Below are 72,089 nucleotides of genomic sequence, written 5' to 3'. Positions count from 1 at the left end.
TTCTGTAATAATAATCGTAAATATGATTATGTGCCAATTACTAAATTAGAGTGAATTATCTCCGTAGAGAAGTAACCAGAAGAAGGGTTAGGGTCAGGGTTAGCCAATGTTTCCATTGTAATATATCCCTGTATTTATTTGTTATAGAGAAAAACTAAGTACGATGAGTATATTTAAATATATATAAGAAACCTGTAAATAGTAGGGAAGGGTATTATGTATTTTCCCAATAATATCATAAATATAAGGGAAAAATGTATTTTGTGTAAATACACACACATGTATATGTATTAGACAGGTAACAATACAGTTCCATCACCACAGGACAGAGTTGCTCTTTCTCTGCACTGAATTGTGGCAATTGCACTGTATTTGGTTTCTCTGAGACTCTTCCATGATTTCTGAGGCATCCTTTTGTTGTGCTGGAAGTATTTACTAGGTTGTGCTCAATTCTTTCAGATGTCCTACCAAGTGTGGTGCAATGGCCATTCTTCTATGTTGGTCTTAATCCTGGGGCTGCATTTTCAACAGTCACAACTTTGGTTTGGTAAAAAATGATTTCCTATTTCAACCTTGGAAGTCAAGGAATAAATGGGTTCTCTGCTGCCTTCTGAATTTGCCTGCAAGATGACTTGCTTTTTCAGAGTTCTGTTTATTCTTGCAGTAACTGATGGATGACATAGCCAACAGTCCCTGGCTCTCCCATGGAACAGACTTCCTTGAAACTTACCAATGCAACATACTCGTTATGTATACTTTTCATCTTCCAATGACCAAAATTCAGTTTTCCCAATTTTTTTTCACAATGTGACAATAGTTATGATTTTTCCAGTGTCTTAGGACAGTCCCTCAGCTCACTTAGTCCTGGAGCCAGTGCCACATATTTCACATTCTGGTTACAGAAACACTCCCCTTCTGGTACAAGTTCTGTGTCAGTCACGTGGGTGTATAACAAACACAGTGTCTCAGTGGCACAAAACAGTAACAGGTCAGTTCTGCCGGCGCAGCTCCACTTCCCGGGTGGTTCTGGGCGGGGGGCTGCTGACCGGCCGTGATTCCAGCACCAGGTCTGACTTGAGCTCCTGAGTCTGATTCAACAGCTCAGGCTGAAAGGGACGGTGGTCCCTTGGGTGACATTCTTCTGAGGATGGTGGTAGGGGTGCAAGAGGGCCAGCCAACCTCACCCACTGCTGAAACATCTATTCATATCCAGTCAGCACATGACCAACCCCAAGGCAGAGGCGGGGAGTAGATCCCTCTTGCCACGAGGCCAAGTTGTGAATGCAGAATTGGTTCAGAGGAGGAGTGAAAAAATAGAACCAGTAATTCGATCTAACAATTCTTTTTTTTTCAGAACTTATGGCTTTCTTCTAATAGTGCTTGTCACTGTCAGTCACTTCTGTCTCTGTCATTAAGTGCTGAGCCACTAAACGCTTAAAGAAACTGACGTTTCCTCTGCATTGTGCGTGCCTACTATGGGTGATGGCACGTCATTGGCGTCCACAGAGATGCTACTGTGTGATCATTGCTAACAGAAAGGTGGAGACAGAAATGTTTTCTGTGATGCATTTTCATCTACTTGAATTGCTGATAGAAATAAAGGGGAAGGGTTATTTGGGTCCTCGCGCTGTCATCAGTGCCTGCCCTCGCTTTTCTGTGTGGTGCTTCAATGAGATCTCAGACCCACAGTGGATGATGCCTCCCTCTGCAGAAAGTGTGGCCACTCTGTTCTTCTACATGTTTCTCCCACTTAAATCTCCTTTGTCAAAACCCTCAGCCCACTTAGAGGCATTCTACTATATTCTATTTCTTTTCATGTGCAGATATAGAACTACTGAATCTCTATCTCTTGTTCTACTCACATCATGACCTGCAACCTTCTGGACATTGAGATGTCACTTTAGGAATGCAGTGGGGCGTTTAAATGATTAGACGTTTATTGATCTCAAATACATGGTGAGAGACTTAGTAGATTTTTAAAGTCAGCATATCATTCTTTTGTGTCTATTAATCTTTTTTTCTTGGTTACTTGTGCTCATAGAAAGATGATTATTTCATTTGTGTAATGTTCAGCCTTACTAGAAATGAAAAAGACCCAGAATTCAGAAACTCAAGAAAATTTAGTAGGAATTGTAACTTATTAAGAAAGGGAAATCCACTAAGTATAATGGAGTTTTGCACTCATAATTTGTACTTAAATTTTGCATTTGGAGTCTCAGATTAATGAGTTTACAGAAGATCTAAGTGTAGGTTTATTGCATTAAAAGCCAAATAAAATCAACCTAGAAACGCTAATACCTACATGCCAGGAATATTCCCTCAAAGCTAAGGTAGCTAGAGGGTATATCATGCTCGGGGATTCCAGTGGGCAGATAACTTGATTATTCAGTTTCAGAAGCTTAAATTCACTAGTTCCGCCAGGAGAGTACCATGGAAAGGTTTCAGAAGGTTCTTATTTTCCTTCTTGGTCAGCTCAGAGCATCTTTATTCCCTCACGATCTCTTTTTAATCTTCAATTCTTTTTTATCTTGCGTCTTGTTTTAGCTTCACAAGGCTGAATCCCACTCTATATTTATTTACAAAGAACCATGCATCTGAACAATGATCTCAAGCCCTCCTCGTGTGAGCCACTCTATGGCTGCATCATGACAGCAAACAGGAAAATCATTGTTCAAAGCTCTTTGGGAAGACACGGCTCTCTCGGCTGCCTCCTGCGCTGGCGTGGGGCTGTGGCTGGGGGTGTCACCCAGCAGCGTCATTCTGAGCCCACAGTCTGTGTCTTTGATCACTTGCTGGGAGTCTTGGAGTATCACTGAAGATTGCTGGGAGGTATTCTCTTTGGATTCTAGCACCAGCATGAAAACAACTTTTGGTCTGCATGCTGCTTGGTGGGGCTTCCCCGCACACCATAATCAGCGGGGACTATGACAGATTCTCACCGTGGGTCGGCATGAAGATGTTTGCATTCTTCATAGTGAAACTCAGAAAGGCTGTGTGGTTAAATCTGGAACTACAAGCCGTGCCTGCCCTGAGGCCATCGGCAGAGGAAGCCAGGCAGCAGTTCACCCTTGAGGAGGAGACTGGCCCAGGGCAGAAGGGAACCTCTTGCGGAGTGGCTTCTGGCTCTTGAAGGTGGGGACGTTGTCCGTGGGGTCAGAGAGGAGAGTTGACGTATCAGAGAGCCAGGGAGGCACCTGCTGCTACTCTCTGGGCTCCCAAGTGCCCGTGCCCTGGAACACAGGAAATCCCGTACAGCGAGAGGTGCCCGTGGTAAGACATGTAGGGGGCTCTGTAGATGTCCCGGCTCCAGCGTTGGGGCCTTTACCTACTACACTGAACTCTTACTGCATCCCCTTTACAATATTTTATTTTATTCATTCACATACCTAATGAGTATTGAGAGTATTGAGTACTTCCTATGTGCCTATGATACATAAACATAAATGATCTCTACTTTCAAAGACCTCATATTCTAGTTTGAATAAAATAACTTGTCATGGAAAATTAATGACTGGACAAGGCAATAGGAACTTAAGTACCTAGTTGTTGTTTTTTTATTGGAGCACTGCTTAACACCCCGTCCCTTGGGTGAGATGGTCAACCTCTCTAAAACCTCATCTGTAAATGGAATTCTTGTGTATTTTGTCATTCAATGAACCAACATAGGTAGAAACACTTTGAGAACGGAGAAGCCAAACACATGCCAGATGGTAGCCAATAATGATACGGCTGTTTATGCCTGGACCTCAAACACATCGCTGCTTTCCTTCTTCAACTGCGGGTGTATTTTTATATCCAAAAAATTTTGTTCCCTAAATAGGTTTCATTCCAAAAATACTTTTGAGCCCCACATATTGCTAATACTTTACACTTCCTATAATTTAATCTTCATGATACTAAGCCTTCTGTTTTGATTCCATTTCTAAGATTTGGATCCTGAGGACCAGAGAGGTTAGTTAATTCATACAAGATTATGCTACTAGTAAATGGAAGAGCCAGACAATGAACCCCGTTGTTTGATCCTGAAGACAGTGCTTTTCCTACTGAATAAGACTTCTCTTGGTTGGATTCTTAGTAAACCTTTTCATTCTTCAGGGATCTTACATTTTCCTAAAAGATCTGGTGATAAGGCTACAATTTAACATACATACTCTGTTAAGGAGAGTGAAAAAGTCGTGCAGACTTCAGAGAAGAAACTATTTTGTTGCAGTTGGATTTTTGGTTCAAGAAAGAGGACCAAGGCTGACATGTCAAAAGAGACCCCACAGAACTCGCTGGCCCTCTTCTGCCACGTGACGACACCGTGAGAAGCTGCTGCTTGTAACCCAGGGAGCTCTCACCAACCCCAGATCTGCCCGTACTGCGATACTGGACCCCCCAGCTTCCAGGACTATGAGAACTTCCCGTTGTTTATAAAGCCACCAGGCTGCAGTGATTCTGTTATAGCAGCCCAGCCATGCTGGGCATATACCCACTTGCAATTGTTTATCTGCCATTGGCTCTTAAACACATGTCTCCCCGGCAGGGTCAGAGAGCCGAGCCGGCTCTACCGCCGCAGCCCCACATGTGTAACATCCGTCTGCAAAGCGTCGTGATCTTTAGTAACGAAGTAACCCTGGCGGCGGAGAAGCCTCGTCACATGCTCCTGGGGAGCTTGAAGCAAGCCCGCCAAACTCAAATAGGCACAAACATTCCTTTACACTTTCTTCTTCATCTTTTCAGGGATTTCTTGTGTCTGGATGTGACCTCTAGAGCTGTGTCATTGCCCATAAATACTGGGGAGAAAGCTCCTACGGGGATAATGATGGAGCCAAACATAGAATCCCAGGACTTGACCCTTCCTGGTGACTTTGAGTCTCTGGATTAACCAGCCTCCAGTCACATGCCATGTAGACCTGCTGCTACGTGAGGTGATGGACTCTTCTTAAGACCCTGAGTTTGGGCTTTCAGGCACTTGCAGGAGAAAGGACACTTGCTCATTTACCCCCAGCCTTTCAGAGAAGTTAACACATGAGGAAGATGCATAATATTAATCTCAGGGATTTCGGTCTGTCTTCTCCTATCACATGTCCTCCATCCCCCGAGATCATGCAAACCACCACTTCCTCATGGACATGGTCATTTGAATTTAATGCTTATACTTACTCATGATAAAGTATGTAAAAGATAAACTTATAAAATGTGCATTCATGGGACAGTCCTAATGAATTATTTTCCCATTCTGTGCCTGTATATGGGGATAATTTGGTGGGAACTGTCTGTCTAGTGACAAGGCTTAATTTTGATGTGGGGAATGATTATGTTCAATTTAACACTGGGGGAAAGTGGGTTTTGTGTGAATAAAAATATGTCTTGTGAAAGCTAGTTATTTCCCCCAAAGTGTAAAAGTATATATATAAAAAAACATTCTTTATGCAATATAAACAAGTTGTTTTATTTGTAACATCTTAAATCCTTGTTTCACTATGCTGTTCAGTTCAGTATCTACACTAATTTTCAAACAAGGGCTTTGATATGTAACATGAGGAAGGGCCCCTGGGGGCTCCTCAGAGGCAGCAGTAAAAGGCAAAGAATATTTTCTTCTTTTTTATTTTCCTCTGCCAGCAGCTGTTAAAATAGGGTGGAAAAAACAGAAATCTTGCAATTTTCTCTCAACTGCTTCTTTAAAAAATAAATGAGATACTGATTTGCTGTACACAATGGAATATTTTTCCTTACATGAATAATGAAATTTAGTGGGATGGAAATTATGGTCACTTTATATACATCAGTGCATATTAATTCTGACATAAGTTTTCGTGGCTTTCTTACCTTTTTATATTTCTTTAGGATTTGGGTTTATATATATAGTGCTGGGATCAGAAGGACGTGATGACATGAATTGAATTCTAAGTTAGTATTTTAAGATCAAACACTAAAAAAATAGATTTTATCTATTCTCTGGAAATTCTGTTAGGGATGGGTTTTTCCTAATATGATTTTTCTTTGAATGGAATGAATTTTTCTTATATTTAGGTTTCAAATCCCATTAGTTTCTAGAGGAAAAAGCACATGGCTCAGTATTAAGTAAGAAATATATTTTTTTCATTGGAATCTTTTTTGGTTACTCTTCTTCACATATTTTAAGTAATATTCTTAAACATGATAGCTGGAACAGAATAAGGAGAGGACAAGTTCTGTGCATGTGGGTGGGTTTCTCTCAGATGTTTCCCATTGTCTGGAGCTCAAGCCCTGCCCTCTGGGCTGTATTCTCCCCCCCACCCACTTCCCTCTCCTCCAGTCTCACCTTCTGAAATACCCCGCTGTTCACGGGGGCTCTGCTTGGGGAAAGAGCACCCATCTTGGAGTCTGAATTTTAGTTCTACTATATCCTAGCTTTAACTCTAAAACTACTCTATTTAAGCTGCTGTTTCTTCCTTTATGGAATCAAGATGCTAGGAACTTCAGAGGGTGTTTGGAGTCTGAAGTTCACATAACTCATGGACTGAACAAAATAGGCCATTTGGTTCAAGGGAGATCCTACACTGAATATTTATTTGCTGGACCTTGTTTCTTAAATGTGCAATCAAAGAATCACCAAACTGTAAGAGCTGAAGAAGTCTGTAATCTGCATCCTGATTTCATACATCAGATGATGTAAACTCTGACAAGGGTATAATATACAAAGGTCACCAATCAGCCTGGTGACAGAACAAGCCTTAGGACATCCATGGGTACATTTTCATTCCACCATCAGTGGACCTACCTACAAAACCAGGCTTCATTCCAGCCCAGACCTGTGTTTGCATTTACCCCAAGGCATCCATCAAAATGCCAATTGCAAACTGACCTTTAAAAGCATTAAGCAACTTAATTATTTTCCAAAATTTAATTTGATGGTCTGATGCCAACTCATTGCTGGATCTAGACATTTTCTGTTTCATGAAGTTTAATTATTTGTGTACTTTGGGTGTGTTGCTGGGGCAGCATTGTTGTTTCTGGGAGTGTAAGGAAGCTTTGGAGAAGCAGGTATACCTAGTACACCCAGAAGTCCTGCCTCCTATTATGATCTTCTTTCAAAGTGTCCCTTGACTTGAAGACCACTGGTTCAACCTGCACAATTGCTTTTTCTTGATTTCAAATTGGTTGAACATTATAAAAAAGAATCTTCAGAAATTTAAAAAGAAATACTCAATGTGGAAGATGTTGGTTTATATTGGAATTATTACTAACCTAGAAGTCTAAGAGCCACTCTTTACTAATGTCATGTTTTGAATAAGCCAGTTAATAGTTCTAAACTGTAGTCTCTTAGTCAGGACAAAGGAATAGGGTATTAATGATGTTGTCAATATTTTGGGTCATCAGTAATCACATAGGCATTTGAGAATAAGATTGGACCTGCATAAATGTACTGTCGCCTTGAAGAAGCAGAATGGCTTTTGCTTCTGCAATTATTATCTAAGACCTGTGCTAGGGCAAACATGTTTAAGGAAACTGTCACTTATCAGGAGGGGACTGGTCTGCCATAGAATCCCAGAAACAAATGGAGTTTCTGATGTCAGCTGGGGGCATCTCTAGGCACTGTGACTTACTATTCCTTGAGATATTCTGGTCTCATCTGGAAGACCATTTCTGGGGTTAGATAGACAATGAGGTGTCTATTTGAGAGTGTGTGGTGAGGGTGCCTAAGAGAAGGATATCTTACTTGGGGGTGTTTATGGCATTTCACAGCTCATAAATCTGTAAGGGACAGAAGTGTTGCTACCTTCCTATCTGCTCATCCTGCTGCAAACTTGAGAAGGGCCCACTCCCTCTGGGGGAACGGAATTGGGTGCATGGTAGCATTTGGCTTTTGATTTGCTGCCAAGCACCTTACAGGACAAACACTTAACTGATGTTAACCAAGCTAGAGCCCACCATTTGCTGGGATTTAGGAATGTGAACCCAGGACGCGTAATTTGATGCGTCTGGGTCTCCACGAGCTTGACTTAAAAGGGGGCAGCACCGGGGGCAGAGGATGTCTAATCGCCTTCCTCCTGTGCTGACGTCGGTGACGCGGTTTAGCTCACATTACTGGCTCCGACCCACATGTTGCGGCTCCTACAGGAGAGAAAGCCAGTGTCAGCCTGTGCCAATGAGAAGCAGCGGCCCTGCAGCCCCCTGGGGACCACGCGCCACACGGGGTCAGCGGCGCTCTGCCTGCCGAGCGGACCCGCCCCAGTATCAAGGCAGATGGTCAGCGGAGGGTGCACGCTATGGACTGAGTATCTGTGTCCCCCAAATGCACACGCGGAAACTAACCCCCACGGTGATGGTGTGCGGAGGGGGGCCTTCGGGGGGGCGGTGAGGTCATAAGGGCGGAGCCTCACGAGTGCATCAGTGCCCCGAAAACAGCCCCCAGCCACCTTGCCCTGTGAGGCGGGGCGAGAAGGTGCAAAGAGCGGGAAGCCCTCGCCAGCCACGGACCCTGCGGGACGTCCCGCGTCCGGTGCGGTGAGAACCAGCCCGCCGTGTGCGGGGCTGTGGCGGGAGCCGAGCTGCGAGCACCGCCGTAGAAATGCAGGTGGAAAACATGCACCGGCGAGCCTTGCTGCCTAGGAGGGAGGCCGTGCCGTGCAGAAGGCGCCGTTTCCCCGGGACTCGGTCTGGAGGCCGCTCGGCGGGCCCACGAGCAAACCTCCCCTCGGCCTGTTCCCACGCGCAGCGAACCATCCCTCTGGGGAGTCGCGCTGCAGGGACAAAGCGACGGGGGTCCGAGCTCGGGCACAGGGAGGGGAGACACGGCCCGTTTCAGAGTCGGCCCGTAAACCGGGTTCCAGGGCTTTGTTCTGAATGCCCCCCTCTGCTGCGGCCCCCCAGCCCCAGGGTCCCTGCAGACCGGCTCGCTCGTGGGGCGTCTGCCCGGGGCAGGGATGAGCGGGTGTGACCTAGGGGGGAGAAGCCCTGTTTGAGGAAATGTGCCATCTTCAGGGAGGCCCCCGCTGGCATTGCCCGTTGCTTCCCAGCCTTCGTGTCACCCCGACGTGTCCCCTGCCTCGCGGCGCACGGCCCCCGAGCGGGACCTGGCGGCTGACACGATCCTTGCTCGGGTGTCAGTCAGACTATTCTCACGGGTCCTCTTTCCTTTTCTCGTCTGGCCCGCCGGGCGGTCTCGTCTTTCCGCAGAGGCTTCCAGAATCACTGTTTATATTTCACAAGGGCCGTAGCTCTCCGTGTGCGCCGTGGTCCCCGCCCGCCGAACCCGCTCATTCTCTGGAAATAGCTGCGCGGCTGGGTTTCTGCGGACAGAATCCGATTTGCTCCTACACCTTCGTGTTTCGCTCAGTGCCCTTTTGGAGTCTGGCAAAATGACTTTTAATGATCTCTGCTGCTTCCGTTAATAAGCAGCTCTGAGCAGTTTCCCAGGGCCTGCTCCCGTCTTCCTGCTGAGGTCGCTGTCGTCTCCCAGAGCGCTGTAAAGGGGGCACCGAGGGCAGCTTGGCGCCGTTAGCTGCCAGCCACGCTGTCAGCGCGGGGGCAGGGCTTGCCAGGTGGAAGGAGGCACCTGCCTGGGACGGGACGTGGCCTGTTTGGAAGCGGAGGCACCGGTGGGGGCAGTCATCACAGTGCCAATCGCCTCTCCCTCCTCACGGTCCCCTGGCCCCCCGGGGCAGAGAGAAATGCCCACCTGTCGGGGACTGGGTGCCCATCTGGGCTACTTCCTCATGTATTTTGGAACCCATGAACATTATTCTGTTGCCCTCATTCTGAGATAGAGAGACGAGAGAGGGATAACTTGGAGCAAATTATGGGGAAAAAACAAGAAGAAAACAGGTGCTTCGTTTGTAGGCCAGAAAAACATATTGGCTACCTCAAACTGGCAACTCGCATGACGCCTCAAAATCCCACCTCCCAAAGGAATACCAGGGCCCTGTTTGTAATTTTACTCCTTATGTCGTTTGCCAGGGTGAGACTTAAGGAAGCAGAGCCACGTTTAATTCTGTGAGCAGCTCCTTGGCACCTGTAGTTGCTGGGGAAAGTTTACTGAGAAATTCCTCTCATTGGATTTGTTCTCCCTCAACTTTCCCCCTCCGTCCGTGAACGTTTCTCTGGGCATCTGACCATATTGTCCTTGTCCTGAGTCAACTTTGCACATTGGCCTCCATCTCCACCTTCTCCTGACGCTCCAGGCTTGGGTCCAGCCACCAGCCTCCCTCCTTTCAATCCTTGCTTCCCTCCAGAATCGCTCGCTTTCTTTCTGTCTCTCCCTCCAAACACTTCTCTCCTTGACCCTAAAAAAAAGCCGAAATAAGCTAGCCTACTAACAAGGTCCAAAAGAGGAAGGCAAATAAATATCTGCAGCCACCCAGTCCAATAATTTCTCTGCATTGTTCTCTTCGGAGGGACACTGCCTGTGTATATTGAGGGTTGGTAGGCAAACCCCAGCTATGCAGCTATGGAAATAGTTGTTTCTTCTTAAGCACGTGGTTGAGAATGTTTATTATTATACACGGTAATTTGGCAAAGAAGGACAGAATTATTATATTTAAATTAAGTTATGCAGATGCTAAGTAATTGATTTATCTTGCTTATGAATGAACTTATGAAAATGGTCCCCTTTTCTTGGGAACAGCCTAAAAGCACAGAACTCAGCAGGCAGGTTACTCTCAGCAAGTGCACCCTGTGCATTGGGTGCATTTTGGGCTTCATTTCATGGTCTTCCCTTTTTTCTGGTTTACCTGTAAGATCAGGGAGAATGTCTGATAAGTACGTAGTTTCTCCTTTCCTTCCCCATGAAGCGGTGGCAATTAGAACTGTGGCCTGGGCACAGCTATCCTGCATCCTTACGTCTGTTTGTCCCCAGGACCCCTGTGTGCTGCCCTCTCTTCTACACTCTGCGTTCCAGGACTTCTCTGGTGTTTTGTCCCCTGAATGATGCCATCTGATTCGTCTTGTCTGGCTCCTGCCTGTACTTTGTTATCCACCTCGTGCCGTCTGATCTGCTACTTTGGTGTGAATGACCTCTCAGCCCACAGCGTCTTTCTGTCGGTCCAGTGCTGCTTGTCTAGCTGTCTCCCGGGTGTCTTCATTTGTGACCCCACTGACCCTCCATTACTGGCAGCAGAACTCGCCAACTCCTCTCCCGAACCCGGGCTTCCTGGTTCCCTTTGTTTCTGTTACTTTGCTGACATCCTCCCAACGGTAAGACCTCAGAGCCAGTGACTTTCCATCAGCTTTCTCCTTGTCTGTGATCCTCTCCCTACACAGCCTTCTATTCTTCATCAAATTAAGACCCTCACCAGCTTATGCTAATGTCTGTAAGTCTCCTTCCTCACTGACACGTTGCTGCCTGCCTAATCATCTTTATTCATGAATGAATGAAAGTAGCATGGCTCACTGAATGAGCCTGGCCACTCAAGTCAGAGAGGCGTGGGTTCAAGTCTTCCCACTGGCTCTTGCTGGGAAAGCTGAGTTACCTGGTCTCATCATGTAGCTTCAAAGTTGGTTTTGCAAGTCACAGTGGCTGGTTGGCTATGCCTATGTGGCTCCGGGCCGAAGGGGCTGTGCTCCAGGGTGAAGGGCTTTCAGCTCCAGGCAAGTTCACTCTGGACTTGCTGAGACTGAATAACAATGGAATGTTGGGGGTAAAAGCACTTACACCAGGCTTCATTCTCACAGAGGCAGGTCAAGCGCTAGACACCTGCGTGAATCTCTGCCTCTGCTCTCCTCTGCCCTTACCATGGGGTGGAGCTCTTTTTATACCAACTTGGCATTAAAGGCTGATCACCAGTGGTGTATACAAGCATGTGTCTGCTCAGGAGGCTGAGCATCATCACACGGACAGAGTGGGTGAGGAAGTTAGGAGCAGGTGAGGTTCCTGGCGGTGGGACTTCCATTTTCCCTACAGCCTAATGACACGTCCCATGCTTGTTACAGCACAATTGTGTTTCTTTTTCATGGGACGTATCCACTGTGCAGTGGTAGGGGACTGTAAGGACAGGGACCATGCACTGCTCTGCAGAAACAAGGAAATAATGTGGCCCAGAGGTGCCACGGGTGGCTGCCATCAGTTTCACTGCCAAAGCAGATCATATGACCGTGGCTCACTTCCAGCAGTCAGAGATGGGTATTGATAACCTGTTACCCAGTCCTGGGCTTGTGCTTGGAAGGTGTGTGTGCCGTGTCTAAGCAGAAATGTTGGGCCCTATACCCTCTTCCGTAGGAGTAGATTATCCAGGTGGGATGCCCCTTCAGCCTAGAACAAACTATGTGGAACAGAATTGCTACTGACCAGGGAGGAAATTGCAACAGAAGTGAGAAATGAACTGTTACTCCAAGCCACAGAGATTTGGGGATAATTTGTTACTGCAACACAACTGAACACAGACAACAGAATAAGTCAGAATTGTACTTTCAGTTGTGACTGCTGCTCTGCAACCACAGTAGAGGCAATAAAATCTGTAAGAACCTATAAACAGTAGTTACCAGGTTAATTATCCTAGTCAGGGTCCTGGTCATGCACTTCCCCTGCTCAAGCCCCATTTTCTTAGAATAGTCTAGTTTTCTTAGTTTGCCAAGGTATTTTTTTTTGTTGTGTTTTGACCTCAACCACTTTAAGAAACTACTAGTTGTTAACCTCCACCATCGGCTGTGTGATCTTCAAAAGCCTAGTTTCCTTCTTTGTAATTTCTAACTTCTGATTTCCTCCTTTGTAATGTTCTTTCAAGATGTTCCCCTGAATATAATTTACAGTCATTATGCTTCAGAGACCACTGTCCACCGATCTTCCCTTCTTGTAAAGTTTCTTGGTCCCTCAGGTAGGTGACAGGTCTCTTCCTCCTGTTTCGATGACATTGTAACTACATCATCAGCTGGCATATCATTTTCTTATTAGGCAACCACTGAATATGCCATCTTTATCTGAGACAGGCTTTATGTGTCACACTCTTGGTACAGCCATGAAGAGTCAAGAAAGCTTCTTAGATACTGAACAGAGGAACAACTCTATGTCTGATTTGTTAGGTTCTATAACAGGCTGAATCAATAAACACTAAAATTTGATATTTTGGTGTGCTCTTTCTAAGAGTATTTTAAACTTGAAAACCTCACCAGAAAAGCTCCCCTACTCATAGGTTGGTGACCATATGGGGTCCCCTCAGCAGCGCCATTCTTGAACAGTGAACTCCCTGCCCCAAAATCATCTTCCTCAAATGTACACCACATTTAAGTACAAACTTTGAACTCTGTGTGTAAATAATGAATGAGTAGAAGTCTTCTGGGGCTTCATCCCAAATTCCTGCAATGAGAGTCCTGTTATTTGGAAATTCTAGGAGCCACAGTGACCTTAGTCTTGGGAAAAATGCCATGAACCGTTCATCTCCAGAGACGGCTCAGTTCTGCCCGCGGTTCTGGCCCCAGGCCTCTTGGACGCGTGGTGTGGACACGTGGTGTGCTTCTTCACAGCTCTGGATTCTCCGAGTATTCTTCCAGGCTATACAGAAATGACAGCTTTTTTTAAAGTGTGAAGTTCAGCAAGAGCCCAGCGTCTTCATCCCGAGACCTTTCAGGGTTCCTGGGACGCGCAGACCCTAAAGAAAGCCACACTAATAACATTCATCTGTTTTTGTAAAAGCTCAGACTTCCCGGCACCATTTCAAAAGCAGGATACGAAAAGTCCCCTAAAATCAAAATTGAACGTTCTCCAAATTGAACTGAATCAACCAATCAACCGATTCTGTTTGTTCCAATCTTGTTAAACTTCACCTCCTTGGAAATGACTAATGGAGCAGAAACCTAAAGTGCATCAGCAACACAGTTTTCTGGACCCTGAACTGGTGGTTTCAAAGTGCAGCTCTCTGGAGTTCTGGGGCTACTGCAGACATCCTGGGGGTTTTCTCTGAAGGAAGCTGAGCAGGCCCAGGGACCCAGAAGGAGGAGGGAAGAAAGCCCTCCCCGGGGGCTCTTAGTAAGTTCTGCTGACTGTACCCACGAGGAAGACTTCAGGCCTGTCATACAGACACAGCTCTAGTGTTAGTATCTCAGAATTAAAGTGATTTATATGGAAAAAAACCATCCCACTGTAAAATGGGTGAATGAATTGAAAACATAAATGCAGAGACCAACATTCTGCATTTGTTCTTTTATCCATGTGGCTGCTTCTACTGTGAAATAATTTCCCATTTCTTTTCAGAACTACAAGGAGTCTCTTTGCGGCCACTCTGCGTCTCTACGTGTGCTCCACGTCCCCGCCTTCTGCCCCTGCAGGCTCCCTGAATCCCTTCCTTCCTTAACCTCGGCCCTCCCTGGAATTAGGCTCCCCAGTGAGCTGACACAGACAGCAGCTGGGTAGCTGGGCCTGGGCTGGGGAGTGTGCTGTGACCCCCACACAGAAGTGAAGGTCGTGGGTTTGGGCAAGGGTGGGGGGCCCACTCGGTGCAGAGGCAGGATCCCTCAGCCCGCCTTTAGGAGGGGCTCAGATGAGCCCCAGAGGTACCCAGCTGATGCTGCCAGCCCCAGGAAGGGTCTGAAAGGGGGCAGGTGGGCCATGACCGTATCCTCAGCAAACACAATTCCCATGAGCTGCAGTAAGAGGAGGCACAGCGGACTTGAGCCAGAACAAGCTAGAACAGGACCATCTTCATGCGTCCCCTTTAATTTCTGCTCAGCGGTGGTGGTTTCTGTGTCACACAGTGCATAGACATTTCTCAATATTGCATCTTTATTGTGAATTGGGACCTTTAAAAGAAAGTATCCTTTTTCTTTACTCAAAGTTTCTCGCCTGAATTTGACCTTGTCTTTCTTTCTGAATGACTGCATTTGCTGGGCAACACCTAGCCCCCTCCCTTTCTTGGTAGTTTCTTCCAGTTCACTCTGTTTTGGGGTGTGTCTCTTCTCTATAGAGCTGGACTGTTCTGTGCAAACTACCCTAAAACATTTTTTAAAATATTTAAGTTATGCCCATTTATAAGTTTTGTATTTTCATGTTACATTTACTGTATATTCTTGTTATATTTACTGTGCTCCTTTCCCTCTGAATTCTTATTTATGTGTACTGCTTATTGTATTTAGGAAGTTAGTGCGTTTGGTTCCCGTGGTTACCACTGCAGTGACACTTCACGTAATGATGTCAGAGCTTTATTCCTCACTCAGACGTGTGCTGTGCACTTTACCACATTCAAAGGATGTCTGATCATTCCTTGTATGGCCGTCAGTGCCAGTGATGCACTTTTTCTTCCCTTTTACCATTTGCCTTATCTTGTTTTGATTTTGTCAGACCACGCCTCCAGTCCTACCCCACCTTTGACTTACTTTTACATCTACATTGAATACGCTCAGGGCTCAGCATGCGTCTTTGGCTGGGGGGGTGGGCGAGTCCCCCAGGTGTGTCCTGATTACATGAAGCTTGTTCTCTGCCGCATCCCCATGAAGGAAGATGAGTGCGTATATCCTGAGTCCTTGAACACTTTTAAACCTTTTCCATGGATTCATACTTGGGTAACTTGACTAAATGTAATAGTTGGCTAATTCTCTTTGATCGAATTTACTTAAAATGTAGCTTTATATGTACCTTCCTTTGCTACTTTCAAGAGCTCTGATGCTAACTTGATTTTATTTCCTTTGTGATGTATTTTGCCTGGAGGTTTAGAAAATGTGTCTTGACTTTAAAGTCAGACATACGTATTTTGGTCATATCTCGGAACTGACCATTCTGTGTTAATTTCCTAGACACCTAGTAGGCCCTGTCAATATGTAAACTTACATATTCTTAAATCTTGGAGAAGTTTCCGTGAATTAGAGATTTAAACAGTCTGCTGCTTGGTTTTTCACTCTTTGAGGACTATAATTATAATTTTGTATCTTCTCTTTAAACATTAACTTCCTCTTCAATCATTATATTTATTTCTTTATGTCATATTTCTTTTGTTATCAGTTTGTGTTCCTTTCTCTTTAGGGGTAGTCTAACTTATTCCTTATTTCATAGATATTTTTTTCCTTTACAGTCCCTGCCTGCATTTAGGTGAGTCTCAATCAGCATATGCTGTGTGTGTCCATTTCTGTTTCAAGGTTTTGAACTTCTGATGGAAAGTGTATTTCATGTATCATATCTACAAATAGTTGGTTAAGGGTACTTAGCTATGGCTGGGGCAATTTGTCAGCGTGTTCCTCTGTCTTCTGTTGAAATTTGGGGATGGTTTTTCATCGGAATCAGTTTCTTTTAGTGCCTTCTTTTAATAGCTTTGTATGGAAGTTGTCTGGTCTTTCTTCCTGTCATTTCAAATATTTTGTGATGGTTCATGTATGCATGACCCAGGTGTGGGTGAAGATTTTGGTTCCTACTTGGTTCAGTTTTGTTCTGTTGTTTCTGAAGGTCCTGACTGGCTGTTGCTTCCTCTTCAAGTGCACCGTGCCTCTGAGGGTCACCTCTCCCTCCTGGTCATTTTCCCTTCTCTTAGAGGTTGGGTCTTTTTCAGTCTGCCCTCTCTTAAGCACTTTTCCAGATTCCTTCTTTTTCAGGGCAGCAAGTTCTCTGCTCTTCCGGGTCTCATGCCTGTCCCCAGGGTTTCGCCTTGCGGAGTGGGACCCTTTTCTAAAAGCGGTTTCATTTATATTCTTCCACCACTAGGCCCCTGGTGTTGACAGTCATTTTTCTGTGGCGAATATATGGATGTCACGAAAAATCTTGTATCTGTTTCCTGGTATACCTCTGCAAAATTCGCTCTGGATTACATGCCAGGGGGATATTGGTTATTGTGTGGTAAACTGTATAACCAAGAAAGAACTCTCACTGGAAAAAGAACAAGGGCAATTATAAATTGTGCCTAAGCATGTCATAAAGGAATTAAAATATTCTAAAAAAATATAATTTCTACATGTGTGAAGTAAGAACACAGTAGGGTTGCAAGATTTCAGGGTAGAGAAGATAAGACATGGGCAGATATAAAGTGTTAGCTGCCAGAGATCAGGGAACCAGTGGAAAGAAAAATATCAGAAATAAAAGCGACACAGGCATTATTGTGAAGATAGGAAAAATGTGTCACTGGATACACATAAAGGAGACTTGCTTATATATCAAATTCTTATTCATATAAGAAATACTGTAGAGAGATCTTCATACATTTCTATAGATAGATATAGACATAGACCCATAAATGTAATTCCCTGAAGAAACAGTCTACATGATTATTTTTTAAATCTATAAAACACAAAGATGAAGATAATTACATAAGAGATGTAATACACACATACAAATAATATGTAATATATATATATCTACAACATATAAATGCAAATGCAGAAAGGTAAAAACCCCTGTATGTCTGTGAAGTCTTAAGAGTCACTCTAAACTTTGTCTCAAAAATAATGGACATAATGAATGGGCAAATGCGTACCAGGAATATACAAATAAGCAGACAGTTAGATATGTCAGATAGATGATTGACAGGTCATAGAAAACAAAGTAACTTAGTAGGTGTCATTATGGTACAATGAAGCAATGTCATATTTAGGCTAAAGACAACCATTTAAAACCAGGAAAGCACCTACAATGTTAAAGAACACATTTCGTCATCCAAATAGTTTTCCAAGGAAAACTATCATAGTATATGTTTTCATCAAGCAAAAACTACAATCTATAAAAGTAGAAATGAAAGCACAATAATTACAATAGACATTTTCTACCTGTCGCTTCATGAGAGATGAAGACGTGGGAGTCCTGAGCGGCACAGATAGATCACGTTGGACTCTGAAGCTAAAAATAGATACACATTGGATTCAGTTGTCCATTACTTATTCACAAAACCTGACTACAAAAAACCTCAGTATTTCTAAGCAGTAGGTGAATTCCCTTACTAAAAGAGAGAAGCAAAAAGTCTTTTAATTCTGTGTAAGTTTGGAGCTGTTTCTTGTGCGTTCTGTTGAAGCTGTCTACAAGGCCATCAGACACTGGGTGGGAAGTTTTATGTAATTACTGATTCAATTGAATCAGTGACTATAGATTTATTCAAATATTCTATTTCTTCTTGAGTCAATATTCCTGTAATTTTAATATTTCTGGTGTCCAATAAGGAGTCACCCTTGTATAATTCAACTGTATAAAAGTTCACAGTGGCATTTTCTTAGCAGAACCAGAAATGCGGCTTCCCTAGAGCAGAAATGACCTCTTGAAATAATTCATCAGTACAAGTATCAGAGGGATCTTACTATGTAAAGATACCACATTATGCTCTCTGGAAAGGAAGGGTTTATAATTTCATAGTGTTTTAGGTTTGCAGCTAAACCTATTGTTAACTTTCCTGTTACAGTCTTCTGAGAAAATCTTCCCTTTTACTTATGTGCAATATTTTCTTTGCTATATTTTAATCAACAAGGTCTATGCATACTTGAAAAATCTGTCTTCTTTAGTATGCAATTCAGTAGAAAGAATAATCAGCTAGCAGATATTTATCAAAAATGTAATATGTAGTTAGATACTGGATGTGGTTCTACCAAAAGCTACCCTGGGAAGTTATTATAGTGAGGAGGTATCCATGGAAAGATAGCTAAACTAAACAGTTTAGCCGGTGATAAGAACTGGCAAGCTGTTCAGGTAACAGATGCTACATTGCGAGAAGGCTGTGTGCCTAAATAATTTCTGGAGTTTTTGGGAAAGGCTTCAAAGTAAAGATGAGATCTAAATAGAATTTGAAGAAATTTTATGATAAATAAAGAAAGCACTCATACATTCTGTTTTAGGTTTCGGAGCCCTATGTGGCTTACAAAGAGGAAGTTAAGAAACTGGTTCGTTTCCTTTCATGAGAAAGGGTTTCCCAGAGGTACCTATCAAAGGTTTTGTTGAAACAAGTCCTAAAAATGTGACTATGTGGAAATCAGAACTATCTGAGTAGTTTCCAAGGAGGGAATTTCTCATTAGCAAGTCTGGCGGCAAGGGGACCACTCAGAAATCTGGGAGGCAGCACCCTCCGGTCAGTGCCAGGGCAATCAAAAAGGGGCGCACGCTCCTCCCTGTCAAGGCTGGGAGGTCCGCCTGCCTCCCTGTTCAGGGCTGTGAAATGCACGGAGAAATCTTCCAGGGGGGGCCTCCCAGAAGCGAGTCTCCAGAGAAGAGGTGCTTGGGTTGTGGAAAGAACGCCGTCAAGGATGTAGCCGAGAAATCTATGTGCGTGAGATGTGTGGGCACTTGAAGGAAGCAAAGATCCCCAACAGGGAAGAAGGGCAGAGGGCGCTACTTAGCAGGAAGGGCGGCTGCTGAGCACGGGTATGAAAGATGGGCCACTGGATTGCATGTATTTAGCTGACATACCCCAAATTGTCTCCTGTCTAGAACTTTAGTAAATTTCTATATCACAGTGTACTTCAAACATTGTATTTTACTCACATGTCTCAATAGTGATAACATAATTAATACCAATACCATTTCTTTCTTTTTAATAGTATTAAACGATGGGCTTTTATTTGACATATTTTATTACAAAATTTTGTTTACTTTCCTTTTGCAGACAGTATCAGAAGAATTTCCTAGTTTAGGAAAATAGCTGAACTCCAATACAGTAAATATATTTCTCTCTTAACCCTATCTTAAAATGCTTCCAGGAGGGTAGAAAACAGGAGAACATTCTCACTGTCCATTACAACTAATACGGAATAAGGAACCAAGATTGAATTTGCTTGATTGCCTAGGAGAGTTTTAGAGGAAGAAAAGTTCTTGAGGCATAAAAATAGGTAAGTAAACGCAGGACTCTAAAATAAAAAAGGTTGATTTTTTTTAAACTTTACGTGACCCAGAAGTCACATGGAGACAATTAAATAATTTCTCTCTATTGATGCCAAAAGTATGGAGAAGTACCGGGACAGGAGAGAAGACACATCTAAGAGGGCTCTAACATTCTGCAGGAGCTAAATAGTGAGTGGTAAGAACTGACCTAACCTGTTACTCTGTGGAAAAAAATCTGGCAGGTGTGCTGCACAGAAGGTTCCACGAAAATCACTCCCAAGCTTAGTTTTGTTAAGGGGAATCTGGAAAGTTGTCTTCATCTTCACAGCAAAATGGAAAGGGGGTGTGTAGAGATTTCCCATATGCCCTCTGCCTCCACACATGCACAGCCACCCCCATTATCAACGTCCCCACCTCTTGGGATGTTTGTTACGGTTGATGAGCCTGCATGGACACGCCGTTATCACCAAGAGTCAGTGTCACTCTGGTGTTGTACTCTCTATAGGTTTGGACAAGTGGGTAATGACATGTGTCCCCCATCAGTGTCACACAGAGCGGGCTCACTGCCCCAAAACCCTCTGGGCCCCACCTGTGCCCCTGCCATCCCCTGACTCACTGTCCCCATAGTTGGGCCTTTTCCAGGATGTCACAGAGTTGGTGTCACACAGCATGTGGCCTCTTCACACTGGCTGCTGTCACTCAGTGATGTGCATTTAAGGTTCCCTCATGTCTTTTCTGGATTGACAGCTCATTTCTTTTTAGCCCTGAATACTGTTCCATTGTCCGGGTGGACCACAGTTTACTTACCCACTCGCTGATGGCAGGACATTTTGGTTGCTTCCAAGTTTTGGCAATTATGAATATAAAGGTTGTAGCCATGTGCAGGCTTTTGTGTGCACTTAAGTTTTTACCCAGCTCCTCTGGGTAAATACTAAGGAGTGTGATTGCTGGGTCATATGGTAGGCATATGTTCGGTTTTATAGGAAACTGTCAGATTTCCAAAGTGGCTGTGCCATCACGCATTTCTGCCACCAGAGAACTAGAGTTTCCACTGCTCTGTGTTGTCACCAGCATTTGGTTTTGTCAGTGTTCTGGGTTTTAGCCAGTCGAGTTGGTGCATAGTGGTATGTCATTGTTTTAATGTGTGTTTCCCCGCTGACATATGGTGCCCCTTCTTTTATATAATTGGACAGATAGTGCTTGTGGACATTGTATTTTGAAGTATATTCTTCCAGATTCTTTGCAGATTTCTGTCTTGCAGAGTATAGAGTCAGCTGTGGATTGCTCATGGTAGCCCTTCACTTGTTCCCCTTGGTGCCTTGGATGAGGGGCACGTTGCCCACTGGCAGCTAATGACTGAAGATAACTGACTGATCTTTTACAGCATAAGTGAGTAAAGTACCTCAACTCTCTCAAGTAGCTTGTGCAATTGATGTGAGATGCCTGCGAACCAGGCACAGAACAGGGTCAGGGTTCTAAGGAGGCCAGGGGTCAAAGGAGCCTGACTAAGGAGCCATAGGAATGGGCGTTTAGTATTCCTCAGCCAGTAGTACTGCCAGTGCTGTTCAGACAACACTAATGGACGTCCCTGCAGCATGATTCTAACTGGCCCCACGTTTTGAGCCATATGTTTGACGTTCCTGGGTGGGATGTTCAGTCAGCTAAACCTTGCCCTGACCCCCAGGAAGCGTGGAGAGAAAAGGTCAGGCACCATTCCCTGTAGCTTCCCTAGAGAACCTTCTGGCTCTCAAAGTCCTGCACGTTGGGAGATTTCTACCAAATACAAAGCAAGTTTGGATAATAGGCACCCAATGCGAGGACAAACATTTCATCTAGAAACCACTAAGAATACTGCAAGGTGCAACATGATATGATTTGCATTTTGAAAATCCTCTCTAGCTTTTATTATAGATCATGAATTGAAGTGAGGGTTTCCTATAGGCAGGGGGTGAGTTAGAGTTCTAGTCCTTTTTCCTAAGAGAGAAATAACTGTCTCAGTTCCAATGAGAGTGCAGGCCCTGGTGGGCCCTGTGTGGGTCCGGTGGTCACTCCTGCCCCAATATGCCATGGCCCAGACAACGGGACCCCATAGTTACAGGATGGCGTCTGTGGAGACCACCAGGTTGGGTTGACATGAAGCTTCCCAGAGAAAAGGGTTGCCGACCCTGAAGGATGAGCCGGATGCCAGGCCAATAGGAGGCAGACATCCAGTGTGGGTGGCAGGTGGAGGCGTCAGCCTGACGACGAAGAGAGCATTTACCTCTGCAAGTCCAGAGATGGAGTAATGTGAAGAGGCAGAGCTGATTGGCAGTTGATTGTGACTCAGTTTTTATCACATGATTAGGTGTTGTATGACAAGTAGGGTGACACAGACACTGCTTTCACTAGTCAGCCAAGGGTAGACACGCCGTGTGCAAGAAATATTAGACAGATGCGATCTTCAGTATCAGGACCTCTCACATTTGCTGAGCACCTTCACATCCTGATATACTGTCCGCCCCTCACCCCTTTCCCCTGAACATCACACCAGGATGGGCACTAGAATTTAAGCCCAACATTGATGCCCTTGTCAGTTGTAAAGGACATGATGTGTCCCTGGGAAGCCTCGGGGCCATGTCCCAGTTTACTGCTGCTGTGGGGTCCTTCCCTGCCGCTTCTCACTCTCTGATGCTCCTCTGATTAAACATCCATGGCTCTTCAGGTTCTCTGCTACCTTAAGATGCAAAGTAATGTAACACAGCCTCAAGTCTGGGCATGTTTGGGTCGGGCTGTATGGTTATGAGACGTTGACTCTCATTTGTCTCTCCCTTTCTTATTTGGTGCCCTGGGATAAACTGTGAGCCCGAATTTTCATTTTTTATTCCAAATAGCTTTGTGGTTTCTCATATAAAATAGGATTTGTGGGACCCCTGTGATGTTACTTAGTTTCTAAGCTGAGCATGCCTGCACTGTGACCGTTGTTATATTAAAGCAAATAAAACTGTAGTCCGTTAAAAGCTATGCAAAATGTGGGTTATACAGTTTGAATTATTCATCTGGAATAGATCTTCAGTGCAGTGAGTGATGGTCTACTTGACAATAAGTGATAAATAATAGTGATTTTGATAAATTCTTTTGGATAGATGGCTTATAGCAATGCATAAACAGTGGGAAAGCATTACATTATAAATTGGGATCACTACCCCAGAACAAAATAAACAGATGCTATGACTCAACTGTTAACAACAAGAACCTAAAAATCTAAAGCAAAGAAAAATGATTGAAATTCCAGAGCAATCATTCTGCCTGGTGCTCTGAACTTAGTTTCAGTTGGGAGCGGAGACTCAATGGTACCGTGGAGTTTGTGAATTTAGTGCATTCTTCCCAGGGGTAAACATGGGGTTTCATCACCCACCCATTGTGAACGTATTTATTGGAACTTCCCCTGGGAGAGGCACAGTGCTGACTACAGAGGAAATAGAAGCCTGATTAAAGCATTCATGCCTTCAAAAAATTAAAATCTAGTGAAACTCTCCTGGAGCCCTATAACAGAATGAGTGAATGTTTAATATTGTCATTAAGGTTGGTGAAATTAATAGGAATTGATCTAAAGATTTTCTGTATGTATGTTTTTTTTATTTTCTAACAGGCACTCTATAATGCAAAATCTTTAAAAAATGTATTAAGAAAAAGACACAACTTGTAGTAATCTATATCAAAAGTTGATATCAAATCATCAAATGTCATAGGCAGCTGGACTCATTTTAATATCCTTGCAACTTCTCCTAACAGAAAAAAAGTGAAGATCTGTTAAAGATATAGCCTAGGAAATATTTTTTCCTCATCTCTATTAGAATTCTTCTCTTTCCTTAATAGTCCTCCTCTGTGAGGTGTTCCCCCCAATCTCATAATGAACTACTGGTTATCTCTTCCTCTGAGCTGTTCTATTGCAGCATCCTCTTGTTATGTGAGGCACCTACTGCCTTGAATGACAGGAGCTATGCAGAGGTTTGTTTCCAACATCATCGTACCTGAACTCTGACACCACTGGGTCCCTGCTGCTAGACCATTGCCACCAGGAACTACAACTCACTGCCCGTCAGCTTTGCACCACTTGACAAAGATTCAGTGCCAAGGGTGAGGGCTTCTGTTCAGCCAGTCCTCGTGATGGGTCTGTGCTCCTGGACAGAGAGTGGGGGGTGTCTCAGTTTGTCCTCCAAACCTGGAGGTGGGGCCCTGCCTTCCACCATGACTAATTGGGGTCCTTTAAACCAGAAGGAGGTAGTGGGTTGGAAGGTGAGTGGTCGATAAAATGTAAAGTGTCATTTATAGAGATAATTGCCAAACATGATAAAAAGTGTTGACATAGACTCAAATTCATACATAAGAGTGAAACACTCAGAGATATTTCTGTGAAAGTCAGAAACAGAATGAAGATATATCATTATCATTTCCCTTATGCTGGAAGTTTTTGACAATGTGATAGGACATGAAACAGAAAGAATATACTGGGTTGGGGTAGACCCTAAATCCGATGACTGGTGTCTGTATAAGAAGAGAGAAATTTGGACACAGAAACACAGAGAGGAAACACGCAGGGGCAGGGTGAAGGCCTTGTGACACTGGGCACTTTTATTAGAGGGTGCCGCTATAAGACAAGAACACCATGGATTTTGCCAACAACTACCAGAAGCTAGGAAAGATTCATCTGTAGAGTCTTTAGATGGAGTATGAGTGTTAGGCTAACACCTTGACATCAGGCTTCTAGCCTTCAGAAATATGAGAGAATAAATTTCTATTGTTTTAAACCACTCAGTTTGTGAAACTTTGTTATGGAAGCCCTTGGAAACAAAGTGATATTTAAAATACGAAGTGATATTGGGTGGAAGCCATAATAATATTGAATTATGCTAATTCTAATTATTTGTAGGTACAAACCATCATACTGTTTTTTATAGATAGTGCCATTGGGGAAATCTACGAGGTCTCTAAGAAAATGCAACAGAAATTGATAGGCCTTCTCCACAAATCTACCTCACAGAATGCCTTTACTTCCATGGTAATATGATTATTTGTGTCGGTTCAATAAGAATCTGTCATGCTGTACAACAGAGTATAAGTGGAAACACTGAATTTGTAATGTAATTTTCTGCATGCCAGAAAAGTTGCAATTAGAAGTTGTAACTAATGGTAAAGCAGATCTATTTGGAGGTGATAATTCCACCAGTAGTGAACAAGAGCTGTACTTCCTATTTAGGAGTAGTGATTAGCTTTTGGACCCTAATAGCAGCTTAGCGTCCATCCCATGGCTTCAGATTTGTTGACTATAAAGCAAGGAGAACTACATGTGATAATTTAAATTTTCTGCTGTACTTAAGTTTCAGAAAAATATGGCACTTTTAGAGCAAAATATTCACAGTAAGAAACACATCCAGGGATTCCCCTTTCTAGCCAGGATAGGTTAACTGGAATGAGACTTGCTATCCTACCAAAATGACTATGTAACTAAGAATACAGGCAGCAAATTCCAGACAGTGAAGAGCAGGCAGTACCGGACCTGATCCTTGATAGAAGAGAAACCCAAGGGGTGAGTGTTGTGACTGCCCCACGCTCTGTTCTGTGCACACTGTCCTGTGATTGATGGCACAGGTTTGTAGATGCCAAGCAGCATGGTGGACTCACTAAGTGGGCAGGAGATGAGGTCCAGGATGCTGAGCCAGCTGGGATTTGTGGGGCACGGCCTCACGACTGGCTTGGATGGAAGACCAGGCTTTACCCATGCGGAGTGAGACTCCACGGGACTTAGCAAAGTTCTCCTGCTGGAGCCCTAGACCTGAAGTGTGATGCCAAAGGCTGTGGAGTGCTTAGGGACTTCCAGCGCACAGACTGGGGTCCCTCTCTCCCCATGTCAGAGATTCATGTGGTATGACAGAAAGGCCGCGACTGCCCCTGCATAATAGTCCTACTCTAAGATGGAGATCAAAACCCAAACACATCCACCCTAACACAGAGCAGAATCAAACATGATTGGAGCAAAGAGCCCACCAGTGATTCAACCGGCTGGCAGAAAAATACTCCTGAGAAGTCTGTCTCTGCAGCATCACAGTATGACCAGCATACAATAAGAAATGATTCAGCCTAGAAGAAGCAGGAAAATGTGATCAATTTAAAAACCTGCTGTCAGTTATACTTTAAGTAAAAATGTTGTCTGTTTTTTAAAAGGAACTAGAAATAGGTCTGAAGCCAGCTCAGATGATGGAAGTGCAGTGAGCACTTTTTGGTCATCTGTTTTAAGTCTGTTTTGTAAGTATATTCAAAGTATCCACAGTTAGAAAAGAGATGGGGAATCATAGTGGATGGATGAAAAATATCAAAATGAACCAAATAGAAGTCCCATAGTTAAACATGTAATATTTGAAATAGAAATTATAAGGGGTGAACATAATATCAGATCAGGTACTGCTGAATAAATTGTTATTGAACATGAAAATAAATAAAAATTCATCCAATAAGAGAAACAGAAGAAAAATAATGGGGTAAAACCAGGGCCTTAGTAACCAATGGGACAATATCAAATGGTTTACCCAGTGGGTAGGTCCAGATGAAAGGCAAAGGAAAACAGCATAAATCAGAAAAAATATTTTCAATAATAAAAAGTGGATTATATTAAATTTCAAAAGTCAATTTATAAAACCCTGAAGCTCAATCATAATAATTACAGAGTATGTCAGAACCAATATAAGTACAACATACAAAAATAAGCAACTTTAGCATATCATAGTCACATTGTTGAAAGTAAAAGATAAATATATCATCTTAAAAGCAAACAAAGATCATTGACACATTTCATACAGAAGAAAAAGGGTGTACATGATTGATAACTTGTCATTAAGGGTAATGGATGACCAAAAAAACCTATCTAAAGTGCTGAATGGAAAAAAATAGTACTCTTAAAATTTGCTTTTTTTATCCAATAAAATTATCTTTCAAAGTTAGAGGAAATAGACACATATGCAGAATAAAAAGAAAACTTGAGAAAATTTACTGTGAGCATATATATATATATACATATATATATATTAGAATAAATGCTAAAGTAACTTCTTCAGGACAAAAGGAACTCACAGCAGATGGACAATCACCTCCAAAGAAGAAATGAGGAATGATGAAGGTACATGGATGAATATGAAAGTCAATTTTTTTCTTTGAATGACAGCTGACTGCCTAATTAAAGAAAAATACCATTTTGTGGAGAGTTTATCACATATTTGGGGGTAAAATAAGTCACAATAATAAGAAAAATAAGGGAAAGTAGAATTTATAGCTTCCAGGGTATTATTTTCCCTTAGTAGGACGTGTCTAACTTACTGTGGACCCTACAGTGCAACACCAAGCGCAAATTTTAAAAAGTGAGGTTTATAAAGACGGGTAGCTAAAAAAAAAACCAAAACACCTACAAAGAAATTAAAATTGACGTTAAATTAAATCACTTAACCCAAAAGAAGGGGGGGGGCAAGGAGAAACAGAGGGGCAGTGATACACAGCCAAGCTGGGAGACAAACAGCAAGACGGCAGGTGTGGACCAGACATGCCAGTGATCATTCTGAGTATCAGCAGAGCTAATGGGCCCACGAAGAGGCAGAAATTTTCAGAATAGGTACAAAAAGCAAGTCCCAAATATATTCTGTCCACAGTAGACACTTTAAATCAAAACATGGGAATAGCTGTGAGCCGGCAGGGTTGCAGTATTTCATTCAAGTCATGCCGCTCGGGCCCTGTTGCTGTCAGACAAACTGGATATTTGAAAAATATCATTTCAAGCTAGATTTTGAAACAAGCATTAGCAGAATATAGAGGAACACAGTGATAAAATTAAAGGAGGAAATGGAGAAATCCAGAATCATCATTGGGGATTTTAATGCTCTATCTTAAAATTTGGTCAAAAGAAATTGGAGGGCAGACAAAAAGCACCAATGATAAGAGGAAAAAAATTGATAATTTGATTATTTACATTTGAGACTTCTGACATAATGTGGTGCCCAGATTTCCTGGTGTTCAATTCCTGGACCACCCTGATGGTTGATTAATGCAAAGGGATCTTAAGGGAATTCACTGAAGGGGATCTTTGATACCATTATCTAGTGACCTAAGCATTCATTTTTTTACAGCCTTATTGAGATATAACTTACATAATAAAGATTGTTTATTCAAAGCATACAACTGATTTTTAAAACATATTTACAAAATTGTTCAGCCATCGCCATAGCCTAGTTGTCAATGTTTTCATCCCTCCCCAAACAGGCTCATTCCCATTAGTAGTCACTTCCGTTCCTGCCTTACATCCATCCCCAGCTCCACTCAGCCACTGATTTGCTTTCTGTCTCCAGACATTTGCTTATTCTGTACATTTCTCGTACATGCGACCACACCTCACGGGGTCTTTTGTAACTCCTCACTTAACAGAATGTTTTTTTGTGATTTATCCACGTTGCAGCATGTGTCAATATTTCACTCCTTTTTATTGATGAATAGTATTACACTTTATGAATATATGACATTTTATTCATCAGTTCATGGACATACATTGAATTTTTTTCTACTTTTTGGCTATTATGAGTAAGGCTACCTTGAATATTCATGTGCAACTAAGTATTGCTTTTTGTATATGTGGATCATTTTTATTCTTTGATTGAGATGTGATTGACACATAAGTTTCAGTTTTGAACCTGCTTTGAGGCAGTTACAGAGATAGTCTTTTTGGACAGCCCAGTAAACCACCAAGGCAGAATACACTTTGTTTCCTGTCTGACGCCAACTTGCTTTATGAAGTTAAGCAACTTACTTAACTTCTCTGAGCTTCAGTTTTCTTTATCAATCTGAAAAATATAAAATGGATATAGTAAGACTTAAATAGGATAATACATATAAAGTACCTCTTTGTATGTAAGAGGATTCAATAAATGATAGCACTAATTATATATACATAATTCACGTACTATGTATATATATGTATATATGTGTATATGTGTATAACTATATCCATACATACACACACACACACACACACACACACATATACATGTGTATATCTATATATATCTTTCCTTTTCTCCCTAACTCTTCAATTGCACTTAAATCCTTGCTAATGAGTTAAAAAATTAGAATCAGAAAAAGAAAATCCTGGTTTAAATGATACCTTAGTGCATTGCGGCCTCACATGGCTGCTCTGTAAAACATGGGGCTTGCCTTACCTCTAGTCCTTTATAGCTTTAATATCTTAGGTTTCGAAATGCATTTGAAACTGTCTTCCACAGACTTGGTAAGTGAGTGTCAGGTTATTTCTCCAGGATCACATAGCAAGACCACTGTAGAGTCAGCATTTGGACGTGGTGGCCTTATTTTAGGTGGAAGGAATTCGTGTTACCACCATTCTCTCTCAGAGTTGTAAAGGGTCCCAAAGAAATGAGTGCAGAGTTGCTTAGTCGGCCGCCTGAAGAACCAGATGTGAGTGGTGATATGTTCATGTTTTGTGAGTTTCTATAGTTTCCAGTCTTTGTCTCACCTGTTGATGTGGGAGGGCTTGTTCGTTGCTTTGGCTTGAGATCTGTCCTGTCTTGATTCTAGAGCATCCGAAACACAATGTGTCCGTCTCCCTCACACTTTCTGTTGTTGAGGTGAAAGTGTGGATTTCAAAGTTTACTCATGTGATTAAAAAAAAACCAAACTTGATTGAGTGATTTCCCCCTTTCAGTCCTGATGTTCCGCTGTTTTATTTGCCGGGCACATGGACATTCCCGGCTCTGGAAACTGTGTGAAGGATTTGCAGCAGTCTTGCACATTTAATGTGTGTGATGTGCATAGCCTGGGCAGCTCTCTCATTAGACCTGAACAGCCTTAAATTGGTGTTCTAAACGTTTCACATCCTACACAGAACTGGTTGTGTTGCTTTTCTTGGGTGTGAAAATAATCAGTATCTTGAGTATCAAAACTTCACATTCCATCTAGAGATGACATACTGGCATCTATTACTGCAGTGTAAGCACAACGCTTGTTTAGTAAAATGTTTGTATGCTAGGGGATGATCCCAATGAGTACGTTTGAGTATGGCTAATGGTTTATAATTCCTTGTCTATCAGGCCCTGCTGGGGGTGTCTGTGTGAGCCTGGCAGACCGTCCACAGGCTGGGCACAGCCCTCGCAAAGGCGAACCACAGGTTGTGCACCACCCAAAATACATAGTCAGACGCACTGTTATAAGCCATAAAGGGACACAGACAGAGCCCTGGGGGTGTATCTCTGAGAACGCGAAGGCATTGTTTCGCAGGCGTGATGTCACCTGGGGGCACACTGGGTGGCATCATTGCTGCCTCTCAGGCTGATCAGAAACCCACACGCTTTGGCCCAGAGGCTGTGCCAGCCAGGGCTCATCCCCCTCCGCCGGCTCCGTTTCCTGCACACAGTCGGGCCCTCTTGGGCCTCCTTCTCAGAATTAGGTACCGTTAGATATTTTTAAGCTTGTCTTTCATTTATGCCAAGACAGCTAGCATATTTTAACAATAACCCCTGACTGACAAGCTAATATCTTTTTCTGCATTTCCTTCTTATGTTTATTGTTTTTGCTTATTCTAATACATAGAGTCTTGTTTTCTTATGCTTGGATATCTTTCACTATGTATTGATACGGAGAAATAACCTGAGACTAAGGATACAGATTTTAATTTTATCCTCCCCTCTGGTGTTGGGCAGGCCCGTGGGACACCACAGGTATAGATGATTGCCATCTGCAAGCACAAGATTTTAGGGTCTCTGGACCACCCAGTTGACACAATTTGGAGGTATATGTTCACTCAAGCATGGTTTTATTTCTCGTTCTCCTTTGCTGTGTAATTAAGGGTCAGGAAATCTAACTCTACATTGATTGTTAAAGAGAAATCAGTTCTTGTGAAACCATTGGAGGGGCTGGGAGAAGCACAGTCACAAAAGGCTGGAAGTTGCATGTGGAAACCAGGAAGTTTCAGGATGCCCTGGAAACTATGAGAAACCCCAACTGCCTGCCCCAGGGAGGTGGGAACATGCTGGGGGAGCCGTGAAGCTTTTGGAAGACCTGCAGCCTCTGCTGGGAGGGCAGAACATGCAATGCAGCCCTGCTGGAGAGAGCGGCGAGGGGGTGGAGTGCCTAGGTTCCTGCCTCTGTAACATAAACAGGAGCACGGAAGGGAGCAAACCCAAACCCGGTATCTAGTGTATTTCCATGGAAGAATTCCTTCCAGTCAAGAAAGTCAGTAAATCCTTCCTGGCTTTGCTGATACTTCTTTAGGAAAGGCAATTGCTGGCAGGGCAGAAGGGAGGCAAGCTTTCCTCTTGATTTTGCCCTTGTTTTTCTGAGATTTGATTTCCTAATTTTACCTTGTCTCATAGCTCTTTGGTGTTTTTATTAAGTTTTCCTTGGTGGGGATGCTGATATGAGTCACACATTTGCTATATCAGTAGTCAAAGTCTTATGTTCTCTTTTTTAACATGAAATGTTATCCACTAGTGGAAGTAGAAAGTGTGTGGACCCCTGTCCTTCATCTCTCAAATAGATGAAAATAAACAGAACATGAAAGTTAATGGCACTAAGTACATTTTTTAATTGAAGAGTCTTCATTGAGGATTTAATACACTACAGGGAAATTGCAGTCTTGTTTTAATGAATTGAAATCTATGTTAGTATATTTTTTGTTTTTTGTTTTTCTGAAATGCAGAGGATCCATATGCATTTATTTCCTTCTTTATACATTTCCATCCATATACATTTCCTTCTTTAATGTTTCCCCAACTCTTCAAAATAAAGGCAAATGAGGAAAGAGATTGGAATGGGAAAATACAGTTAGGAGATTGGGCTTTACCAGAATAAATAATCCCACTACATAATATAACAAAATTACTTTTTAAATGAAAATAAAAATAGGACAGTCTTGCCCTCGAGCAAGTCTGAAGACTCCAATGTCACCACACAAAAATCTTTGGAGAATGACACAAACGTACATGGTTCTTTGTGCCAACAACTGTTCCCAGTAACACTTCACAGTTCCAGAAGCATCACGATGAAGGAGTGATTGCACGTTGAACTAGATAGTTTCAATGCCAAATAGTTCCCAAAGCCCTTTCATTTACAGCCAAAGAGAACTTTAAATCTTTGCAGAGTCTGGTTCATTACCAATGAAAAACAAAATCCTCATGCCCAGAATAGTTCTGATTAAAGAAAATCTCAACGTGCACAGGAAATGTCGATGTGTTAAAGACTCTCTGATGTTACATGCTATATATACTTGCTTCAGGAATGCTGCAGCGTATGGAGTACAGTTTTTCTCTTTTTATTCTACCCATGTGATTTTTTAAATAAAATGAAATGCTAAAATTCACTGCTACAGAATTTTATATATCTTTTTAAGGAGTACATCACTGTGCTAAGAAACATCTGATGTATAATGTCAGAAGGTAAATTAGATGAAAGAGAGAACATGGAAGAATAGAGTTTCCTTCAAAAGTAAAGATACAAAATGAGTGGAAATGTGGACATGTATTCACTTTGTTATTTAACAGGTATTTGCTGCCTGCCTGCTATTGTCCAGTTACTATGTTGTTTGTATCATGCCAGAGAGCCGGAACTGAACCCCTAGGAGGGAAATATCACAGCGTTTGCAGCTTCCTGTTTCTGTGTTTAGGTCTTAGTATGGGTCCTCAGATAATTAGAACTACCGTCTGATCCAGCAGTCTCCCGCTTTCGGGTATATATATCCAAAGGAAATGAAAACAGGATCTCAGAGAGTTTTCTGCACCACACGTTTGTTGTAGCCTTATTCACAATAGCCGAGGTATGGGGGCCGCCTTAAGTGTCCGTCAGTAGATGAAAGACTAAAGGGAATGTGGGGGATATATACCCAATGGAGTGTCACTCAGCCTAAAATATATTAATGGACATTATGCTAAGTGACACAAGCTGGTCACAGAAGGGCACATGCTATTCCTCCTCCTCTAGGGGGAGAGTGACGGCTGCCGGCGCCGGGGCAGCGGGTCTGGGGCACTGCTGTTCGGTGGGCTTGAAGCTTGGTTACACGTGGTGAGTCCTAGACCTGCTGTGCAGCATCGCGCCTATGTTAATACAGGCTCGTACACGTGACACCACAGTCAGAGGAGCCTCACGTTCAGCGCTCCTGCCACAGCGAAAATGATCTGGAAAGCAACCTAGGCGTGCAGGCTTGTTGAGTGTGAGCCTCGTATCTATTCGGCCTTGGGCAAGTTACTCTCCTGTGATTTGGACCCCCATTTGTTAAATGGGAGAATAAAAATGGTAGCTATCCTGAAAGACTGTTATGAGGATTGAGGAGTTACATTTAGGAAGTGCTTCCAAGAGGACCTGATACAAAACGGTTGTTATGTAAGTGTTTAAATAAATGATATTTCAGGTAAGGTCAGGAGTGACCTTGTCCTCTGGAATGTGAAGTTGTCAAAGGCAGGGACAGTGAGTGGGGTGAGGGGTGGAGGTGGAGTGAGGTGGGGGCAGCACCCAAAGCGCCCATCATCAGATGAGTGGGTAACAAAGGTGGGGTACATGTGCACAGTGTGATATCACACAGCCCTGGAAAGAATGACATCCTGCCATTTGCAGCAACATGGAAGGATTTAGAGCATATTATGCTCTGTGAAATATGTCAAAGAAAGACAAATACCGTATGATTTCCTTACTGTAGACTACAAAACAAAGGAACAAACAAAATGGAAACAGACTCATAGACACAGAAGTAAGAACAAGAAACAAACAGTTAGTTACCAGAATGGGGAGGGGTTAAGAGGCAGGCAAAATGGGTGAAGTGGATTAAGAGGTAAAAACTTCCAGTTATAGCATTAAAAATGGTGGCGTGAGAGGAGAGACAGAGGCTTCCTCCTAAAACTGGATACAATTAGAAAATTTAATTGGCACAACTAATCTGAGAGAGCAACAGGAAAGAGGACGGCGTCAGACTGCACACACCTGGAGAGAAGAGCAGACCTCAGTGAACGGGGTGACGTACCAGAGCTGTGGCTCCCGGGACCCGAGCCCCTAACCCACCCCAGCTCACCGGCGGGGGGAAGACAAATGGAGCAGGGAGGGAGTGGAGGCCTGGGCCTGCTGAATACCCAGCTCCGGAGATCTGCGCTGGGAGCACAAACCTACATTTCATGGGGCTTTCATGAGACGCACATGACTACCAGGTTGGAAAGTTAATACAGGCAGAGTTCCTGGGGAGACTGGGATTCCGGCTGCTTGTGGAAAGCAGGGATCCACATCCGGCTGCTCTGGGACAAAAGCTTATACCTGTGTGCCCGGCCCACTGGCTCAGGCAGTGGAGACAGGCACAGCAGCCAGGAGGCGGGGAACAGCTCTTTCCTACCCCTAGAACCACTCCCCTATGACCCCCGACATTGCTTCAGGGGCTCAGCAGCTCCAGGGACTACAGCTTCTGGACACTAGGGGGCGCCATATACAAACATGAAACGCCAAAGGAACCTTGTCCAGAGTAAAATTGTTAATACATCTCCTGAGAAAGACTTAAATGATATGGACCTCATGACTCTTCCTGAAAGGGAGTTCAAAGTAAAAATCATCAACATCCTAATGGAGGTACAGAAAGACATCCAAGAACTCAGGAATGAATTCATGTCAGAGATCCACCCGTTAAAGAAAACGATGGACAGTATTAAAAGCAGGTTGGATACGGTGGAGGAGACAATAAATGAAATAGAAACTGGAGAAGAGGAATGCAAAGAAGCTGAAGCACAGAGAGGAAAAAGGATCTCTAAGGATGAAAGAATATTGAGAGAACTGTGTGACCAATGCAAGCGGAACAATATTCGCATTATAGGGACACCAGAAGAAGGAGAGAGAAAAAGGGATAGAAAGTGTCTTTGAGGAGGTAGTTGCTGAAAACTTCCCCAATCTGGGGAAGGAGATAGTCTCTCAGGCCATGGAGATCCACAGATCCCCCTACACAAGGGACCCAAGGAAGACAACACCAAGACACATAGTAATTAAAATGGGAAAGATCAAGGATAAGGACAGACTGTTAAAAGCAGCCAGAGGCAGAAATAAGATCACATACAAAGGAAAGCCCATCAGACTAACATCAGACTTCTCAGCAGAAACCTTACAGGCCAGAAGGGAGTGGCATGATGTATTTAACGTAATGAAGAAGGACCTGGAACCAAGATTACTTTATCCGGCAAGATTATCATTTAAATTTGAAGAAGGGATTAAACAATGTCCAGATAAGCAAAAGCTGAGAGAGTTTACCTCCCACAAACCATCTCTGCAGTCTATTTTGGAGGGACTGCTATGGATGGAAGTGTTCCTAGGGTTGGATAGCTGTCACCAGAGGTAGTAAAATCACGGTAGGGAGGGTGGAGCAGCTGATTGCAAGGCAAATGCAAAATGGAATTGACCATCCCCAAAGCCAATCAAGGGATACAGACAAAGTATAGAATTTAATACCTAATATATAAAGAATGAAGGAGGAAGAAAAAGGAGGAGAAATAGAAAAAGAACCTTTAGATTGTGTTTGTAACAGCATACTAAGTGAGTTAAGTCAGACTCTTAGATAGTAAGGAAAGTAACCTGGAACCTTTGTTAACCACAAATCTAAAGCCTGAAATGGCAATAAGTACATACCTATCGATAATCACCCTAAATGTAAATGGACTGAATGCAACAATCAAAAGACATAGAGTCACTGAATGGATAAAAAAACAAGACCCATCTATATGCTGCTTACAAGAGACTCACCTCAAACCTAAAGACATGCACAGACTAAAAGTCAAGGGATGGAAAAAGATATTTCATGCAAACAATAGGGAGAAAAAAAGCAGGTGTTGCAGTACTAATATCAGACAAAATAAACTTCAAAACAAAGTAACAAGAGATAAAGAAGGACATTACATAATGATAAAGGGCTCAGTCCAACAAGAGAATATAACCATTATAAATATATATGCACCCAACACAGGAGCACCAGCATATGTGAAACAAATACTAAAGAACTAAAGGAGGAAATAGACTGCAATGCATTCATTTTAGGAGACTTTGACACACCATTCACTCCAAAGGACAGATCTGCCAGACAGAAAATAAGTAAGGACACAGAGGCACTAGAACAACACAGTAGAGCAGATGGACCTAATAGACATCTACAGAACTCTACACCCAAAAGCAACAGGTTACACATTCTTCTCAAGTGCACATGGAACATTCTCCAGAATAGACCACATACTAGGACACAAAAAGAGCCTCAGTAAATTCAAGAAGATTGAAATCCTACCAACCAACTTTTCAGACCACAAAGGTATAAAACTAGAAATAAATTTTACCAAGAAAGCAAAAAGGCTCACAAACACATGGAGGCTTAACAACACACTTCTAAATAGTCAATGGATCAACGACCAAATTAAAATGGAGATCCAGCAATATATGGAAATAAATGACAACAACAACACAAAGCCCCAACTTCTGTGGGACACAGCGAAGGCAGTCTTAAGAGGAAAGTATACAGCAATCCAGGCACACTTGAAGAAGGAAGAACAATCCCAAATGAATAGTCTAACATCACAATTATCGAAACTGGAAAAAGAAGAACAAATGAGGCCTAAAGTCAGCAGAAGGAGAGACATAATAAAGATCAGAGAAGAAATAAACAAAATTGAGAAGAATAAAACAATAGAAAAAAATCAATGAAACCAAGACCTGGTTCTTTGATAAATAAACAAAATAGATAAGCCTCTAGCCAGACTTATTAATAGAAAAAGAGAATCAACACACATCAACAGAATCAGAAATGAGAAAGGAAACATCACGATGGACCCCACAGAAATACAAAGAATTATTAGAGAGTACTATGAAAACCTATATGCCAACAAGCTGGAAAACCTAGAAGAAATGGACAACTTCCTAGAAAAATACAACCTTCCAAAGCTGACCAAGGAAGAAACACAAAATCTAAACTAATGAATTAACAGCAAAGAAATTGAAGCGGTAATCAAAAAACTACCCAAGAAAAAAAAACCCTGGGCCAGATGGATTTACCTCGGAATTTTATCAGACCTACAGAGAAGACATGACACCCATTCTCCTTAAAGTTTTCCAAAAAATAGAAGAGGAGGGAATACTCCCAAACTCATTCTATGAAGCCAACATCACCCTAATACCAAAACCAGGCAAAGACCCCACCAAAAAAGAAAACTACAGACCAATATCCCTGATGAACGTAGATGCAAACATACTCAACAAAATATTAGCAAACCGAATTCAAAAATACATCAAAAGGATCATACACCATGACCAAGTGGGATTCATCCCAGGGATGCAAGGATGGTACAACATTCAAAAGTTCATCAACATCATCCACCACATCAACAAAAAGAAAGACAAAAACCACATGATCATCTCCATAGATGCTGAAAAAGCATTTGACAAAATTCAACATCCATTCATGATAAAAACTCTTAGCAAAATGGGTATAGAGGGCAAGTACCTCAACATAATAAAGGCCATCTATGATAAACCCACAGCCAACATAATACTGAACAGCGAGAGGCTGAAAGCTTTTCCTCTGAGATCGGGAACAAGACAGGGATGCCCACTCTCCCCACTGCTATTTCACATAGTACTGGAGGTCCTAGCCACGGCAATCAGACAAAACAAAGAAATACAAGGAATTCAGATTGGTAAAGAAGAAGCTAAACTGTCACTATTTGCAGATGACATGATATTGTACATAAAAAACCCTAAAGACTCCACCCCAAAACTACTAGAACTGATATTGGAATACAGCAAAGTTGCAGGACATAAAATTAACACACAGAAATCTGTGGCTTTCCTATACACTAACAATGAGCCAATAGAAAGAGAAATCAGGAAAACAATTCCATTCACAATAGCATCAAAAAGAATAAAATACCTAGGAATAAACTTAACCAAAGAAGTGAAAGACCTATACCCTGAAAAATATAAGACACTCTTAAGAGAAATTAAAGAGGACACTAACAAATAGAAACTCATCCCATGCTCTTGGCTAGGAAGAACTAATGTTGTCAAAATGGCCATCCTGCCCAAAGCAATATACAGATTTGATGCAATCCCTATCAAATTACCAGCAACATTCTTCAACGAACTGGAACAAATAGTTCAAAAATTCATATGGAAACACCAAAGACCCCGAATAGCCAAAGCAATCCTGAGAAAGAAGAATAAAGTGGTGGGGATCTCACTCCTCAACTTCAAGCTCTACTACAAAGCCATAGTAATCAAGACAATTTGGTACTGGCACAAGAGCAGAGCCACGGACCAGTGGAACAGATTAGAGACTCCAGACATTAACCCAAACATGTATGGTCAATCAATATTCAATAAAGGAGCCATGGACATACAATGGGGAAATGACAGTCTCTTCAACAGATGGTGATGGCAAAACTGGACAGCTACATGTAGGAGAATGAAACTGGACCACTGTCTAACCCCATACACAAAAGTAAATTCAAAATGGATCAAAGACCTGAATATAAGTCATGAAACCATAAAACTCTTAGAAAAAAACATAGGCAAAAATCTCTTGGACATAAACATTAGTGACATCTTCATGAACATATCTCCCCAGGCAAGGAAAACAACAGCAAAAATGAACAAGTGGGACTATATCAAGCTGAAAAGCTCTGTACAGCAAAGGACACCATCAATAGAACAAAAAGGAACCCTACAGTATGGGAGAATATATTCATAAATGACAGATCAGATAAAGGCTTGCCATCCAAAATATATAAAGAGCTCACGCACCTCAACAAACAAAAATCAAATAATCCGATTAAAAAATGGGCAGAGGAGCTGAACAGACAGTTCTCCAAAGAAGAAATTCAGATGGCCAACAGACACATGAAAAGATGCTCCACATCGCTAATTATCAGAGAAATGCAAATTAAAACCACAATGAGATATCACCTCACACCAGTAAAGATGGCTACCATCCAAAAGACAAACATCAACAAATGTTGGCAAGGTTGCGGAGAAAGGGGAACCCTCCTACACTGCTGGTAGGAATGTAAATTAGTTCAACCATTGTGGAAAGCAGTATGGAGGTTCCTCAAAATGCTCAAAACAGACTTACCATTTGACCCAAGAATTCCACTCATAGGATTTTGCCCTAAGGATGCAGCACTCAAGTTTGAAAAAGACAGATGCACCCCTATGTTTATTGCAGCACTATTTACAATAGCCAAGATATGGAAGCAACCTAAGTGTCCATCAGTAGATGAATGGATAAAGAAGAGGTGGTACATATACACAATGGAATATTATTCAGCCATAAGAAGAAAACAAATCCTACCATTTGCAACAACATGGATGGAGCCAGAGGGTATTATGCTCAGTGAAATAAGCCAGGTGGAGAAAGGCAAGTACCAAATGATTTCACTTATCTGTGGAGTATAAGAATAAAAGAAAAACTGAAGGAACAAAACAGCAACAGAATCACAGAACCCAAGAATGGACTAACAGTTGCCAAAGGGAAAGAGACTGTGGAGAATGGGAGGGTAGGGAGGGATAAGGGCGGGGAAGAAGAAAGGGGGTATTATGATTAGCATGTATAATGTGGGGGGTGGGGGAAAGGGGAGGGCTTTGCAACACAGAGAAGACAAGTAGTGATTCTACAACATCTTACTATGCTGATGGATAGTGACTGTAATGGGTTTTGTTGGGGGGACTTGGGGTAGGGGAGAGCCTAGTAAACATAATGTTCTTCATGTAATTGTAGATTAATGATAACAAAATAAAAAAAAATTAAAAAACATGACAAAAAAAGAAAAAACTTCTAGTTATAAGTTAAGTAAGTCATGGGGATGTAATGTACAGCATAGGGAATTTCATCAGCAATATCACAAGGACCACTGGTAACTAGGCTTATCATGGGGCTCATTTTGTAGTATAAAGCCCAATATTTTTGTAAATAAATATAAAGTATTATAATATCACTATGATGTACCCCTGAAATGAATAGGATAGCATATGCCAATTTTACCTCAATAAAAAAATTGAAAGGTCATGAGGATCAACACAAATGATACCCTTTCTCAAGAACAGCTCGTATGGAAAACCTGAGACAAAGTCTAGCTCTTTTGGGGTGTGGTTGTGATTGCCTGGTCCTTGGTCAGAAAATGGGGGAGGAAAGAGAGAGAGGAAGGGAGGGAGGGAAGCCAGTGCCGCCCTTCACACCTCTGTCCCCTTCAGCTCCTGCATCATTACTTAAGAAACCATGTATGACTCTTCATTATTTATCTATTACTTGAGGATCATGGAGTCAGGGTGTAGACGCAGTTCATCTAGCCCCGATCCTGGCTCCATGTGGTGCCAGTGTTGCACCGTAGTCCATAGCCGATCGATCCATGGGGCTTCTGGTCCTGCTAGTGATGCAGTGGGAGACTGAGGCTCAGCACAACAGGCTCGTCTGTCCCCACTCTTTCTGTGAGTGGAACAAGATCTCAGTCAATAGGTGGGTGAGCTCTGGTTATAAACTGTTGGCCTTTTTGTCTCACATCACTGTCTGTCTTGCTTTCTTTGTCCTGAGGCATGGGACCATAACACGGGTCTTGGTTTGCAAAAGATTATCTTGAAGCCTTCAAAGTCAAAGGAAACAGAGTTCCATGAAGTGTTCCACTAACATTTTCACTGGAATATTAATATCCTTCTTCCCTCAAACTAGATGCATTTAGCTTGATTACACCTCCTGCCTCCCCCACCCAGAGGCTCCACTCTCCCCGCAGGCTGCATACCAATTCCTCACCTGCAGGTGCTCCAGACCAGACGACAGAAGAGTTTTTTCTCATGTCTGTTTTACTTCGAATCTGTATAACTAGCAATACAGAATTCTGATTAATACAGCATCAAGCGTATTACTAGAACCCCCTATGACTTCAGCATTTAATTGGAATTTGTTCAATGTGATGACAGGATAAAGGGAGTGGGGATGGTGTTTTGCAGGGAGTAATGGAAATGTCCGAACTACACCCAGTGCTCCTGGGAGAAATGACTTCAGAGTCTGACAACATCACCTCACCCATCTCTGCCTAGGACAGTTACTTTCCCTTCTTTGACTAAGACACTAGAAGCTAAAAAGATTGAAAAAAGATAAAGAAGGCAAGGCTATATGTCCTTGAGGGACCATTCTGTAATGTTTTAAGAGAAATGTGATGCAATTAATCTAATCCAAGTAGAAAAAGAGAATATACATCATCCTGACAGGTGAATACTAAGAAATACACACACAGGAAAACAGGAACCATCTCCCCCACCACACACACAAAACACATGCATTCACAGTGTCAATTCAATCTTAATCGTGTAAGACCTTGGGTCTGTTCTGGACACATTCATGGTGTAAGACAAGTCTGGCTTTGTCAGCCCCTTTAAAGCCCAACACTGCCCCTGTGCAAACAGGACAGGTTTGTAGAATCAGCAACCCTACTATCTCCTTTCAGGTGAACGGTTAACAAACCGCTGGGTATTTATAGTATATTTATTCTGAGAGCTGGGTTGGGGTATTTTCATTTAATAGAAATTTTGATGATTCAGAAAAGCTCTAAAGGGAAAAAGGAAGAATGCTCTTTTATCTCTTTCTTATTATATGATAGAACTACACTCTTGAGGGAACTTTTTTGTTTTTCCGGTTAGGACGGCCCTGAGGATGGGCTGTGGGCTCCTGGGGTAGCCACAGAGATCACCACCTCTCCTTGTTCTCAGCACATATTCATGGATGGTTTTGCCTCCACATCTTAAGGTGCAAATGAGAGAGGGCGATTTGTGACCTGTTTCCTGGTAGTGCTCATGAAATACCTGAAGGCAGATACTCTGTGTAAATCCTCTGGGAGGTGCTATGCTCAATGAATGTGTCCCTCTGCAAATTCATATTTGAAATCCTAAAGCTCTGTGAGATGATGTTTGGAGGTGGGGCCTTTGGGAGGTAATTAGGTCATGAACATGGGGTGTCATGAGTGGGGTTGGTGCTCTTATGATAGAAATCCCAGAGAGCTCCCAGCCCCTTCCACCATGTGAGGGCCCCGGGAAGGGATGACTGTCCACGAACCATGAAGTCGGCTCTTACCAGGCACTGAAACTGCCAGAGCCTTGATCTGGGGCCTCATGGCCTCTGGAACTGTGAGAAATAGAGTTCTGCTGTTTGTAAGACACCCCAGTCAGTGGTATCCTGCCTGCTACCGCCACTTGAATACTAAGATGGGGATTTGTTTTTGTAGTGCCTGTATAACGGGATGTTGGCCCTGGAAGTGTCCTTCGGCCTGTCACTCCTGGTGGGTCAGTCTGGGTGCACAGTGCTGAGCTTCTGCAGGTGCTGGTGAGGAAGGAAAGGATGATGAAGTAAGATACCAACTGAGCCAGGGGAACAAAGAAAATGGATTTAGCACTCCGTTTGTTAAGCCTGCTGTTGGAGGAAACAGGAACTGAGAAATTCGTCATTAGAAACATCCGTCTGCACCGCGAGAGGTCTCCCGTTCCCGTGGCTGAGAGCTCGCTCGGCAGCAGAGCCCACGGACGTGGACTGAGGCAGGGCGCCGGGGGTGGTGCCCCTTTACCAGAATAGGAGCCCATGTGCCTCTGGGGCCAGCAGCGCCCAGCCCCCCCCATCACTCCCACACCTCCCCGGGTGGGGACTTTTTGCTGCACTGCAGGCTTGTACCGCAATATCAGTGCCATTAGTTCCTTGGTATAATTTTCTTTGCTTTTTAGGAACCTCTTTCCTATGCAGTCCTGCTTCCAAAACAAAACAATGTAGCAACAGGGAGACAAAGCAGAGGGGCGTCTTTGACCTCCTGAGTGTGCTGTGGGTCTGTCACTGCCACTCGGATGTCCGTGACCTGAGTGGCTTGAGGTGCCCCGTGCATTCTCTCAAAGCTGTGCAGCCAGGAGTGCGGGGAGCTTTTCAGCTTCCCTGCTTCGCAGCTCCAAAGCTGAACCTGAGATGTTGTTCGGGCTGCGTTCTGCTCTAGAAGTTCTGGGAGGATCCGTTTCTGGGCTCCTTCAGTGGCCGAAGGCCCGGGGTCCCTTGCTGCCCATTGTGATGGCCTCCCTCATTACCCACTGTGGGACCCCTGGGGGCCTCTCTCCTGCGCTTGCAGGCCCCCCTTCATCTCAGGGCCAGACAGCCGCGGGGCACCGAGTCCTTCCCGCTCTGCCACCCTCAGCAGCCTGTCTGTCTGTCTGTCTGTCTTCCTCTTCAGCTCTCTCCTTGGGCTCACCTGTGCGATCCAGAATAATCCTGTGTGCCACTGTGATTTATAGTAAGTGCGTATTTGGTCTTTGTCCCCATCTCTGGCACAGAGCTCCTGAAACCCTTGGTATCTCCTAAGTCCTGATAGCAGTACAGGCGTCGTGCCATGTCGATGAGGGGGCCCTGGGAGGCCCTCAGGGTGGGCACTGACTGCCAGTGGGGCCAACCTGTGATGAGAAGGCTGGGCCTGTCAGTCCCACCTGACCTCAGGGAGGGGAGAGGGGCAGGAGGGTGAATCAATTGCCAATAGCCAGTGGTTTAACCACTCCCACCTAACTAGTGAAGCCTCCATAAACACGCAAGAGGGCTGGTTCCGAGAGCTTCAGGTTGGTGAACGCAGGGAGGGTGGCCCCCAGGATGGCAGGAAGCTCACCCTCCTGTGCCCTGCTCCGTGCAGCCGGTCCACCCAGCTGCCTTTCATAACACACTAGTGATCTAGTGAGTAGGGAGTTTCTCCAAGGTCTGTGAGCTGCTTTTAGCAGCTAATTGAACCAGAGGATGGGGTTGTGGGAACCTGGGATTTAGAGCCAGTCATTGAGAGGCCCGGGAGACAACCTGGAGGTATGACTGGCATCTGATTTGGGGTGAGGGGATAACAGCAGGGGTGGTCTTGTGGAGCCGAGCTCTTCAGCTCTGGGGTCTGATCCTGTCTCAGGGTGGTTAGTGTCAGAATTGGGTCGAATCATACGACACCCAGTCGGTGTCCTGAGAATTACTGGAGGCTGAGTGGGAAGTGCCCCCCAGCCCTCCCAACAAACACCCTGAAATTGGGTCTCAGTCTATTTCATATTCCTATTTTTAATGTCAGCTGATGAGCAGCTTTACTCCCCTCTGCAAAGCGCCTTTTGCCACGTGACATGACCTATTATTCACAGTCATGAGATTACAGGGGCTGAAATCCCGCCAACCTCAGTCTGTGCAGAATAATTTCTGTGGAACTGACAGCCCCAGGGATGATTGACTTCTGGATAGAGAAGAAATAAGGGGCTTAAGAGAAATTCTCTTCTGACTGACAGGCCCAAGGTGACACTCCTTTCCCTGGTTTCAGCCAGACCCAGGGACGCTGCTGTCCTGGCTTCGCTCCTCGCTCCTCTCCCGGCCTCTGCCTCGCCTGGGGCCGCCTCCACTCCGGGACCACGGCGAGGGCCGCCGTCGGCCTCGGGTGTCAGTTCTGCACACTGACAGCTCCCCTCGTCCGCATCTCGCATCCAAGTCCCGGGATGCATCTCCTTGGGGCCTCCTGTATACACACTCCTCACCCTCTTTAGGGAGAAAAGGGCGCCGAGCGTGGGCCTGGCTTGATGCAGACCCTGCAGACCAGAGGGCGGGCGCCTCCATCTAACCAAGCCCATGGGAGAGAATGAGGGAGGGGCACTTCCCAGGAGAACAAAGCCCCGGGGGCTAGAAGACAGCCCGGCAGGGGCGGGGCAGGCAGAGCCCGGTGTCTTTAGGGATTTTCATTTTTGCCGTCAACCCCAGAGCTCACTGCGAAGGGCTCCTTCGTGAGAGATTCTGCAGATCCATCTGGCTGCCTGATGTGTTCGGAAGGGTCTTAATCGAATGTCTTTGTCTCCATATTCCACCCCTGGATGTGTTTCAATCCTGGTAGTGTTTCATGCTAAAGTAAACAATTGTGTTTTCTGCAAATCTCACTATCTTTTTATAGTCCCGGATGCTGCGTCCTGCTAACTGATTTTGCCCCAAGAACTTACGAGGAGGTGTTTGCACTGCAGCTGTCTGATTCTGCTGAGTTCTCTGTATCCTGGGCTTGGCCAGGGATCCCCCGGGGGTCCTCTGCTCCCTGAGCCGATTCCTTTCTCTGTGGCCAAATGTATTCCCTGGCATTTGGAAAATTGAGTTTAGCAAGCTGCAGATTCCCTAAGTGGCAAGGGTCTCTTCAGCTCTTAAGGTTTTCACAAAATGGGGTCTAAACTGCAGGAATACTTGGCTCAGAGCTGAGAACAGACAGGGGCTAACAATAAATGATTTCTGCTCTTATGTTTTTGACCAGGGATGCCGAGCAGTTCTGGTGACACAAAGGACTGAGCCCTGCCTGCTGACCCTGCTCACGGATTTTGGCTTAGATCACATTGGTGCCCACCTAGGTCTCCGGCGGACACTGTTCAAGGCAGCAGGAGTCACTAAAATGTACCCGCTGGCAGGTGAGTGTTTGTTCCAAGGGATGACGGCTCTGAAAGCCGCTCCGACTTTTCTCACACCCAAGGGTGGGTGTTGACATCCTTTGTCAATGCTCAGCGGCCGGGAGGGACTATTCTGGTGGGTAGAGTTCGCAGCATGTAGAAGATCACATAGCAAATAATTGGAAAATCTCTGCTGTGTGCATGCAGGCTCTTCTGTGGTCAGGAAGTGGGGGACTGTTTGAGTAGCCGTGCCAGCCTGGGACGGTGAGGGTCATGCAACTGAGCAAAAGATATGCATGCATGTGTGTGTGTGCATGTGTGTATATATACATGGCACCCTCCTCTGCTATGCAGCCCACCTCGTTTACTTTTGTCCTAGCGTCCATCACCTTGTATTGTGAGCATGGTTTTTGTTTTGCTGTTTGAAATTGACATCATCTGTGTTTAGCTGAGCATATAGCTCAGGGAAGGCCTTCGGATACCTGCTGAGTGAATCAAGCACGCTCCACGTAAACTAGAAACTCCTATTCATACAGTCCTATCCTAAGGACCCCAGCTAGTTTTCCTCCTTTCTACTCTCAGACCAGGTCCTTAAGGAAACATGACTTCATGACAGATAAGTGCAAGTATACTCACTTAAAAAAAAACATGTTTTAAACTTTTTTTTATTGTGCTCTTTATATGGAGCATTAATAAAAGAAATACCGTGTTCCTTGGTATCTTGCCTTCTGAAATACTTCACTGTGGCTCTCAGGCCAAACGGTGCAAGTGACCAGCAAGACGGGCTGCTGGCAGCTCGGCTGCTCCGTCAGGAGGAGGACCAGGTGGGCAGGAGCGCCGGCCCCACAGGGGGCGCACACGTTGGTTCTTTGGTGGCTTCGGCCAAGACCATCATCAAGAAGTTTTTCACCTGTTTTGTCATCAGAGATTTAGAGTCCCAGGTCTTACGTTTAAGTCTTTGACCCATTTTGAGCTGATTGTTGTACCCGGTGTAAGATAAGAGTCTAATTTTATTACTTTGCATGTGGCTATCCAGTTTTCCCAACACCATTTGTTGAAGAGGTTGTGCTTTTTGCCTTGTGTCATCTTGGCACCCTTGTTAAAGATCAGTTAACTGTCTATGCGTGAGTTTATTTCCAGTCTCTCTGTTCTCTTTCATTGGTCTGTATGTCTGTCTTATGCCAAAACCATACTGTTTTAGTTACTATAGCTTAGTATATATTTTGATTTCAGGATGTATTAGGATCTCCAGCTTTGTTGTTTCTCAAGAATGCTTTGGCTATTCGGGGTCTTCTGTGGTTCCGTCTGAATTTTGGGATTATTTTTTCAATTTCTGTAGAAAATGCCATTGGAATCTTGATGGGGATTACATTGGATCTCAAGATCACTTTGGGTAGTATGGATGTTTTAACAATTTTAAGTCTTCCAATCCTTGAACAGAACATGTCTTTTCAATTTTTTGTGTCCTCAATCTCTTTTATCAATGGTCTTGACGACAATTTCTTAAATATGATGCCACAAGCACAAATAACAAAAACCAAATAGACAAGTTGGACTACATCAAACTCAAAAGCTTCTGTGCAGCAGAAGATATAATCAGCAGAATGAAAATACAACCTAAGAATAGTAGAAAATATTTGCACACCATACATATGATAAGTGGTTCGTATCCAAATATGTAAGAAACTCCTACAGCTTAATAGCAAAAATCCAAACCTTCTAAAAAATGAATAAAAGAACTGAATATGCATTTCTCCAAAGAAGGCATACAGATGGCCAACCGGCACATGAAAAGATGCTCCACATCGCTAATCATCAGGGAAACACCAATCATAACCATGGTGAGGTACCACCTTGCACCAGTACATAAGGCTTCTGTCAACAAGACAGGAAATAGCAAGTGCCAGTGAGGATGCAGGGAAAAGGGAACCTCCTGCACTGCTGGTGTGAATGTAAATTGATGCGGCCACTGTGGAAAGCAGTATGGAGGCTTCTCAAATACTTAAAAGGAGAACTACTATGTAATCCAGCAAGCTCACTTTTGGATATATATCCAAAAGAAATGAAAACAGGACCTCACGTTTGTTGCAGCGTTATTCACAATAGCCGAGGTATGGGGGCCACGTAAGTGTCCATCAGTGGTGATGAGTCGATAAAGGAAATGTGGTGTATATATGTCCAATGGAGTGTTATTCAGCCTTCAAATAGAAGGAAATCCTGCCATATAAGACAACATGGGTGAAGCTGGAGGACATTGTGCTATGTGACATAAGCTGGTCACAGAAGGGCAAATTCTACACATCTTCTCACGTATGTGAAGCATCTTACACAGTCAAACTTGTAGACACCAGGAGGAAATTGGTGGCTGCCAGGGCCAGGGAGGTGCGGACAAGGCAGAGGTGCTGTTCAGTGGACGTAAAGTTTCCCTTACGCAGGATGGATTACACCCTGGAGCTCTGTCTGGTTAATGATACTGTGCTGCTGTGCACGTAGAGACTGGCTAAGAGGGTGGATCTCATGTGAAGTGTTCTCACCACAAATTTAAAAACAAAATGAAATGAAATGAAATGGCCTGGGCTGCCTGCTGCCTGTGGTGTGTGCTGGCCGTGCTCTGCCCTCACCCACCGAGCCTGAGCCTGTCTCCCGGCAGGGCTTAAACAGAAGGCAACCCAATCAATCGGCAGGTGATTAGAAGTGATTATCCGGCTGCCTCCAGTGCAGGTCTACAGGGAAAATTGAATCCTTAACTGTAGGCAGAACTTGGCAGCTTTTTCTAGGCCTGCCAGCCCTGAAGTTATCAGAGTTGGTGACTATTTACAATGCTTTGCATGTTCACAGCGACACGGGGCAAACAGCATCTAGGGTTGTTCCGTGTAACTGACAAGTAGATTCAGAGCACTTGACCTTGTTTTAAAATAACAACGGTGGCAGTGGCAGCGAAGAAGGTTTTGCTCAGTGAACTGCCCACATATTTTAAGTTTGTCTTCTTGACAGGGAGGTAGGCAGGCTCCCCTCAGATCAGGCTCAGAGATGCCGCGTTAATTAAGATGGCACAGCACATGGACAGTGTGGCCAGCCTTCGCGTCTGGCTCCAAAGCCTGTGCTCTTTCTCCGGCCCTGATGCTCTTCAGTAAAACCAGCAGGAATAGCCCCTTGCCTGTCTGCTGCCTTCATGGCAGAACTCCGTAAACACAGGAGAGGGTGGCGGCTTCTCCTCATGCCCGGACCTGCCGGGACACAGGCAGGAACGGCCCTGCGCTCTCTGGATCATGGCTCCGGAGTGTCCATCCTCTTCTTCACTGTTCTCTGATTTCTCTTTGTGGTCTTCGGTGTCAAGGCCGGTCTGACCATGGGGTGAGGTGGGGTGAGAGGGCAGCCAGGATGTTCCAGGGACTGACTTCAGGTTCCAAGAGGCAGTGTGAGAGGGAAGATGGTGAGTCACTTGATGGGCATGAGCAGGCCAAGGGGCCATCCTGGAGAGCTGGGGTGCACTGGGGAGGGTGGATGGGAAGATGCCGGTGCAGGTCCTCTGTGCATGGCACTAAATCCCACTAAACCGAAGCTCGGAGAACCTGCAGAATAACTCTCTGAGGGCACACAGAGGACATGGCAGCGCTGAGGTGGGAACTGATGCTTTAGTACCGACCCCAGGCTTTGATTCTCTGACTTCCCATGACACCTAATGATGGAGGAACGTGCCCCTCAGGGAGGTGCTGCTGGGCATGGCCCAGAGGTCAGGAGATTTCCCTTCTGCAGAACGGCCCTGCCCCTGGCTGTCAGCACTGCCCCCTTTGCAGGTCCCCCGGGGGTTCTTCCTCAGGGTTACCAAGTATGACAAATGGCCCTCAGCGCTGAAAAAGCCGAAGGACTTGCCATGCAGTAAATGACGAGCAAATGGTCAATGGATTTGGGGATAAATGAACTAATGAAGTCGTTAATGAACACAGGAAAACGAACCGGATTGTCAATACCATACCGCAAGTTAAACCAGTCAGAAAAACAGCCCCAGTTCATTGAATAGCAAAACCCAGTGTTTCATACGGAGGTCCAAGATTCATTCCACACTGGGAGCGATGGGCATGTCCTCAGAACTGCCCTGTGGGTTACTGTGGTGACCCAGGTAGCACCTGTCTGCACCCCCCACCCCAGATCTCTGACATGTTTTCATCTTAATAATCACTGGTACGGCAACGCCTGGAGCAGGCATCGTGCTTTACCAACCATCCAAGAAAGCTCAGAGTTGCAGAGCCAGGAATGAGGGGTGTGTGGCCCTGCGTGGGGCTCCCCCACTTCGGGGCGCTGCTGGTTCTCCTGCTGTCTACTTTTGAGCCATTTTTCTCCTCCCCAGGTGTGCTTGTTTTGCAATATTCAAAATTTGTCATGAACGTCCTCGTTCCAGTTGATTTCCTTCTGCTTGGAACCGCAAATGCTCGTCTGTCACTCTCCTTCCGCAGGAGCGCGTGCAGCTCAGCTCTTCGAACGGGGCCGGGTCCCCAGTGTGTCCTGGTCTGTGTCTGATTTTTCCTGCTGCTCCTCAGCTCCTGTCCCTGCTCCACACACTTGGGACAGATAGTTTTACATTTCTTCTCATATATTTTACAAAAATCTCAATCTGTCCTCCAGATTACTGACTTAATTTAAAAGAAGCTGCCTGTTGCTTGGGAAGGACCTGAAATGCCCCGCCTGCCTGTCACGCCGCTGTCCACACCCTTGTCAATCTCTTCCAAGTGCTGGGATCCTGTTTAGTCCCTCCATCCATCCATGCATCTATTGGCACTTAAATACGATTTGTCATTCTCTGTTTTAGAAATTATTTTGAAAATTCTTTTATTTAAATCAATACTTCATTATTAGGAAACATGAGTTATCTTAAGAAATTCAAGAGTTACACTTTTTTTGTCTTAAAGCAGCAGCAAAATTGAAGAACAACATTATATTTCTTTACTTTGAGGCAGAAATTCATCATCTGAGTGTGGAAACCCTGATTAGTCTAACAAGATGCTCTGATTGTTCAAAGATGCACACACCACACTTGATTGATCCCGAGTGAGAAGTCCAGTGACACATTTTTTGAAAATTTTATTTCGTTATCAAATGTGTATATTTTAGCATAGCTTATGGGAGAAAGTCGGGGGGATCTTCTGTGGACTTTGGAAGCATGGGGAACCTTTCCTCCAAAGGACAGCCCTCAACACGGCATATAAAGGCCTTTACGCGATCTTTTGCTCCTGAAGAAATCCCATCTGTGCTTTGAAGACAAAGGCAGATGCACAGCCCTGGGAGCCTATCCCCCCCCAGCTGTGGGCTGGTCCCCCTGCTCCAGGCTCCCGCAGCACGTTGAGCGCACCACCAGCGGAGCTCAGCTACACGGCGGCAGACAGACCCGGGCAACGTCCTCACCTCTCAGGGATGTCCAGGGAGCATTTGTTTTCTGCACCCTAGGGGGGTGCGCACAACAGTCTGAGAGAAATGTGCATTTCACACCATATTTATTCCAAGTTGAAAACAGGAAAAACAGAATGAGGGGAGCTTGGAAGGAGAAAGACCAAGGGAATTTGCTGGCTGGGATCCAAGCTCATCCTGAGGACAAAGACACGCTGATGGGCACCCCAGGCCTGCATGCACCAGGTTCTGGGTGCCCCACGTAGAAGAAATTGCATCTTTTGTCAGAAAAGCTGGGCAACTCAGCACATCTGGCACAAGGACAAGGTACATAGGATATGTTAAATGGTTGCAGACGAAGCTGGAGGAAGTTTAAAAGTAGTTGCCAGTGGAAAAGTTAATTAACATTTATGGTGCATCTAATATGTGTCCAGAACTAAACTAAGAGTTTCCACAAGTATTATTTTCTTTTATACTCATATCACCACACCAGGTGTCATTTTTCCCATCTTTGGATGAAGACCCAGGATCACAGAAGTTAATCTTGTTCCATAAGCATATTGAATGCCTACTGTGTGACACTGTCTATAAATATCAAAGGAGTCATCATGCTTGCCTTCGAGGTTCTGGACACTGGTAGGGCAGCCCAGACAACTCAGCATTTAGACATGGTGCTATTAGCAGGATATTACGGGAAGGTGCTTGGTCCTCTTAGGGTCAGAGGTGTGGGTATCATCTAGGAGCGTAGGGTTCAGGAAAGCTTCACAGAGAGGGCAACCATCACATTGAGACCTTCAGGAGGAATAAAAGCCAGCTATTTGCAGGCAGGGAGTAGATGGAAGAGAGAGAGAACATTCCAGGCAAAGGACAAGGCCTGCATGCGAAGGCTCAGTGGCATGAAATACCTGCAGACAATTTGCTCTGGTTGAGAGAAGGCTGCTCGTAGGGCAATTATGGGAGTGAAGACGTGCATGTGGCTGCGGTAGGGAAGCAACTGGTATACCCATCAGCACAGTCCCGCCTCAGCATTCAGTTCAGCCCATGACCCAGAAACACCAGGCTAACGAGTGGCAGGGGTGGAGCCCAGGTAGAGCCAAAGGGAAGCGGGAACCCTGCCAAGGCATGAAGAGGGGCCAGGGGGCACTGTTTGGAGGCAGGGAAGCAGGTTCTGCCTCAGGGGGCAGGTGGGAATCAGGCTGGTGCCGGGCTTCACAGACCCATGCGTGTTTCCTGAGCGCTCGTCAGTGAATGGATGGATGAAGAAGATGTGTACACACACACACACACACACACACACACACAGTGGAAAATTATTCAGCGTGGGAAAGAAGGAAGTTGTGCCATTTGCAACAGCATACATGAATCTAGAGGGCACTGTGCTAAGTGAAATAAGGCAAATACGGTATGAGCTCACTTTATATGGAGCCTAGTAAAGCCAAACTCATAAAAATAGGGAGGAGGCGGGGGTGGGGGAACTGGGGAGGTCTTGTTTATAGGTGCAGACTAGCAACTGGTAGATGGGGACGTCCTGGAGATGGAAGGCACAGTGGAGTGATGACAGCAACATGACCATAAACTTTCAAGTCACTAAGAGAATAGATTTCAACTGTTCCCACCACCAAAAGTACACAATAATTATGTGAACTGATAGAGGTGTTACTCTATCTACAGTGGAAATCATACTGTAACATATAAATGTATCAGATCTACCTGTGTGTGCTGTAAATTTGCACATTACATTAGTTAAATATGCATTTTAAAAAGGTCACGTGCATGAGGACAAGGGCAGAGGGTATATAGGAGGACTTCAGCTGTTTGAACACCACCCTCTTCCTCTTCAGTGGCCTATCCATCCTAATGACTTCCTGAGTCTGCAAAGTGCAGACGTCAGACTTCACTGCTTTAAATGTTTCCCCAGAACTGGACCTGGGTGAATATAACTACAGCTAGTAATTTGATGCGCAATCATAATTTCAGGAAAAGAGAGTTTTTCTCTCCACACCGTTACCCACCGGCCAGGCAGGGTTTTCCTGTGCAGTCTACCATGTGCATCGCCGCATCCTCGCACAGCCTGGAGGGAAATGGTGGGCTAACCCACCGAGGCTGTGTCCACACCGGACCAGAGTGTTGAGTGTGAGTGAAAACAGTGTCTGTCTTTTCTTTTTGTATTTCCTTTTTGGTTCTTGAGTAATTTTTTGTTCTTGGAGACAATGTTAAAAATGGAAAGATACTTAAAAATATACCATGCAAACAGTTTGGTGAAAACATGCCCCTCAGGGTGTTTATCACATAATAACTGTGTCTGTCTATGTGTTTATCAGTAATTGCACTAATATCATGGTTGTATTTCACTGTTTTATGTGTTTTTTTTGGTGTAAGTCCAATAAGAAAGTCAACGAAGGCAGCTTTTGTTACTAAATTTCTGTTAGACTCTTGCAGGAAATAAGATCTAGTCATAGATTTTGGAGAAAAGAATTATGATCCAGTTTTGGCCATTGGCAGAGCCTCGCTTTTCCCTGTTACATCAGATTTTTCTTTTCTTTGAGTACCCGTGGTCTCCTGACCTTCTCGGTGTCTTGTCTCTACCATTTTAAGTTGGACATCTAAAGTATTCACATTTCCTAAAGGGCTGTTACACCCTCCTGTTGTTTATTGAATTTTGCCTATTGATCTAATTTGAATACACAGTCCCAGAGGCCTTCAAATAATTATGCAGTTTTTTAAAGAGAAAAGGGATTTAAAACAAAGTTTGCTTTATTTTCATTCAGTTTTCAAGTCAAGACATTACCTGGGGAAAATTTCAGCAGGGGAGCCAGTCTCTAGTCAGGGAAACATTTCTTTTAAGAAGGCAACATTGCACAAATGTGTTTGGGTGACTAGCAAAAAGTACACTTACAGAATTTGGAGGGGAAGTGAAGTGCCTCATTAATTTGTCATTTAGAGATGCTGTAAGCTAAATAAGTGTCGGAAGAACGTTCAGTGTGACTTTAAGAATGTTCAAGTAAAAGCGAGTGAAGCAACCTGGACCTGTGTTAAGCAGCATGTCCTGAAGAGGTGGGTGCCGCCGTGGCCTGGCTGTGGGCCCTGCAAGCGGGGGTCCTGAGGCAGACGGGGAGAAGCCACGCATTTTGCTGACAGACAGGAAGTGAAAGGTGTCAGAGCGTGTGTCTGACATAAAAGTCGTATTACAGCATCCATTGTCTTCAGGAATCCTGATCTGAGCAGCAAGAGAAGGTGAGATGCAGTGATGTAGTGACCCACGGGGCTCTGCGTCCCTCTCAGAACTCACAGACGGGCAGACGTGTGTCTGCAGTGGGGACGTGGAGAATCTGTACTATGCCACGTGCATAGTGGTGGATGTGACAGAAAGGCAGGAGCCAAGACAGGCTCTCAGCAGCTGACGGCTTCTCTGCCACTGTCTGCTCCCCATTCCCCCCCACAAGCTGTGTGGGGGAGGCACCTATGGCAAATGGAAAGGCGCTGGTCCGTCAGACAGACCCTGGGATGCACAGGGAGCAGTGCTTTTGCTGAAACGAATGGGGTCATAAGGTTGAGGGAACATACTTTCTAGTATAAATATTTTATCTGAGGCTACATGCACATGAGGATGGGAACCATAACATCTGTGCCATTTTCCAACTTGTGCTCAAATGCCTGTGGCGGCACAGCGGGCAGTCAGTGAGCTCACAGGGGGGCAGGCCGGAAGGCTGGCATTAATCATCAGGTGGCTTTCATGCACCCCTCTAATGCCTATGTTGACTCTAGTGCTGGTCTTGGGGCTACCTCAAGCAAATTCAAGCACTTCTCCTTGTGACAGTCTGTGCGTGCAAGGGCGGCCATCAGCTCAGACGCTGTCTTTATTTTCCTCAGTAATCATGTGTCTCCGTCCATCTCTGGAAGGCACACGTGTTGTGATGATTTCTATCTGAAGTGTCTTCTGGACACATCCCGTTCTCTGACCCTGAGCCAGGTCTTAGGGCTGAAGAGACAGCACAACCCATTCTGAGAATGGCGTCGAGGCCGGAGAACTGGCCGCAGAGGCTGGGGGTGGACGAGGCAGAACCTCTGAATGGGCTCTTCTATTTCTGCTGACAGGCCACAGACTCGGCTACATCGTTCCCTTCTGTTTGGATGAAAATTTTTAATGGTCTGGAAGATACTGTGTGCTGCCCATTCACTCCCGAGCAACAAGACTAACATGATTCTGTAGCTGCCAGAGGGACAGGAAGCCCCGTGATTGCATTTGGCTTCTCCCAGTCCCCCCGAGACAGGCTGTTCTGCTCTCTGAGGCCTCTGTGAACGCCAGCGCATGTTGATTTGCAATGGTAATCACAGAGCCAGAACGACTGGCCGGAGCGAGCTGAATAATCGATTCTGCAGAGGGAAAAGCAAATGTTCTGGAAACAGAGAGATTGACTGAGCTTGGGCCGGCCGGCTGGGGCGGTCCCGCCAAAGACACAGCCTTAGTCTGTGGAATCAGCCAGGTGAGGTGCATTCCTACTTGTTTCTTCCAGATCATGAGATTCAAAGAATTATTTTCCCTGATGAAGTCTGGAAGCCACGAAGAAATAGCCAAGAAGTCTGATTTCTTTTCTCTTCTTGAAAAGCCTCTGATGCAGGCAGACCCCAGGCCCAGGCCTCTTTCGAGGCACCCTTGGGAAGTACAGCACCGTGTGCCTTATAAGGTGCAAGTACTTGTGTGAATGCTCAGTTTAGTACATTTCTGCCTAGGATCGTCATTTCCACGAGAGGCAAAGGGGATTTGAGAGAGTATTGCAATTGACAACGTACGTGTACGTTATCGTAAACCCTCTCCTTAAAAATGACAGGACACGACCGAGAACAGTGGGTCTGCACGTCACAGACAGAAAGTGTGAGTGAACGTCTGAGAGGAAAGCGTCTTTAAAGGGCAGTCTTCCCAACGAGGAAACTTCTGCCGATGGTCCCACATCTTCAAAAAGAGTGAAGAAGGCAGGAAGCAAGGATGGCCCTTCACGTCAGCTTAGAGCCTGTAATTCCCCCAGAATCTTGAATCATATTGGGGCAAATTTCCAGAATGGAGCCATGAAGCTGAGAAACCAATATTCGGATTTCAGCGGATATGGAAGCCACCAGCCATGGGACACTGAGACGCATGATAGCCGCCCTTCAACATCTAGGAATACATCCTCGGCCCCGACTTACTTAAGAAAATGATCCATAAGATGCAGAGTTAAAGGCCTGTGAGTTATACTTTGAGGTTTTGGACCTTTGCTTTTTTAAGGTCTTCCTATCGGGAAGGGATGAGGGGAGATACAGGTCATAGACAGCATCGCCTCTGTCTCCAGCCGTTGCTCTTGTTAGAAGGGTCTTAGGATGGGTCAGAATCTGGGTCCCACGGGTGAGCCCTAATGCTGTCCTTTGCAGTCACCGAGCAAGGCTGCTGTGTTTGCACATTAAACTCCCTCTGAAGGTACAGACAGCTGGGATCCACCTGCTGAAAGCCGGTGGTGCTGAGCTAACTTCCTAGTGGATAAAGGGTTAATGGCACAAGCCAGGCCCCTACGTCACCCACTTGCTGGCTCCTTAGCTGACTGTATTGGTGCCAGTCGAGTCTGGCCTGGCCACAGCATAGCTTTGTATTTCATAGAGGGAGAGGTCTAGGGGGACATGTTGATCATTTGCTCCTGCAGTTAATTTTTCCAGGAACAATTCTGTCCATACTCTTTGATGAGCCCAGTGAAGGGCACCTCAATTATTTTGGCATCTTCTACTGGCACAGAGGGGGTGCTCCATGATGCAGTGCTGGGAGTTTTAGGGTGACTCAAGGGAGCTTTGACATCCCGCAGAGAACGGAAGCGCTGATCCAACCTGGCAGCTTCTCTGCCCGAAGGCAGGCTCCCCGCACACTACCTCAGAGCCTTCCACCTCCGGGCCGGCGTCCCAGGCCAGGTCCAGGAAGCCTCTAGGGGCGCACGGAAAGGAGAGTGGAGCTAACTGAACTCCCATTTATTCTGCCAGGCAGAAAAGTGTCATGAGCCACAGAATCGTCCACACAGCCATGAAAAGGGGAATGGGATTTAAGTTTCAAAATCTGTCTGTGAAGTGACAACCCTAATTACTCATGGAGGCCTGTGTTGTTGGTTGGGTGTAGATTCACTGCAGAAATAAGCTGCGAAGGAAGCAAATCACAGGCTGCCTCCCAGGGTGCCCCGGATTTTAGGCCACAGGTTGTGCGTGTGTGTGTGTGTGTGTGTGTGTGTGTGTGTGTGTGTGTGTGCGTGTGTGTGTGTGTGTATGTAGGGGAGTGGGCAGGAATGGAAGGTTATTTGCTCCAATCTTGGGCCTAGAAGCTTCCTGTAAACTTCCGACGCCCCTAAGTCTAATGATTTCTGAAAAACACGATACGAACTTTTCAGTTGTGTTGAATCCAGGAACCTCAACAACTTTGCTGAATGGACTGTATGTTTTCCTGAAGACCTCCAAAATTGCAATGAAAACCACTGACAGATGACTGTATAAACCTGACTTACTGTTACGGTTGGATCCTGAGAACAGGCATCTGGTTTAACTCATGTCCCAGGGGAATCAGCAGCACAGTTGACTTTATGTCTTTTTGTTTGTTTGTTTGTTTTTATTTCTCTTCCAACCCAACCTAACCAAACTGTGCCATTATATGGAAACATTTATATATTCAATGAGTCTTTACTCAGCACTTAGAACCCCTTTAGATTCCAGGCAAAGTTGTAAACCTTGGGGAATGACAGTGGACAAACTTAAGTAAAAATCATTGCTATAATGTCTTACAGTCTAGAACAAGTAAATAAACAAATGGACAAATAAAAGATGCCAGTTGGTGATGAATATAATGGAGAAAAATAAATTGGGGGGAGGGATCAGGGGTTGGGATTTCTGCTAGATGGGTCTGGGAAGGCCATAAAGAGAGGAACTATTTGAGAAATGATCTAAAGAAGCTGGGAAACAATTCATATGGATATCTGGAGGAGAAATGTTTGAGGCAGAGGTCTATAAAATTTAAAGAATGAAGTGACCATGCCTGGTGCATTCCAGGAAAAGGATGACTCGGGTGGCTTTAGTGAAGTGAGCCAAAGAGAGAGAAGTAGGTTAGGTCAAGAAAGTGGTGGGAGGCTGCTTAGATTATTTTGGGTTTTTTAATCATGGACATGGCTTTTTAGTTGGAGGGCTCTCAGCAAAGCAACTAAATTATGTGGTTCATATTTTTAAAAGATTGTTGTGAATAGTAATAAAGTAACAAAAAGACAAGGACAGTAGAAGGAAGAACAGTTAAGAGTTTTTTTTGGCAAATCAGGCTGGAGTTGGTGATGCCTTTGACCACTGAGGTTGTCTGATGGCTTCAGAAATGGCTGGATTCTATATGCATTTTCCTCCAACTCTTTGTTTTGAAAAAGTTTAAACATCTAGAAAAGCTGAAAGAATGTTATCACAATACCCTTATCATTGTATCATCATCTTTACCTACATTTACTAACTTGTAACATTTTGCCACAAATGTTTGACTTTCTGTTTTTGTACACACGCATATCCGTGCACACATATACACATGAAGGCATGTAGATGAACCATTTGAAAGTGGCAACATGGTATTTCAGCATCTATCTCATGAGAAAAAGGACATTCTCCTATTTAACTTCAATGCCAATACAACATGCAAGGAAATTGTATTGATTACATAACATTATCTAATATTCAGCTCATAGTCAGATTTTTCCATTTCTATCAAAACTTGCCTTTTGTACATGGTTTATCTTACTTTTTTGCTTGGTTTTAATTCATAACATGTTTTAGGGCATGCAGTGCACAGTAAGAAGCCCCAACAATTTAAACAGTTGCATAGATTCTGAGTTGTCTTGCGATCAGGACAGTGTCATCAATGCAGACAAAAGAGCTGCTGTGGGTAAAACCGCAATATTTCCAGAATCCCTCACCTGGCCTTAGTCCATTTCCATATCCATAGGTGTTTCTTCCTGCAGCCCCCAGGGACAAAGGGTGGAGAGAAGCTGTTCTCTCCTCCCCTCTGTTGTGCAATTGGTCTGGTGCCGGGGCGCTGCCTGTGGAAGGGGCTGGAGCAAGAGTGGCTGCCAGAGAGTGACAAATGGAGCCAGGCCTCTTGTGGGTAAATAAAGGATCTCTCCCAGTTTAGCTTCTCCCTTGATGGATTTCAGCTTTACCAATTTCACTGGTTTATTTGTCCTGGGGTTGGAACACGCTTTTCCACCCAAGCCGTAGCTGCCCTTGACCCTTCATTCAGAGAAGGCTTTGATGACAGGCTTTGCTAAGAATTAGGTAGGAATACGAGAGAAAGGCAGGGCTCATGCAGGTCCAAGGTTTCTGAGCTTGGATGAACAGACCTGCTGTTTGCTATTAGATGCCTGGAGTTCAAGGGGAAATCTGGGCTGGAGATGTAAATGTGGAAGTCATCAGCATATAATTGGTCCTTAAGGCTAAGCAAGCAGGTGAGCTCACCCAGGAGAACGTTTAGTAGTGAAAAGGCCTGAGGACCGGGACCTCTTGCTCTTCCCAATTAAGAGGTCAGATAAATGAGGAGACAGCAAAATACACTAAGAAGGGGTTGCCAGACCAAGAAAGGAGGTACAGTGAATCTGTACTGCTTGGTGCAGATAACACAAGAACAACTGTGATTCAAAGAGGAGCATTTATCTGTGTCAAACCCTGGTGACATAGAATAAAGCCTGAAATCAGACCCTTTGCTTTACCAGTGTGAGGTATTAGTAAGTTTGACACAAAGAAGACTTGGTGTAATGATGGGGGCAAAAGCCCAACTGACAGGGGAGAAAGAAAAGGAGTGAAGGCATTAAGCTTATCAAGGGATTTTACTCTCAGTGGCCAGAGAGAAATGGGATAGTGGTAAATGGAGGTGAACATAGGGGTTCAATAGAGTCTTTTAACTAATGGGAAAAGTCAGTTCGGGAGACAGGTGTAAACTGAATCTTGGTAATGGGGTGGCCAATTTTATTTGTCCACCTGTGTAGGTCACAGTACCTTATATTGGTCAGATACTAGTCTAGGTGTTACTATGAATGTATTCTTCAAACGGGATTAACAGTTAAGTCAGTAGACTTTGAGTAAGGCAGATTATGTTCATAATGTGTGTGGGTCTCATTCAGTCGGTTGAAGGTCTTAAGAGAAGAAAGACGTGCCCTGGTGGGGAGGGAATCACGTGGGCAGACTGCCTACAGGCTGAGCTGCATGAGAACTCTTCTCTGGGTCTCCTGCCCAGCCTGGCCTGCCAGAGAGATATTGGTCTTGTACCTTCACAAAATGGTGACATCAGTCCATTCGTTGAAATCTGTCTATTTGCCATCTATCTTTGTGTCGGTGTATCTGTTTATCTATGTTTCCACGCATCCATGCATCCATCCATCCACCCATCCATCCATGCATCCATCCATCCATCCATCCATCCATCCATCCACCCATCCACCCACCCATCCACCCATCCATCCATCCATCCATCCATCCATCCATCCATCCATCCATCCATCCATCCATCCATCCATGCATCCATCCATCCATGCATCCATGCTTGCATCCATCCATCCATCCATCCCTCCATCCATCCCTCCATCCCTCCATCCATCCATCCATCCTTCTACCCATCCATCCATCTACCCATCCATCTGTCCATCCACCCATCCACCCACCCATCCACCCATCCACCCATCCATCCATCCATGTGTCCATCCATCCATGCATCCATGCTTGCATCCATCCATCCATCCATCCATCCATCCATCCATCCATCCATCCACCCATCCACCCATCTACCCATCCATCCATCTACCCATCCATCCATCCATCCATCCATCCATCCATCCATCCATCCATCCATCCATCCATCCACCCATCCATCCATCCATCCACCCATCCATCCATCTACCCATCCATCCATCCACCCATCCATCCATCCATCCATCCATCCATCCATCCATCCATCCATCCATCCATCCACCCACCCACCCACCCATACATCCATCTACCCATCCATCTATGCATCCACCCTTTCATCCATCCATGCATCCATCCATCCATCTATCCATCCACCCATCCACCCATCCATCCATCCACCCACCCATCCATCCATCTACCCATCCATCCATCCATGCATCCATGCATCCATCCATCCATCCATGCATCCATCCATCCATCCATGCATCCATCCATGCATCCATGCATCCATCCATCCATCCATCCATCCATTCACCCATCCACCCATCCACACATCAATCACCCTATTGGTTCTTTTTCTCTGGAGAATCCTAAGGGATGCCAGTTCATACATTGCAGCACTTCCTTTAGAAAGGAACAGGAGCAAGGAGTTGCCTTTTAGCAGGAATGAAGAGAAACAGCTGAATCGATGTAGTGATGGAGTTATGGATCCTGCTGATGGCCTCAGTGCTGGGTATTCCTGGGGTTCACTGTGGTTCAGTCGTATATTTGAAGTGAGATGTCAGAAAGCTCTGTGTTTTCTCCACTCACATACAGCTACTCTAATACTGGGCCAGAATGGCAGAAAACGGCAGGCGAGGGGTGAGATCTTACCAGACAAGGACAGAGCTTATGAGAGCGAGGTTTTCAGAGTCAGTCTGACATTGTGATTCCGTTCCCTGCTGTTTAGGCTGAGGGGTTGGCGGGACTGCACTGAAGGTCTCGATTAGTAGTGTTGACATATTACTCGAGTAGGATATAAGTAAGAATGAGATTGGAAGAGAAGAGGAGGTACAGCGTAGAATGCTTGACCTTGAGATTGGGAAGAGGTGGAAGAATTTAGTAGTAATGACTAGGGTGCAATCATGGGATTAGCTGGTTTAGGACTGGTGTTGGCCAGGGCATTTGAAGGGTAAGGCCCAGGTACAGAGTGGGAGAGCCCTGGACGGCCACCGCTGTAGATAGTGCCACCAAGAAGTGCGACATGAATTGTGATCTGACAGGAGATGACGTCTTCAAGAAATGAAGAAGAGGCAAGACCTGGAATTTGGTGGATGACAGAATCCGTGTTGCCAGTTTCTATCCCTCACTCACTACTTCTGTGAAACCAGAGAGTTTTAGCAAGAAAAAGAGAAAATTATTTGGGGGTGGCAATGATGAATAAGAAGCTGTAGAAAAGTGAAGCTCCTGTCCCCCCATGATATCCACACCCTAGTCTGTGGAACCTATGAATATATCATCATACAAGGCAAAAGGGAATTTGTAGATAGACTAAGCTTAGGGAACCTGAGATGGGGAGCTGGCGATTCGGTGGGACTCACCGTCAACGGGAGACCCTTTCCTAGCTGTGGCTGGAGGAAGAACTCAGAGAGGGCAACACTGCTGCCTTTGAAGACAAGGAGGGGGGCCAGGAGGCCAGAACTGCAGCAGAACTAACATCCTGGGTGGTCTTAGCTCACAGAGAGCAAGAAAACACGGACCCGGATTGCATGGCCTCAAGGGACTGAATTCTGCAGGAAGTCAAATGATCAGGAAACAGATTTACCCCAGAGCCTCCATAAAGGAATGCGGGCTGCCGACACCTCATCTTAGGCCACAAAAGACCCACGTTGGACTTATGACCTATAGCAATAAGGAACTAAAATGGAATCAGACCCATTCCGCTACCGAGGCCTGTACTGTGAATGAATGAGAGAAAAAATATCACAGCTGCAGAGAGTTGTGAAGAAGCAAGTTTCATCCTCCTCACGTTTCTATTGATGAAGTTGGAGATATTCTCAGGACATCACAGCCAGCTCCAGCCCGGACTCTCTGGACAGACGCGAGGTCTCTGAAAATGCAGTCGGCCATGTGGGGGCTGACACCTGCTCCCAGAGAAGGACAGGGTAAGCCTGGTGTTGAAGGGGCTGGGTAGGAATTCAGAATCTTCTTGCTCAACTTAGGTCTTTTGACAATTCCCTATCTCTGTGAGCAAAAATAGAGCATTCGTTATTGAAGCCAGAATTTGGGAGTCATTTTAAAACATTTCTTTCTAAAATTCTTTCAAATTCCTCTACTTTATTTATCTACATTTTCTCTGTCCAAAGCATCATTATCTCTAATTTAGGTAGGATAATAGACTCCTAGCTGGTCTCTCTTTTACTCTGTTGTCACCCATCTGAGGTCTTTGCTAAATCCGTGCTCTCTCTGGTGAGCAGACCAAGGTGCCCGCATAGGTCAGTCACTCCTATGTTGTCACTCATCTATCACTCCATTTGTAAGCTTACTTAGTGACGTACTTCTTTTTTTATTTTTTTTTATTTTGTGCTCTAAATAAATTCATTTCTCCAACTCTGAACTTTGATCCTGTTGAGGGAACAGGGTGCCTGTGTTCACTCTCCACTGAGGGTTCTGGGACACCTACCAGGGACTGAGAATATGAGTGCATGCGTGAGTGCCCCTGAGAATAGCTGCCTCTGGGATGGCATCAAAATCTACAGGCATGTGTTGAGAAAAGCTCTCAGTTTAGCCTGATTGACATCTTTGCGGAACACGACTGGGGTTGGCCCACACTCTACATTCCCGATGGACTACCTTGCGGGATTGTTTTTGTACTGACATCTTTGTGACATGTATACCAAGGCAGATCTGCAGAGAGCCTGTCACCTCATCCTCATTACTGTGAGAGATGGAAGGGAGCATGTGTGGCAAGCCTTGCAGGTGTGTTGGAAATGATGACAGAGAGATTCAGGCAATACCCCATCCAGCTTTTAGTGTTTCGTGCAAAGCATTTTAAAACATACATGATCAATTTGTTTAGTCAAGTGCTGTGTGTCTGGGGTGGAGGGGAGGTTTCCTTAGATCTCGGCAAAGCTATTCCCACACCCTTCCTGTTGCCTTTTGCCTCTGCTCAGTCTTGTCTAGAATGAATCTGCATTAAGGGCTTGTGTCACAGGAAGGCCAGGGAACACTGCATTGACATCTCCTACTATTAGCCTTTCTCTGCAACATATCAGTGTGCATTACTGTTTGAACAAAAATTTGGTGATTATAAGTGCTCACTCCCTTTAGGAAGAGTATCTTAATTCAGAAAATTTGAAGCAGGAAGAGGTCAAAGGACTAATATAGTACAAAGTACAGCTTTCAGTGCTTGGATTTGTTTTGACCAGGTTGCAGGAAAACTGTACATAGTAATAATATCCCTCTGTCAGGCGTTATGCTATCATTTCCACATGGACTGCCTCATTGAATCCTCCCCAAACCCTGTGAAATAAGTGTTGCTATAATCCTCATGTTTCACGTGAGGAAGTTCAAGCTCGGAGATGTTAGGCAAACTTCCCAAAGTCATGTAGGATAGTCAGTGGCTGTAAGTGTTATTTTTTTTCCCCTCTTCCTTCCTTCCCACCTTTAAAGCCAGATCACACTCTCCAATCTGTCAAATATATTTTTATTTCATAAAAAAATTATTTCAGCTGGAGAGAAGTAAGAAAAAGAAGCACAGTATTTATTCCAAGGTTGTTTTTTGGGGAAAAAGATACATCGTAGTACCATCGAGAAGCAATATGTTCAGCAATTATTTCAATTCCTTGGAACAAAGAAAATTTGGGGGAAATAATTTGTAGGTGGAATCTGTAGGTGTTAATAGGTTCAGGAGATGATGAAATAGGAAGCACGTAAATCATGTTTACTGAAAGCAAAGCAGGAGCTCCCAGAAACACCTGCCAACATGACAGAGAGCCAGTCCGAAGTGCCGAGAAGCAAGTCCCCAGGAAGCGAGATGATAATGTACGTGGTCTGTTCAATAAGCACTTAGCCTGAGGCCTTTCCAATATGCAAAGGACAGCCAGTCACTCAGGTGCGTCCTTCTGTCTTCTCTGGTGTGCTGACCTCCTTGCAGCCAGCCCAGACTCACCCTGCGTAAGTTCACGAGTTCATTTATCCCAGAAGATCTTCCTGGTAGCTGCTGTTTGAAGAGATTTTAAAATGTATGCTTAAAAGAAACGTATCTGAAATGGATGAATGTGGCTAATGAGATGTCTTATCATTAAGCTGTGGAACTCACTGTCACAAGTTATTAGGACTCGCGAATCTTCAAAGAAGAATTGAAACAGGGATTGCCTCAGCAACCCTGTTAAGGGAGATAAAATTAGGCAGAGGATCAATAGTTCTACTTTAGGGCTTCCTCTGAGGACTAGATGAAGTTGCAAAGATTTTTCTTTGTGTCGTAGGCTATCACTTAAGCATTGTAATTTCACATATGAAATCCCTCAGTTATCATAAGCATGAGCAGTTTTCCTATAATTACTCCCTTCTGATATCTAGTATATTTACCAGGAATTTACCAGCATTTCCCTTTCCAACACTAGGTGCACGTTTTCTGTTTTGGTTGCAGTACAGTGGTTATGAGATTCTAGTTCCTTTTAGGCCCTGGAAATGGTGCAGTAGCAGTGTTTGTTGAAAAAGAAGAAAATGATGCTTAGTTTTCCATTTCCTTTTCCTTCCAGTGAATGATTTACAAAATCTTACATATCAAAAAATAAACGTTAAACCTTGACTTTAAAAAATAGTTGCTTCTTTTTGCACTATCTTAATTCCTTCTGCTTCAGGATATACAATTGAGGTTTTAGTGTGAGAAAAATGGAGAAAATGTCTCTACCTCATTTCTGGGCTGACTTCAAGCCTGTAAGAGGACAATGCTAGAAATGAGCTCACTCTATTTGCCTTTCCCCCAAAGCATCCTAATTAATTACACTCTTCCTCAAAACAGTTCTCCTGCAATGCTCAGAGGCAGCCAAGACCCTCAGGAAGATGTGTTAACCTATAGGTTTTTGCATTTAATTAGCACATAACTAGATCAAATGCTTGTAAATATGAATTTCAGTAACATGGTATGCAGTCTTGGGACACAGATTTGGTAATATAAGGCCAGCAATATTGGGAAAAATTTTATTACATTATTGAACAGGGCTTTTTAAAGTTTTTGATAGAAATAAATTCTAGAACTGTGGAAAGCAAGATTTGTTAGGACCTCTGAAATTCAAGGCTTATTATTTTTCCTTCTGTATTTCAGTAGAGGTTCTACTAGAATTCAGGATCTGACTATAAAGGATGAAGGCATAGATCTGATGGAAAAATACAAGTTAAAAGTCATAGAACGTTCTTAGATGTAGCAATAATCTTAGTTTTAGATTGCTTTGTTCATAGCGTACGCAAGATGGTCCTACACACAGAGGGTGTGTAGTATCTCTGGTGTGGGTCTAGTGCCTGCTAATGACAGAAATAGCATCCCTGAGCCACATGGTAACCCAGCAGACCTGCGTTCCAGACATTCGGGGTGCTGACCGTCTCCCCAGGCGAGGATGCTCAGATGGGCGTGCCGGAGGTGATCAGTGATTGTGAGCATTTCCCCTCCCACCCACCCCTGCAGCCCAACCCCTGGGCACCACCAAGGTCACTCAAGACATGAGTGGGGGGCCTGGGCTGGCACTCTGGCCGCTGAGTTCTTCCTGCAGGTCCACTCCCGTTAGGCTGCCGTGGCTGCCGGCGTGGACTGACAGCTCACTGTTAGCAGAAAGCAGTCACCTGCCTGTGACAATGACAAAGGGAAGTTTTCCAGGCCATTTCCAGATAGACCATTTTCTCCAGTATCTTAAGTGTTCTTAGCATAGCAAAGAATATAATATTGGCAGCTTACAAAAGTGTTCTCCTCTTTGCATAAGCACATGTATTTAAGTGACGTACCCATGGTGCTCCATAACCCCAGGTACAGGGCTGACAGGAGAGAGGGGACATTACCTTACTCGAGAGCTAAAGCCCCATGTACTCTGTTGCAAAAAATAAATGGGTGTTTTCCAAGGATGGTTTGAAAATTACTGCAATCTTGAGGCAACTACAATGTCTGTGCCATAAAGCCAGTCTTATTTTGCTATTCAGTTTCCATGGCAAAGCCGACATTCAGGAAGTGAGACAAAGTTGAAAGTCACTTCACTGTGACCTTCTGTATTTTCATTTTTAATATGTCAATTGTCTATTGTGATGAATTTGCATAAATATATACATTTTTAATTTAAACTTTTTATGTTACAAAATCATTTTAGTGTTTATTATTTTAAAACGTAAGTGACTTGCAAAAGCAATCATTCAATATTCCAAATGCAGGGAAAAAATATACACAGCACACCCTGTTTGTTTTTGTTTAAGGAATAGTGGGCATAGAAGTAGTTGAGAACCAGATATTTGGCTAAAAAAAGAAGAAGAAATAGTATGATAGTCTAAGGGTAAATAACGATCCCTTTTGTATCCCTTAGAATGTGTATCTCCTCCTCCTTTTTTATTATATAAATTCATTTTCCTTCGCCTCCTGGGGAATTATTATGACTTTAACTTAGAGTTGTTCCAAATATTGACTAAGAATGGAAAATGAAATTTTCAATATTTTCAAGGGTATTTTAAGGTACATCTTGATTTTCCTTTCCTAGTCTTTCTTACGATCCTTACAATAAGAGATACTGATAAATTGAAATATCAGAATTTAAAGATATTCTAGAAAGTCTGTGATCTGTGCCAATATATCATGAGAACCCTGTTGCTTACAGAAAAGAATGCAAATGCTCCGGACTGCACAGTCTTTTCAGTTCGAAACAATATTTTGGCATTAATTCAATGAGCTAACTAGGACCTTGGGATAAAATATGAAGCAGTCTACACGTAAAGGACTGTATGGGCTCCCGCCTGAGTTCTAAGCCTCGCACAGGGTGGTGGGAAGGGAAGGGAGAAAAACTGTCACTTTGCGCTGGCACGTGCCAAAGCTGGAAATTCGGCCAATACTGCAGACCGTGGCGCAGGCAGACGCCGTGCTCCGCTTTGCTGCCCAGAGGACACATCTGCCACGGATGAGTAGAACAGAGTTGGCTGGCTGTGCCTCCGATGTCTACCTTCCTCTGACTGCAAGTCTCGGACAGCATGTCCAAGTGCACAGCTCAGTCTTTCTGGGGTGTCTACATAGTCACCCCACCGCGTGCCCAGATGCAGCCATAGCGGAGACTCCTGTCGCCAGGTTCCCACCCAAAGTGCACGTGACCCTTCTGGAAACCATGGCGCAAGGATGCGATGATGTCACTTGCCAAATATGAAAAGCCGGAAAGTGTGTATGGCACTGAAGTTACCGATTGCAATATGTGTGAACGGTTTTGGTGAAACTGTAAGTGGCTCATAAAACTGTCTAGAAAGATTTAAGCAGTAGATTTCTGGAATGATGCCAAGTGCTACTGAGCATGGAATGAACCAGTTGGAGAAACTTCGTAACCAGATACACATCCGTAAAGTGAGCCCAGATGATCTCTGTCCCCCAGTAAAGCATTCCTATACGAAAACTGAGAAGCGATGCAGCTACATCTTTAAAGAGAAAACATCTTTATTAATAACATCAAGTTTAGTCATAAAGACACCATTTGTATCAACCTGTTTTTATGGAAATGATGTCTGGGGAATAGCTCTCCATCTCTTAAATAAAAATCCATTTATTTTAAAAAGTAGGGCATCTTCTTGCAGGTAGAACTGCGTTTGTAGTGAGGGAGCCAAGCTAGACCTCCTCATTGTCTCTGTGTTGGGACCCGATGATCCTTGATTTTACTACTACATATGAACTTTCCTCTTTCTGTGTCTTTCTCCCTTCAAACAATATTTTTGAATTCCAAGTGTATGTGAGATAGTGTTTTACCTTTGGCATTGTGGAAGGGAGACAGATACAACAGCACCCTCGGACCGGTCATAGTCCAGGAGGTCATGTTGAAATGAAGCTAAGGTAACTAGGCTTGATTTTTTTTTTATCTCTCTCTCTCTCTCTCGTTTTTCTTTTTACCAGTTTACTGCCCTGTAAATGCAACTCTGAGTTAGTACCAAGTCACCATCCATCTGCTCCAGAAACTGCAGCAGTGCAAAGGCCCTGGTGGGCCGGGAGGGCACAAGAATGGTCATCAGCCTGATTGTAACCCCTGGATGTTTTCAGATAATCAAGAGGGTCTATCTTCCCATCCTTCTTGTAGGTTTTGGACCAGAGTTTGAGAATAAAGAAAATTTGAGGCACAGAAATTTTATTGTTACGTTAAAATACGTTAAAAGAAAACTAATGTTGTTTTTGCCTTCAAAATTACTTTTATAGCAACATAGTTCAACACAAGGTAGAAACTCTCTTTAGAAGCATCAGAATTTTATTATGCAACTAAGGTGAAAATAAAGTCTTGCTCAATACTTTTTGTTGTTACAGGGAAAAAAAAGCTAGCAACATCCAATATCAAGTCAACAAACGCACTCTCGAAAATGTCACCATTGAGTGAAAACCAGAAACGCTTGTTTGATTCCATCTTGATCATCTCCTTTCCTCCATGGTTGAGGCTGATGCATATGGCAAAGGTCAGGCAGGGTCCGCCTTTGGTAAGAGCCAGTGCCTCTGGCCCACAGAGTAGTGACCGTCATTGAGGAGGAAGCACGATGCAAAGACAGAAACCTAAAAGCAAAGCCCTAAGAACCCTCCGTTTTGCCATCTGAGCAATGTTGGTTTTGGCATGAGAACCCACGTGTGTTGAAGGGCATGAAAAATGGGAATATTCCCTGGCGGGAGGCAGGGACACCCTCTCCCTGTGTTTCCTGCAGCTTTGAGGGTTGTCTGGGAGAAGCAGTGACTCCTTGTCAAAGCAGCATTTGGAGGGGACCTTGAAGAGGGTGAACCGAGCCGCCTTCAGGAGGCCGGAGACACAGCTCTCAGGAGGCAGGGAGGCTGATCAAGGGCAGCAGGTGGTCACTTGGAGCCTTTGAAGAGAGAAACCCTAGAGGTTTACGGGGGGCGGGAAGGAGAAGGCTGAGGAAACTGAACACTTCCAGCGGCACTTCTCCGGAAAGGACATTGTGCATTGCTGCTTCCGCTTTCCCCCTCTCCTCGCTGCCCCCTCCTGTTTCTCTCGCAAAGCCACTGATTTAATTGTCTCTTGGCTGTTTATATCCTGGGAAAGAGGCATAGAGACAGTGGGAAATAGTCCTAATCACACATCCCCGAGTTGTTATCCTGCTAGACTATAACCCTGCTGTTGCTCCTCATGGCACCTGCTTTTATTCAAAGACACGTGATCCTTTTACGGTTCAAACACACGGTGCTTATTGGTGAAGGATGTCAGTGTGGGTTCTCGAGTCCAAGACGCCAGGGCGGCAGCAGCTGGAGCTGTGGTGTCTGAGGAGCCCTGGGGGAGTCACACTGGGCGGGCGCTGGGAGTCACACATGGGGGTGCAGAGGGAGGTGAGCTGTGTATGCTGTGTGTGTGTGTGTGTGTGGCTGCCACGCAGTGGTACCCGAAGTGCAGGCTCAAGAATCTGGGATGTCGATGAGTACCAAGATCAAGGCGGGTGGTGGGGAAATGCAGAGCGGGGCTCCAGCCGTCGGAGTTTGGGGGGAATGATGGGAATGACGGAAGTGGGTCGGGGGCTGAAGCTGTCCAGGACTGTGGCGTAAGCTCGCCGACAGAACAGACGATGGATACCTGGTCAGGGAGCCGCAGCGGTGCAAGGTCATCACGCCTGCTTTGCTTCCCGGCCTCTGATTATGTCTTAGAAGTACAGTCGTGGAGTCGTGATGGCACCAGTGGTGTCTGGGTTTTCCGTGCTTCACTGAGTATGTTGGGGGGAGAACGCAGATGCTGAAAGTCTATCCATGATAGGAAAATGAAGGTCAAACTAAAGTGGCAGAAGGTTGAGCCAGCATTAGAAAGGAAGCCCGTGCAGTGGTAAGAACAGGAGGCAGCGCCCCTCTAGAAAGCTTGGCATCCTGGGTAGGAATGGCAGGGTGGGCGCCAGAGGGTGGCTGTGGGCTGCATCTTGAGGGTCCTGCTGCACCAGTCCAGGGGAGCCCGTGGTGGACAGAAGAGGCCAACTCTGAGCTCTGTCCGGTGGGGGACGGTCCCAGTTCTAGCATTTTCCAGCAAGTTCGGCAGGGAAAGGGGCAGCCAGTGTTGAGATTCATTCCCGTATCTTAGCGCTGTCAAAAAAGAAAGAATCGTCTACACCATTGCTATCTCCATAGAGACCATTTTCGTGCCCGAGCAGCTTTGTCCTGGAGTTAAACTCCCAATCACGTAGAAGATACAGTGGGATGTAGTGAACTCAGAGCAGAGTCATGAAATCTGTGTTTCTTGGCGTGTGGTCACTGACCACAATGTCGTCACGAAGGAGTGTGCCATTGCATCTCCGCTGTGCGTGGCTCTCTCCGGGAGCTCCCCCCGGCCACGTGCAGCTCCATGTGGCAGCCTTCTGTGTCGGAGACCAGCTCTGCCTCATTGTGATATAAAATGGTGACCGAAGCTGAAATTTATTTCCTTCCACAACTCTTCACTCCACAACTGTTATAGTTTCACCAACGTGAACTTTTCTTCCTTGCATGAGGGAGTCAGCGAGTTTTTACTTGGGGGGAGGCGTCGGGAGTTCGGTGAGGAAGTTCTCTCACCAAAACAGGGGGACTGAGGCCAGAGGCGCCGTCTGGGCAGGTGCACATCAGCCGGGAATTCACCTCTGCCACCATCCTCAGCTTCCAGCTCTGTAGCTAAAAGCAGTTGCCAAGAGTTAGGGACCACGGTCTCCTCTGTGTGTAAGGGAGACTGTGACACGCCACCTGCACGTGGGCGGAGGAGGCCCTCACAGCTGGTGCAGGTGATTCCCCGCCGTGGGCTCTGGGTTCTTTGCATGCAGCCAAACTACGGAGGAGCCCGGCTGGTTCCATTTCTGACGCCTCTCCTGTTTCTCTGGAAAAAAGCGTCCTCTGCAGGGATCCTTGGAGCTGAGTGCCAGCGACTCGCATCCACTGGGAGAGGGGGCAGATAATTGCTGGCTTGAACTGCTCTGCTTTGCATGCTCCAGGCGTCTGTATGGCAGGTGTGCAGGTGTTGAGAACACTACTTCGCAAAATTTCCTGCTGCTGAGAATAGGCAGAGCACCTAATGTGTACATTCCCCAGGCTCCTCTCAGACCAGCTGGCCAGGAACCCCTGGGGAGGGGGAGCCTGTGGGTGTGTGTTTTGTAGGCCCTCTGTTTCTTATACTCTAAGACACCTGAGAAACAGTGGTTTTTGTGAAAATCGCAAATTGGTATCTGTAGTTAGACGCTGGAAGAACACACCTATATTGGCCGCTGTGAATGAAATCCTGAGCCCCTGTGGCTTGAAGCCCCTATAATTTTGACAGCGTCCCCTAAACACACTCCTGCTTCTTTCTTTTCCTAGCAACAGGACGGGGGTATAGTGGGTAGCTAATATCCAAAGGAAACACGGAAAACAGGCAAAGAGAACACAGCACCTCTTCTTCGATCAGCATTCCTGGGGCTCCGCGGGCCACAGGGCGGGTCTGGGCCGTTGTTCCCACAGTGTCTTCTTTCAAAGATTCCTCAGAACCACAACCAGTCAAAGCCACACGGAGAAGGTGCGGGAGGCAAAGGGCAGAGCAGGAAAGCACATGCGACATGTGAAGTCCTGGGCTCAGGCCCCCCATCACCGCCAACCAGGCAGGCCACCCGGGGGCGTCCCTCACCTACTGCCATCATGGTCACTAGGTGCCCTTGCCTGCTGAGGATGGGGTGAGATCATGCGCGTGAACGCTTC

Source organism: Manis pentadactyla, chromosome 7, assembly GCF_030020395.1.
Source record: "Manis pentadactyla isolate mManPen7 chromosome 7, mManPen7.hap1, whole genome shotgun sequence".
Lineage (NCBI taxonomy): Eukaryota > Metazoa > Chordata > Mammalia > Pholidota > Manidae > Manis > Manis pentadactyla.
This window is presented reverse-complemented; position numbering follows the sequence as displayed.